Consider the following 72,089-nt stretch of genomic DNA (forward strand, 5'->3'; position numbering starts at 1 on the left):
TAAATATAGGCTGAATGGGGGTTTTTTTAATCAAAAACATGTTTGTCCACATTTTTTGTGCTGCATGTATAGAGAAATTTTACTTTATTTGAAAAATGTCAGCACAGAAAGTTACAAAAATCAATTTTGACAAAATTCATGTCTTTTCAAAATTCATGTCTTTTTTGATGAATATAATAAAAAGTAAAAATCGCAGCAGCAATCAAATAGCACCAAAAGAAAGCTTTATTAGTGACAAGAAAAGGAGCCAAAATTCATTTAGGTGGTAGGTTGTATGAGGAGCAATAAACCGTGAAAGCTGCAGTGATCTGAATGGAAAAAAAGGGTCTGGTCCTTAAGGGGGGTAAAGCCCACGGTCCTCAAGTGGTTAACACACACAGAGAAATACCCTATATAGTACTTTCAATCACAAATACAGTTGCAAGCTAAGCACTGCTTATGATAGAAAGTGTGCTGGTTTGCTTGCAATAGTTAGAAGCGCATAGTAGAACTACAAGGGCCAGCAATGGACTGTGGCCTGTATGCAGTGTGTAACCCAGACAGATATCAATAACAAATACAGTTGGAAGCTTAGCACAGCTTATGATGATAGACAGTGTGCTGGTTTGTAATAGATAGAAGGTGATAGTAGAACTGCAAAGCCCAGCAATGACTGTGGCCTGCACTGTATGCAGCGTCTGTCTCACACACATACACACAAAAAAGAATAGAATATGAGCCCTCAAAATGTTTTTTGTTTTGTGGTGGTTTCAGCAATAAAGAACATTCTAGCCAACTGTCCCTGTCTCTCTGTGGGCTGCATGCAGTGTCACCCACACAGGGAGCTATGGTATAGTATGTTCAATCACAGATACAGTGGAAAGGTATGCACTGGTATAATAGAGGGTGCTGTCACACAGGTACAGAGGAAAGGTATGCACTGGTATAATAGAGTATGCTGTCACATGGGTACAGAGGAAAGGTATGCACTGGTATAATACAGTGTGCTATCACACAGGTATGCACTGGTATAATAGAGTGTGCTGTCACACAGGTGCAGAGGAAAGGTATGCACTGGTATACTAGAGTGTGCTGTCACACAGGTACAGAGGAAAAGTATGCACTGGTATAATAGAGTGTGCTGTCACACAGATACAATGAGAAGGTATGCACTGGTATAATAGAGTGTGCTGCCAATGCAGTGTTACCCACAAAGACAGCTATGATTTAGTAAGTTAAGTCACAAATACAGTGAAAATATATGCAATGGTATGGTAATACAGTGTGCTGCCAGTGGTGGGACTACAAATCCCAGCTGGCCTGGCGACTTGGCAACTGTCTGTGGGCTCTATCTATGCAGTGTCACCCACAAAGACAGCTATGCTTTAGTAAGTTAAATCACAAATACAGTGAAAATATATTCAAAGGTATGGTAATACAGTGTGCTGCCATTGGTGGGACTACAAATCCCAGCTGGCCTGGCTGGCAACTGTCTGTGGGCTCTATCTATATGTAGTGTCACCCACAAAGACAGATATGCTTTAGTAAGTTAAATCACAAATACAGTGAAAAGATATGCAATGGTAATACAGTGTGCTGGGACTGGCTGGCACTGTACAGTCAACATAGTTACATAGTACAGCAACTAGGCCCAGCTGCGACAGGGCTGTATCTATGCCTGTCTGTGGTCACACACCAAAAAAAAACAAAAAACACATCAGATTAATATTAGCTCTCAAAAGAGCTGTTTTAGGGTGCTCTTAGCAACAACATTCAGTGAGGAGCAAGCTAACAACAGCCTAAATAACGCTTTCCCTAGCTCTAAATGTCTCTCCCTGCTCTCACTACAGCAGCATCAGCAGAGTAAGAACATGGCCGATGCTGAGGTGTTTTTATAGGGGGGGGGGGGGGGGGCGGGGGTCCAGGAGGGAGTGCAGCCTGATTGGCTGCCATGTGTTTGCTGACTGTGATGTAGCTGATATCCGCGTGAACTACCCGCCGGGCGAACCGTTCAGGCCATCTCTAACTGGGGGTCACATCTGGCTACCTATGTTACAGTGCTACCTCTGGTTACTTGTACTGGTGGTTGCATGTTGGATTTCACAATCAAATCTGAAGTGAGAAAATGGCCTTATAGGAACAATCAATAATTACCCTGCTTGTGATTGATATTATGTACATGTCATTGTAATATGCTTGTAGTTATATTTGCACGTCATTTTAACCACTTGCCGACCGCCCACTACCAATAGGCGGCAGCAAAGTGGCACCCCCAGGACCGCGTAACGCCGATCGGTGGCAGCACCTGGGGGACTAATTAGCCGGGGATCGTGCGCATCCACCGGCATTAGGCTCCGTCCACCCACAACGCCAACCCGCCGGCGCTTCTAAATAGCCCCCGATCTGCTGCATGCAAAGTGTATATTACACTTTGTAATGTATGCAAAGTGTATTATACAGGCTGCCTCCTGCCCTGGTGGTCCCAGTGATCGAGGGACCACCAGGGCAGAAGGCAGCCCCCCTAGTAAACACACAAGCACATTGATTCTGCCCCCTGATCGCCCACAGCACCCCTCAGACCCCCCCCCCCCCCGATCACCCCCTCAGACCCCTGTTTGCACCCCCCTAATCACCCATCAATCACCCCCTGTCACTATCTGTCAACGCTATATTTTAGATTAGGTCCTAAACTGCCCCCTGGGGGCTCCTGATCACCCCCCACACACACACACACACACATACTCAGATCCTCCCCAGACCCCCCCCCCCGTGTACTGTATACATCTATTCTCCCCTGTAATCACCCACTGATCACCTGTCAATCACCCCGTCACCACCTGTCACTGCCACCCATCAGATCAGACCCTCACCTGCCCCTTGCAGGCACCTGATCACCCGCCCACACCCTCAGATCGCCTGCAGACCTGCCCTCAGATCACCTCCCAAGTGCATTGTTTACATCTGTTTTCCCCTCTAATCACCCACTGATCACCCATCAATAACCCCCTGTCACCACCTGTCACTGCTACCCATCAGATTAGACCCTTATCTACCCCTTGCGGGCACCCAATTACCTGCCCACAACCTCAGATCGCCCTCAGACCCCTCCTGATCACCTCGCCGGTGCATTGCTTGCATCTATTCTCCCCTCTAATCACACCCTGATCACCTATCATTCACCCCGTCCCCCCCTGTCACTGCTACCCATTATACCCATCAGATCAGACCCTCATCTGCCCCTTGCAGGCACCCAATCACCCACCCACACCCTCAGATCGCCCTCAGACCCCCCCTGATCACATCCCCAGTGCATTATTTACATCTGTTCTCACCTCTAATCACCCACTGATCACCCATCAAGCACCCCCTGTCACCACCTGTCACTGCTACCCATCATACCCATCAGTTCAGACCCTCATCTGCCCCTTGCGGGCACCCGACCACACCCTCAGATCGCCCTCAGACCCCCGCGATCACCTCCCCAGTGCATTATTTACATCTGTTCTCCCCTCTAATAACCCACTGATCACCAATCAATCACCCTCTGTCACCACCTGTCACTGCTACCCATAAGATCAGACCCTCATCTGCCCCTTGCGGGTACCCAATTACCCACCCACACCCTCAGATCGCCCTCAGACCCCCCTGATCACCTCCCCAGTGCATTGCTTGCATCTATTCCCCTCTCTAATCACACCCTGAGACACCCATCAATCACCTCCTGTCACCACCTAGCACACCTACCCATCAGATCAGGCCCTAATTTACCCCATATGGGCTCCTGATCACTCGGCCAAACCCTCAGATCCCCCCTCAAACCCCCGTCCAATCACCTCCCCAGTGCATTGATTGCATCTATCCTCCCCTCTAATCACCCCCTGAGACACCCATCAATCACCTCCTGTCACCCCCTAGCACTCCTATCCATCAGATCAGGCCCTAATCTGCCCCTTGCCAGCTTCTGATCACCCGGCTAAACCCTCACCCGCCCCACCGCAGTAACAGAATTTTTTTTTCCTGATCACTGCTGGTCTCTACGACTTAATTGTGGCTGATTTTTCAATTGTAATAGCGCCACACAATCCTGTTGCCACAAAGTAGGGTATTCCCTCTCTTCTGGGCTATCACTAATCAATGATTTCTTCTACAATCAGTTCATCCCACCACCACACCAAATATTGGAAAGGGACTCACCCTTTTCTTAGACCCCCAATTAGGTCTTAGTTACGCCTTGGGGCTATTCCCAGGTCACCCCCGACCCTCACGATCTGTGTCTTTAATATTCCCTCCTGGGGTTATGCCAGATTATGAATCTGGCATAACCCCTTTAATATTCCCTCCTGGGGTTATGCCAGATTATCTGGCATAACCCCAGGAGGGAATATTAAAGACACAGATCGTGAGGGTCGGGGGTGACCTGGGAATAGCCCCAAGGCGTAACTAAGACCTAATTGGGGGTCTTAGAAAAGGGTGAGTCCCTTTCCAATATTTGGTGTGGTGGTGGGATGAACTGATTGTAGAAGAAATCATTGATTAGTGATAGCCCAGAAGAGAGGGAATACCCTACTTTGTGGCAACAGGATTGTGATGCGCTATTACAATTGAAAATTTGCAGACTGTGAGAAAATATTGGCACACTGCCTGGACATTTTATACATTTGCGCATCAAAAAGTGTTGTAATATTAATTGTGGCTCAGACCAACCGTTATGCCACACAATACGCAACCGCCAATCCAAGAAGCTACCATGCCCAGCCTTTTCGGTGGAAACCACTCCAAGTTTCCAAATGTAAAATTTTTTGGGGACCTTCTCCTTAACATGGGTCTAGTCAAAAAGAATATATTGCGGTCTTATTGGTCTACGCACCCAATACTTCAAATGCCCATGTTCTCTGCTGCCATGTCCAGGTCACGATTTGAGAACATCCTGCGCTTCCTGCACTTCAGTGCCAATACAACCTGTCATCTAAGAGGCCACCCTGCTTATGACCGATTCCACAAAATTCGGCCCCTCATAGACCACCTGTCATCAAAATTTGCAGATGCTTATACCCCTGAACAGTCATTTTGAGGCATTTGGTTTCCAGACTACTCCTCACGGTTTTGGGCCCCTAAAATGCCAGGGCAGTATAGGAACCCCACAAGTGACCCCATTTTATAAAGAAGACACCCCAAGGTATTCCGTTAGGTGTATGGTGAGTTCATAGAAGGTTTTATTTTTTGTCACAAGTTAGTGGAAAATGACACTTTGTGAAAAGAATAAAACAATAAAAATCAATTTCCGCTAACTTGTGACAAAAAATAAAATCTTCTATGAACTCACCATACTCCTGACGGAATACCTTGAGGTGTCTTCTTTCTAAAATAGGGTCACTTGTGGGGTTCCTATATTGCCCTGGCATTTTAGGGGCCCTAAACCGTGAGGAGTAGTCTAGAAACCAAATGCCTCAAAATGACCTGTAAAATCCTAAAGTTACTCATAGGACTTTGGGCCCCTTAGCGCGCCTAGGCTGCAAAAAAGTGTCACACATGTGGTACCGCCGTACTCAGGAGAAGTAGTATAATGTGTTTTGGGGTGTATTTTTACACATACCCATGCTGGGTGGGAGAAATCGCACTGTAAATGGACAATTGTGTTTAAAAAAATCATTTACAGAGATATTTCTTCCACCCAGCATGGGAATGTGTAAAAATACACCCCAAAACACATTATACTATTTCTCCTAAGTACGGCGATACCACATGTGTGACACTTTTTTGTAGCCTAGGTGCGCTAATGGGCCCAAAGTCCTATGAGCACCCTTAGGCTTTACAGGGGTGCTTACAATTTAGCACCCCCCAAAATGCCAGGACAGTAAACACACCCCACAAATGACCCTATTTTGGAAAGTAGACACCCCAAAGTATTTAGAGAGGGGCATGGTGAGTCCGTGGCAGATTTCATTTTTTTTGTCACAAGTTAACAGAAATGGAAATTTATTTTTTTTCGTTAACTTGTGACAAAAAAGAAAATCTTCTTTGAACTCACCATGCCTCTTAGTGATAACTTTGGGATGCCTTCTTTCCAAAATGGGGTCATTTGGGGGTATTTATACTATCCTGGAATTCTAGACCTCATGAAATCTGACAAAAGTCAGAGATGCTTCAAAATGAGAAAATTCACTTTTTGCACCATAGTTTGTAAACGCTATAACTTTTACCCAAACCAATAAATTTACACTTATTGGATTTTTTTTATCAAAGACATGTAGCACAATAAATGTGGACAAAAATGCATATATAAATTTTACTTTATTTGAAAAATGTTAGCACAGAAAGTTTAAAAAAAAAACATTTTTTGACAAAATTCATGTCTTTTTTGATACAAACAATATTTAAAAAGTTTAAAATTGCTTAGGAGGCAGTGGTGGACTTACCTCCCTCAAGCAGACACAAGAAAGCTGTGTAATTCAACAAAGATACATTTAATGGTACACTCCAGGGGTTTAGTACAACGTGTGACTCTGACATTACGCTGGTAAGTTGCTTTACTCTGTCACTATACACTATACATCCACCCTTGGTGGAGGGGGATACCCCTTTTTTTCACGTCTACAGAGGTCGACTTCTTACTCCTGAGTGGGGACAGGTCAATTTCCTCACCTGCCTATACAGTGGTTGCCTGGAGGTAACCCTGGTTTGTGAGTATATAATTTACTCCTTCTCAATATACTAAATTGCCTTGACTTACTACACTATATTGGGCTCTCAGTTCTCTTTCCTTATATATGTCTTTTTTGATGAATATAATAAAAACTAAAAATCACAGCAGCAATCAAATAGCACCAAAAGAAAGCTGTATTAGTGACAAGAAAAGGAGGTAAAATTAATTTAGGTGGTAGGTTGTATGACCGAGCAATAAACCGTTAAAGCTGCAGGGGTCGGAATGGAAAAAAAGTGTCTGGTCCTTAAAGAGAACCCGAGGTGTGTTTAAAGAATGTTATCTGCATACAGAGGCTGGATCTGCCTATACAGCCCAGCCTCTGTTGCTATCCCAAACCCCACTAAGGTCCCCCTGCACTCTGCAATCCCTCATAAATCACAGCCGTGCTGTGAGGCTGTGTTTACATCTGTAGTGTCAGTCTCAGCTGCTCCCCCGCCTCTTGCATAGCTCCGGTCCCTGCCCCCGTCGCTTCCCTCCAATCAGCAGGGAGGGAAGGGATGCAGGCGGGGACCGGAGTTCTGCAGGAGGCGGGGAGAGCAGCAGACTGACACTATAGAGATAAACACAGCCAGCTCTGACAAGCTGTTTGTCAGCAGCGTGGCTGTGATTTATGAGGGATTGCAGAGTGCAGGGGGACCTTAGGGGGGTTTGGGATAGCAACAGAGGCTGGGCTGTATAGGCAGATCCATCCTCTGTATGCAGATAATATTCTTCAAACCCACCTCAGGTTCTCTTTAAGGGGTTTTAAGACTGCAGTCCGTAAGTGGTTAAAGTAGCATGTTTGTTGCGTGTCATATGTTTTCTGTGCATATAATTTGAATTATGCCTGCTCTTAGAGATAAACTGAATAAAGTATTTCTTTTTTTACGAAACGTTTGCTTTGAAAGTTACCATCTATTTTCAATGTGTTTTTATCCAATCCTCATCAACAAGATTGTTAGCCCCTCTGGGAGACAGTGACAACATTACGTAAATACTCTGTAAAGCAGTGCGGAAGATGTAATTGCTATATAAATACTAAGTAATAATAATATCATCACTCACCCCCCCCCCCCCCCTTGTGTTCCTGGAAATGTTCCAAAATGTGCACGATTCTACAATGCACACGCACGTGCATTCGCATATGCACGTGCACTTTAACTATTTAAACCACCTGGATGTGATTGGCACATCCAGGCGGCTGCTGCTGTGCTGCTGCACACTCCCATACACGATCGTGCTTCGGTGCCACCCCCATTAGCACGGAGATCAATGAATGGAAACGTAGTTCCCATTCATTGATCTAAGTCCCCGGTAGAAAGACTGCCTGCTTCTCATCAGAAGCCGCAGTCTTTCTGACAAAAAAAAAAGTTTCCTGCGCTTAAAAAAAAAAATGACTGTGGCCATTTTGTGGCCGAATGGTAAAACTACATCTACATACATTTTACCAAAATAAAATCTTTAATGAAAAAAAAAATTACAACTAAAAAAAACAAATAGCTACCTAAGGGTCTGAACTTTTTTAATATGCATGTGAAGAGGGTATATTACAAATATTTTTTTAAATTATAAGCTTGTAAATAGTGATGGACGCAAAACTGAAAAAATGCACCTTTATTTCCAAATAAAATATTGGCACCATACATTGTGATAGGGACATAATTTAAATGGTGTAATAACCGGGCCAAATGGGCAAATCAAATACATATGTTTTAATGATGGTAGCATGTATTATTTTAAAGCTATAATGCCAGAAATTTGAGAAATAATGATTTTTTTTCTATTTTTTTCTTAATATTCCTGTGAAAATGCATTTAGAAAAAAATAATTCTTAGCAAAATGTACCACCCAAAGAAAGCCTAATTGGTGGCGGAAAAAACAAGATAGAGGCCTGGAACCCACTACAAAACGCTATCACTAATACAAAATCGCTAGCGTTTTTTATGAGTGGTTTGCAAGCGATTTCAGGAGCGTTTTCAGGAGCGCTTTTAAAAAGTGTATTCTATTTGCCAGCGGTTGTGTAGCAATTAGCGTTTTAATTCTGATTGGTCCTTTCAATTAATTTTATTACAGTGTGCAGTAACTTCAAAACGCTAGCAAAATCGCTCTGTGCAGGTTTTGATGGGCGATTATGTACTTTACATTGCAAAAACGCTATCGCTAATTGCTAACGCTAAACGCTAAAAATACTGCATGTCCTGCGTTTTGCGATTTGGTAATCGCAATCGCTCCAGTGGAACTTGGCCTATTCAATAACATTAGCTGAGCATTTAGGGAAATCACTAGGGGTTTAAATCGCTCCCTAAACACTCATAAAATCGCTCTAGTGGGTTTCAGCCCATAGATCAATTCATTGTGATAATTAGTGATAAAGTTATTGGCGAATGAATGGGAGGTGGAAATTGCTCTGATACATAAGGTGAAAAATACCCGGGGGCTGAAATGGTTAAGGCAGGGAACACACTTGTTTTCCCCTGCGATTTCTGGGCTTTTGACGGCTTTTTCGTTTGTATGCAAAGGTTTTTCTGTAAATGTTTCCGCATTTCTGGGTTTGCGGCGGCATGTACTGTATGTGAACAAGTGTGTCATGTGGAAAAAAGCAGAAAGCTGTGCGGTTTAAAAATGCGCGGAAGTTAAGGTTCCCTTTAGGTAGGGTAGGGAACACACTAGACGCGTTTGTGCGCATTTTCCCATGGACGGCAAAACACACATGATTCTACAGGCTATTGAAGTCAATAGCCTCGTGCAAGAAACGTGTCACGACTTTTTATTCAAGTTTTGCATTTTTCCACGCATTGTTAAATTGCACAACCTTCTGCTTTTTTCTGCACAACGTGCACATTTGCATAATGTACATGCCGTCAGAAATGTGAAAACATACACGTTAAGCACGAACGCAAAAGCGCAAACGCAAAGCCAACGGAGACCCGGAAATCACGGGAAAACGGCCCTGAAAGTGTGTACCCTGCCTTAACCTCCTTGCCGGTTATCCCGAGCTCAGCTCGGGGTAACCTGCGCAGGAGGATTCCTCAGGCCCCGCTGGGCCGATTTCTATCAAATAAAAAGGAGCACACACAGCCGGCACTTTGCCAGCCGCGTGTGCTACCTGATCGCCGCCGCAGAAAGAGGGTCCCCCCAGCCGCCCGAGCCCAGCGCAGCCGGAACAAACAGTTCCAGCCAGCGCTAAGGGCTGGATCGGAGGCGGCTGACGTCCATGACGTCACTCCGCTCATCGCCATGGCGACGAGGAAAGTGAAACACCTTGTTACTTCTGATCGCCGGAGGCGATCAGAAGATCGCATACGGAGCGCCCTTTAGTGGGCTTTCATGCAGCCAACTTTCAGTTGGCTGCATGAAATAGTTTTTTTTTATTATTTAGAAAAAACCCTCCCGCAGACGCCCTGGCGATCTTAATAGAACGCCAGGGAGGTTAAAGAACAGGTGCGAGGTGAAAAAAAAATTCTATTTACCTGGGGCTTCCTCTAGCCCCTGGCAACCTATCTGTCCCTCGCCACAGTTCTGCCTCCATTGCAGATGCCAACCTCGTCTGGTCGGTATCCATTGTGCCTTCACGAGCGCTTGGCTGTGAGCGCTTGGCCGTGACGCTTATGATCACGCTCACGTGGTCTAAAGCATATTGCATAGGAGTACTGCGCCTGTGCAGAACGCTCCAGGCCACGTGAGCAAGCGCGACCGCTCGCGCAGGCACAGAAGATGCTAACCTGGATCGGAGGGGATCCCGGGATGCCAGAGCTGCAGCGAGGGACAGATAGGCTGCCAGGGGCTGAAAGATGCCGCAGGTTGTCACTATTAAAGTGCACATTAGTTTGTGCGTGCACATGCGGATGCACATGCACCCACGGATCCTCATGCGTTTTAAACACTGGACATTTTAAAACGTCCATTGGTCCATTAATAGGGACCAATTGGACGTTTTATACTACTGGTGGTCCTGAAGTGGTTAAAATAAAGAGTGTAGTTCGTAAACTGCAAATATTAGAGCATGATGCAATGTTATTTAAAAAAAAAAGCCATATAACTGAAAATAAAAATATAAGATTCTTTTCTTTGCTACTAATGTTCGATTAATTAAAATTTTTTCGCGTCAGTGTCACAATCAAAATAACAACACTATAATGAAGAAAACTTTAACCACTTTGTCCTCCTTGAAGTATAAAAACGTCAAGAAGGACAGGCGCGCTCCCGCGGCCGATCGCGCGCATGCACGCGCACTCCCGGACGCGGATTCGGTAGCCCAGGAATCAATGTATCGGGCTATGGTGCCCGATCACTGATTCCTCTCCCCCGCTGAAAAAGCGACAGCTTCTCTCGGAAGCTACACTTTTTCTGAGACTATGTCCCTCTAAGCGTACATTGTACGCTTAGAGTGACGTCATGTAAACAAACTCAAGATTGCCATCTTGTGGCCAAAAAGTAAAACTACAAGTAAAAGTAAAAAAACATTACAATACACAAATATTTCCCAAAATAAAACACTATTTATATCCCACCCTCCCAAAAATGTTTAATAAAAAAAAAAAACATTGCTATAAAAAAAACAACACATAAATATTTACCTAAGGGTCTAAACTTTTTAAATATCTATGTAAAGATGAAATAAGCTTGTAAATAGTGATGGATGCAAAACGGAAAAAATGCTCTTTTATTTCCAAATAAAATATTGTCGCGATACATTGTGATAGGGACATAATTTAAACGGTGAAATAACCGTGACAAATGGACAAATACAATACGTGGGTTTTAATTATGGAGGCATGTATTATTTTAAAACTATAATGGCCGAAAACTGACAAATAATGAATTTTTTCATTTTTTTTCTTATTCTTCCTGTTAAAATGCATTTACTGTAAGGTAGCTCTTAGCAAAATGTACCCCCCAAAGAAAGCCTAATTGGTGGCGGAAAAAACAAGATATAGATCAGTTCATTGTGATAAGTAGTGATAAAGTTATAGGCTAATGAATGGGAGGTGAACATTGCTCAGTTGCATAAAGTGAAAACGACAGAGAGCTTAAGTGGTTAAAGAATGCGAATTTCCTGCCTGTGCTTCTGATCCTGTGCCTCCTGATACTTGTAGCCATTGACCCTGAACAAACATGCAGATCAGATTTCTCTGACTCAAGTCTGACTAGATTACACACATGCTTGTTTCAGGTATGTGATTCAGTCACTGCTACAACCATAGAGAACAACAGACTGCCTGATAACTGGTATTGTTTAAATGGAAGTAAATAAGGCAGCCTCCATATCTTCAGGTCCCTCGTTTCAGATTCATTTTAACAGCAGTTAGAAAAAAACAAAGTCTTGTAAAAGTAATAACTTTTAATGGCTAACTGATAAAGTTGCAAACTTTCTGGGATCTAGTCCCCTTCTTCAGGCATATTTCCAGATGTTAGCTGAAGTAAAACACTGATGCAGGTAAATAGTAAACACGTAGATGGCAGTTGTGCTGGTTACTGTTTGGCAGTTAGATGTCAGGTGACCAGTAGGCTGGAGCCAGTGAGCTTATGCAAGCAAACATGAAATCTAGCAGGCTTCTGAAGATCATGAAGCCAAGTCAATCATGTTACATAAGGAGTCATGAATCCCGTTCACACTGGTGCGTTGCAGTGCGTCGAGTCTAACAATATAACACAATGAAATTATATTGCAATGGTACATTTCACATCAGTGCATTAGCAGTGTAGTGCAAAGGATCTATTGGCAATTATGCAGTGCGTGCATTGTGTTACCACATAATGCATGCTTTAACAATTGAAGTGAAGGATAGTTACAAATTTCCCCCTCTGTCTTTTTTGCAATCTGATATATGTGCACTATTCTAGTTTAGCTTGATAAACAATAATTTTTGATCTCCAGATTTGCTGTAAGACTTTATTAGGAGCAACAAAAACTGAACTGAACATCTGAAGCATAGTTTTGTAGTGCGTCGTCAAGCACTGCAAAACTGTGCCAAAGTTGTGGCACCTGAAGCTGAATAGTTACATAGTTACATTTCAGCATGAAATCTACTACAAATCTATTGAACTGCAGCTTGATGCAGTGCAACACTATGTGCTATCTACCTTCCACTGCTGATATTCGATCAATATTTTACATCTGATCTAATGAATTTTTTTCATCCAGAATCAATCTAATCATTGATCAGGCCAGTGCATTTAGGTATCAGTTTCTAGCAGGTTTGATCACAGTGAGGAAGCTTCCGCTCGCATCTCCGGGAGCTTACTGCACAGGCAAAGTACGTGAAAACTTTTTCGATCATTAGTAAGTCGGGTGTTCATAAATCAGGGACTTCTTGTAGTTTTTCTTCTAGTGCTAAAATTAAAAAAAAAAAAAACATTTCTAAAGGTATATAGAGACCATAATTAGTTGGTTTATAGTGCAGGACGTGAGGTCTGAAAAGTGATTGGAGTTATGGGAGTGACTAAGCAGTATTTTCATTGTAATAGTCCATATTTTGTATATTTGGCCTCATATTGCAAGTGTCCAACTATAGAGGCCTCCAATTATGTAGCATCCCCTATAGTGTCCACTGCTGTGTTCCCTTGCACTGGTCCTTCCATTAGTACAGTGGTGCAGTGTTCTCCCCAGAGAAAAATTCCAGCCGGATGGCATGAAAAAGTAGCCGGGTGGGGCAATATGACAGAATGCCTGGCCGGCGCCTCTCTGCTTACAGCAGAGGAGGAGGGGAGCCGATGACAGCCGGGTGCTCACCAAAACTAGCCGGGTGGAGCACCCCGCTTAAAGAGCCTGGGAAGAAAACTGGTGTATTGGATAGCACTTTGAAGTGTTGGGTCACTGATTTTAATCCTAGCAAGTGCATTATCTGCACAAAGTTTGTATGTTCTCCCCATGTCTGGGTGAGATACCTCCAGGCACTTCGGTTTCCTCCCACATCCCAAAAAATATTTTTACTGTGCCCCTTAATTTTTCCTGGTGGTCTAGTGGCCCTCCTTATAGCTAATGGAACCCCCTTCTTTCTCTGTAACCTGGTGTTCTAATTGTCTTCTTTCCATGGTGTTTTAGTAGAATTGTGGGACAGCAGTCTGATTGATTGGATTGCAGGCAGGGGGTGGGCAGCAAAATCTTGGACAAAGGTAAACAGTAACACATTAGATTTCTATCCACAATGATCAGCAGCCTCTTTTGTCTACTGCTGCTTCTTTTCTCCCATTACATTACTACTGGTTGCTTTGTAGGCAGAGGGACCAATAGCAATGTAGTGGGTAGAAACTAGTGCTCAGTAAACACCTACATTGGTGGGGAAAAAGCTGGTAGAATTACTGAAAACTGGCTTTGGCCTGGAAAGTGAGTTTACCAGCCAGGTTTTTGACATGCCAGCAGGATGGAAATTCTACATATTTAAAAACTACGATATAAAAATCATAGTGAGAATGCTACGACTTCCTATAGGGACCACACATGATTTTTATCATATGAATTTCTGTACATTCTCTTTAAAGTGTACCTATAGGGAAAAAGTGCCCTTATGGGGTACTTACCTAGGGAGAGGGAAGCCTTTGGATCCTAGAGAGACTTCCCCCTTTCTTCCTCTACTGTTCCAGCACTAGGACCCCTGAAAAAGCTGAGCCCAATTGTGTCCATGCTACTGTGCATGCACAATCTGTCTGGGCCTGTGCAGTAGCATGGACCCGATCAGGCCCTGCTTCTTCCACCAGAGCCTGAGGGTGTCCATGCTACTGTGCATGTATAGCACGGCTGCACTTCAGGGGTCTTATCGCTGGATTTGTCTGGCTGAGGAGGACGGGGGAAGCCTCTCTAAGATTCAGATGCTTCTGAGTTTTAAGCATACAGTAAGGTCCATAAATATTGAGACATCGACACAATTATAACATTTTTGGCTCTATACACAACCGCAATGAAATGAAACGAACAGGGTGTGCTTTAACTGCAGACTGTCAGGTTTAATTTGAGGATATTTACATCCAAATCAGGTGAACGGTGTAGGAATTACTGCAGCTTGCATATGTACCTCCCACTTGTAAAGGGAGCAAAAGTAATGGGACAGAATAATAATCATGAATCAAACGTTCACTTTTTAACCACTTGAGGACCGCCCCCAGCCGATGGGCGGCGGCAAAGACTGGGCCTAAACGACCGCAATACGCCCATTGGCGGGCGTGGTTATGCGGCGATCGCGTCATTTGTGACGCGATCAGCCGCCGGCGACAGGCTCCGCCCCCCCTTGCGCTGTAACTTGCCGGCCATTCGGAGGCGCCGGCGGGTTACTAGCTGCCCGATCACCGGTAACTAAATGTATAATAGGCTCTGTAATGTATACAAAGCCTATTATACAGGCTGCCTCCTGCCCTGGTGGTCCCAGTGTCCGAGGGACCACCAGGGCAGGCTGCAGCCACCTTAGTCTGCACCCAAGCACACTGATCTCCCCCCCCTTCCCTCTGATTGCCCACAGCACCCCTCAGACCCCCCCCCCGCCCACCCCCCCAGACCACTGTTTGCACCCAATCCCCCCCCTAATCACCCATCAATCACTCCCTGTCACTATCTGTCAACGCTATTTTTTTTTATTGCCCTAAACTGCCCCCTGCTTCCTCCTGATCACCCCCCCCCCCCTCAGATTCTCCCCAGACCCCCCCCCCCCCTGTGTACTGTATGCCTCTATCCCCCCTGTAATAACCCACTGATCACCCATCAATCACCCCCTGTCACTGCCACCCATCAATCAGCCCCTAACGTGCCCCTTGCGGGCAATCTGATCACCCGCCCACACCATCAGATCGCAGATCCGACGTCAGATCACCTCCCAAGTGCATTGTTTACATCTGTTCTCTCCTCTAAACACCCACTAATTACCCATCAATCACCCATCAATCACACCCTATCACCACCTGTCACTGTTACCCATCAGATTAGACCCTAATCTGCCCCTTGCAGGCACCCAATCACCCGCCCACACGCTCAGATTGCCCTCAGACCCCCCCACTTATCAATTCGCCAGTGCATTATTTACATCTGTTCTTCCCTGTAATAACCCACTGATCACCTGTCAATCACCCCCTGTCACTGCCACCCATCAATCAGCCCCTAACCTGCCCCTTGCGGGCAATCTGCTTACCCACCCACACCAGCAGATCGCCCGCAGATCCGACATCAGATCACCTCCCAAGTGCATTGTTTACATCTGTTCTCTCCTCTAAACACCCACTAATTACCCATCAATCATCCCCTATCACCACCTGTCACTGTTAGTCATCAGATTAGACCCTAATCTGCCCCTTGTGGGCACCCAATCACCCGCCCACACGCTCAGATTGCCCTCAGACCCCCCCCCCCCTTATCAATTCGCCAGTGCATTATTTACATCTGTTCTTCCCTGTAATAACCCACTGATCACCTGTCAATCACCCATCAATCACCCCCTGTCACTGCCACCCAGCAATTAGCCCCTAACCTGCCCCTTGCGGGCAATCTGATCACCCACCCACACCATCAGATCGCCCGCAGATCCGTTGTCAGATCACCTCCCAAGTGCATTGTTTACATTTGTTCTCTCCTCTAAACATCCACTAATTACCCATCAATCACCCCGTCATCACCTGTCACTGCTACCCATCCGACCCCTATCTGCCCCTAGGGCACCCATTCACCCACCCACACCCTCAGAACGACCTCAGACCCCCCCAGACCTCCCCCCCCCGTGTACTGTATACATCTATTCTCCCCTGTAATCACCTGTCAATCACCTGTCATTCACCCGTCAATCACCACCTGTCACTGCCACTTATCAGATCAGGCCCTAACCTGCCTCTTACGGGCATCTGATCACCCTCCCACACCATCAGATTGCCCCAGACCTACCCTCAGATCACCTCCAAAGTGCATTGTTTACATCTGTTCTGCCATCTAATCACCCATTGATCACCCATCAATCACCCCCTGTCACCACCTGTCACTGCTACCCATCAGATTAGACCCCTATCTGCCCCTAGGGCACCCAATCACCCGCCCACACCCTCAGAACGCCCTCAGACCCCAGCCCTGATCACCTCGCCAGTGCATTGCTTGCATCTATTCCCCCCTCTAATCACACCTTGAGACACCCATCAATCAACTCCTGTCACCACCTGTCACCCCCCAGCACACCTACCCATCAGATCAGGCCCTAATTTGCCCCTTGTGGGCTCCTGATCACTCGGCCAAACCCTCATATCCCCCTCAGACCCCCTTCCAATCACCTCCTCAGTGCATTGATTGCATCTATTTTCCCCTATAACCACCCCCTGAGACACCCATCAATCACCTCCTGTCACCCCCCTAGCACTCCTATCCATCAGATCAGGCCCAATACAATCTGTCATCTAAGAGGCCACCCTGCTTATGACCGGTTCCACAAAATTCGCCCCCTCATAGACCACCTGTCATCAAAATTTGCAGATGCTTATACCCCTGAACAGTCATTTTGAGACATTTGGTTTCCAGACTACTCACGGTTTTGAGCCCGTAAAAATGCCAGGGCAGTATAGGAACCCCACAAGTGACCCCATTTTAGAAAGAAGACACCCCAAGGTATTCTGTTAGGTGTATGACGAGTTCATAAAAGATTTTATTTATTGTCAAAAGTTAGCGGAAATTGATTTTTATTGTTTTTTTTTCACAAAGTGTCATTTTTCACTAACTTGTGAAAAAAATAAAATCTTCTATGAACTCACCATACACCTAACAGAATACCTTGGGGTGTCTTCTTTCTAAAATGGGGTCACTTGTGGGGTTCCTATGCTGCCCTGGCATTTTAGGGGCCCTAAACCGTGAGGAGTAGTCTAGAAAACAAATGCCTAAAAATGACCTGTGAATAGGACATTGGGCCCCTTAGCGCACCTAGGCTGCAAAAAAGTGTCACACATGTGGTATCACCGTACTCAGGAGAAGTAGAATAATGTGTTTTGGGGTGTATTTTTACACATATCCATGCTGGGTGGGAGAAATCTCTCTGTAAATGGACAATTGTGAGTAAAAAAAATCAAAAATTTGTCATTTACAGAGATATTTCTCCCACCCAGCATGGATATATGTAAAAATACACCACAAAACACATTATACTACTTCTTCTGAGCATTGCAGTACCACATGTGTGGCACTTTTTTGCAGCCTAACTGCGCTAAGGGGCCCAAAGTCCAATGAGTACCTTTAGGATTTCACAGGTCATTTTGCGACATTTGGTTTCAAGACTACTCCTCACGGTTTAGGGTCCCTAAAATGCCAGGGCAGTATAGGAACCCCACAAATCACCCCATTTTAGAAAGAAGACACCTCAAGGTATTCCGTTAGGAGTATGGTGAATTCATAGAAGATTTTATTTTTTGTCACAAGTTAGCGGAAAATGACACTTTGTGAAAAAAAACAATTAAAATCAATTTCCGCTAACGTGACAAAAAAAAAATCTTCTATGAACTCACCATACTCCTAACGAAATACCTTGGAGTGTCTTCTTTCTAAAATAGGGTCATTTGTGGGGTTCCTATACTGCCCTGGCATTTTAGGGGCGCTAAACCGTGAGGAGTAGTCTTAAAACCAAATGTCGCAAAATGACCTGTGAAATCCTAAAGGTACTCATTGGACTTTGGGCCCCTTAGCGCAGTTAGGGTGCAAAAAAGTGCCACACATGTGGTATCACAGTACTCAGGAGAAGTAGTATAATGTGTTTTGGGGTGTATTTGTACACATACCCATGTTGGGTGGGAGAAATCTCTCTGTAAATGGACAATTGTGTGTAAAAAAAATTAAAACATTGTCATTTACAGATATATTTCTCCCACCCAGCATGGGTATGTGTAAAAATACACCCCAAAATACATTATACTACTTCTCCTGAGTACGGCAATACCACATGTGTGGCACTTCTTTGCAGCCTAACTGCGCTAAGGGGCCCAAAGTCCAATGAGCACCTTTAGGCTTTACAGGGGTGCTTACAATTAGGCACCCCCCAAAATGCCAGGACAGTAAACACACCCCACAATTGACCCCATTTTGGAAAGTAGACACTTCAAGGTATTCAGAGAGGAGCATAGTGAGTCCGTGGCAGATTTCATTTTTTTTTTTGTCGCAAGTTAGAAGAAATGGAAACCTTTTTTTTGTCACAAAGTGTCATTTTCTGCTAACTTGTGACAAAAAATAAAATCTTCTATGAACTCACCATGCCTATCAGTGAATACTTTGGGGTGTCTTCTTTCCAAAATGGGGTCATTTGGGGGGTATTTATACTATCCTGGAATTTTAGCACCTCATGAAACATGACAGGTGGTCAGAAAAGTCAGAGATGCTTCAAAATGGGAAAATTCACTTTTGGCACCATAGTTTGTAAACGCTATAACTTTTACCAAAAAACAATAAATATACACCAAATGTTTTTTTTGTTTTTTTTTTTATCGAAGACATGTAGCACAATAAATTTGGACAAAAATGTATACAGAAATTTTACTTTATTTGAAAAATCTCAGCACAGAAAGTAAAAAAAATCATTTTTTTGACAAAATTCATGTCTTTTTTGATGAATATAATAAAAACTAAAACTCGCAGCAGCAATCAAATAGCACCAAAAGAAAGCTGTATTAGTGACAAGAAAAGGAGGTAAAATTCATTTAGGTGGTAGGTTGCATGAGCGAGCAATAAACCGTGAAAGCTGCAGTGGTCTAAATGGAGAAAAAGTCTCTGGTCCTTAAGGGGCGAAAAGACTGTGGTCCTCAAGTGGTTAATACTTGGCTGCAAATCCTTTGCAGTTAATTACAGCCTGAAGTCTGGAACACATAGACATAACCAGAACCTGGGTTTCATACCTGGTAATTGCTCTGCCAGGCCTCTACTGCGTCTGTCTTCTGTCTTCTTGTTCTTGGGGCATTTTCTCTTTAGTTTTGTCTTCAGCAAGTGAAATGCATGCTCAATGGGTTTCAGGTCAGGCAATTGACTTGGCCTCTTTGGTTGCTTATGCAATATGCTTTGGGTAATCATTGTCCTTCTGCACTGTGAAGCGCTGTCCAATGAGTTCTGAAGCATTTGGCTGAATATAAGCAGATAATAGTGCACAAAACACTTCTGAATTCATCCTGATGCTAGTAGTATATACTGTAGGGTATTTTACCGATATTCTACTAGTAGCTATCTCCCTTTTTTTACTGGATGCTTTTTTACTTGTATGGCTCCAGCCAACATAAAATACCCTGTGTCCCTTGCTAACATTATCATTTGATTTCTACCATACAGTCCTACTATGCCAATGTGTAATTCTTCCAGCCAATAATGTAATGTATAATCCTTCAAGCACCATTATAAATCCACCTATATGCAATAAAGTACAACATAGAAACTCTCTTTTGAATTGAGCAACCACTTTGTTGCACTGCATTGTCGCATTTTATTACTATCTTATTACTAGTGTACATCAGCAAAATGTTGTTCTTGTCATCTATTTGCTAAGAGGGACTTCATTATTTGTCATAGCCATGATTGTTTTGTTTGTTATTTTGTCATGTGCTTTTCTTAATAATAGATTTAAAAAAAAAAAAAAAAAGCACACCATTTCAGCTCTTTTTCCAAAGAGTAGGTTATTTTAAATCAGGTAAAGGAAATTAAATGCTTCCGGTTTTGATGAAAGAAAAACTTGCCATAATAAAGATTGATTTTCAAGTAATAACTGTTGACGGGGTAATCTCACAGTTATAATAATATTGCTTAATAATTTTTGCACGCAAAAAAACCCCTCATCTTTAGTTGCAACCATGTGTCAGGTGATAATAAAAATAATCTTCCAGCCTAGAATAACTTCATAATATTTCCCCATACAGCAGTTACTGAAGGCAGTCTTCTTGATATAAATCACCTTAGCAGAGTTTCCAGATGTCTCCACCAGAGAACTTTTGATCTGAATTCATCTGAATTTGGTATGGAAATCCAACTAGGCCATGCCTGCAAGCATCATCACACCTCCTCCTACAGCAACCTGCCAGTACAGAGCCCAGCACAGGTCTCATAGGGTGGGGAACAAGCCATTTGCTGAGTTTGGAGATTTTGATCTACCCTGCCAAGAGCTAAGGAACACCCCATACGTGACATATTATGCTGCCATCCTCTACAACATTGGTTTAAACTTAAATACTACTTCGATTTTTGTGATGTGAGATAATAAAAATGATTCTTCTATTTCAGTTTACAGATCGATATGAATTTATAGAAGTCACTAAAAAGCTCAAACTGGACTTCTTTGCGTAGCGTATAGACAGCCCAGAAATACTCATCTTGATGCAAGATTAGTTAGCTGTGTAGAGTAGGAACCCCTGGCACTTGCTTCACTTTAAGCACTAAAATTGTCAAATACTGTATTTTTTGGAAAATTGGGGGAAAAAAGTCACTGCGTCTTAAAGTCCAAATGCAGGGAGTTCCTGACTAATGAACACCTGCCAATACAAACCTCCAACCCGCTGTGATGTAGGGGACTCCCTGTACTGTGCCCATGCAAAGGAGGACACGGGGACACAGGGGGGACACAACGGTGCATAGAGGAGAACACAAGGAGGACAGATGCGGACACATGGGGACACAGGACGACACAAGGGGGACAGAGGAGGACAAAGGGTGACACAAGAGGTACACGGGGGGCATAATCCACAAGATGCCCCTTCACCATGGATGCACCAGAATTAGTATATATTTTCCCCCCTGGTTTTTGTCCTCTAAACCTAGGTGCGTCTTATGGTCAAGAGTGTCTTATAGTCCAAAACATACGGTAATTTTCTTGCAACTTTAGAATCCTAGACACCCTTGTATGGTATTTACAGGGTTTTTTTTTAAGCTATACTTTTACTTGTGCGTATTTCCTGCACATAATTTAATTTCTACTAAAAGCACAAAAACGTGCTGACAGTAGACTGTATATGATTGAATTCACCATAAGACTTTGTAGATAGTTTCCCAGTTTTAGTTTTTTTTAATTTGCCATGCACCTTCCACTACCACATAAAGCAAACAGAGCATATATGAGTTGAAACAAATTGAAATACTGTTTCTGTCACTAAAAATAGAGCACATGTACATGTGTAGACAGTCTCACACATTTTTCTATCTCTGTTTCCTTTCTCCTCTGCATAATGTAAGCATACCTGGTATAACAGAAAATATCCAAACACTACATTCTTTCACTCAAAATCACCATTTCATAATCACTCAGCACATGTCAGCTAAACTGAAACTGGGAGTGTTTTGAAATTCCCGAAGACTCCATAACAACTCACTAGTCACAATTTACAGCATAACTCACCCAAAAATAAACTAGGGTGAGTTTTCTCACATTCAAAAATTAATTTGGTTGATTTAATCAGACATCTCCAGAAATATCAAGGAACCCGGAGTAGGGATTGCATCATGATCTAGATAGAAAACCTGTACTGGATTATGTAAAAAAATGTTGCTGTTAAAGTGGTAAAAGTTTCCTGATATGCTAAACGTACAGACGTAAACAAACTAGAAGATTATTATTATTATTATTTAGTACTTACAGTGGCTTGCAAAAGTATTCGGCCCCCTTGAAGTTTTCCACATTTTGTCACATTGCTGCCACAAACATAAATCAGTTTTATTGGAATTCCACATGAAAGACCAATACAAAGTGGTGTACACGTGAGAAGTGGAACGAAAATCATACATGATTCCAAACATTTTTTACAAATAAATAACTGCAACGTGGGGTGTGCGTAATTATTCGGCCCCCTTTGATCTGAGTGCAGTCAGTTGCCTATAGACATTTCATGATGAGTGCTAATGACTAAATAGCGTGCACCTGTGTGTAATCTAATGTCAGTACAAATACAGCTGCTCTGTGAGGGCCTCAGAGGTTGTCTAAGAGAATATTGGGAGCAACAACACCGTGAAGTCCAAAGAACACACCAGACAGGTCAGGGTTTCGAGGATTGGAACCGGGGACCCAGCTTTGCAAGGCAAGAGCGCTAACCACTATGCAACCGTGCTGCCCTCACGAACAATCACAAACCCACATTATCTAAAAACTGCTTAAGGTGAATGATGCTCATTGTTTATTTGGTATTTAACAAACACCACACTTTGATTTTGAGTGTAACTAATAACACAAAAATAGCCGACACAGATTATGAGACCCTTATCAGCCAATATTTTTCTGCTCGATCCTTGGAGGAAATCACTGCAAACAAGTGTTCCCTGTAGTTCTTGAAATGACTTCTGCACTTGTAAACAGGTAGCTCGCCTGTACTTCTGCTCAAATTTTGTATCCAGCCAAATATTCAAAGATAGCGTTTCTCATGTGTACACATATTTCTCCTCAGTGAAATCTTGTGTCTCTTCCTGAAGCTCTCTGTGTGCAGATGCTCCAGTGCCAAATAATATGATAGTTCACTAGCACCGCCTTGAGCAGAGTCACATCTCTCAGTTTCACGTTCTTCTTGGCTGGGAAAAAGAGCTGAGGACTTTTTCTTTAAGGAGGCTTTAGAGGGAAATTCTGTTTATGCTGTGATTCACCTAATCCCATCGTACAGACAAAACTAATAGCTCAAAACAGTGTCAGCTCAAGCTACTAGTGCTATGAAGTTCTTTGCTTTGAAGTCTACTCAATAGTTTATCAATAATAAAAGAAGAGTAAAGATGTCTCATGTAGTGCAAAGTTAATCCATTACTTAAATGTAAAAAAAAAAAAAAAAGGTATTTGCGATTATTCAGGTTGGAGTGAGCATATGATGTCTCCCAGGGTGCATCACTGCTGAATATGCAAATCATCCTTTGTTGTCCCTGTAAAATAACTACACCTCCAGAACGGCTGGAATGGAATAATGTGTTAGCTGTTAATTGTACAGAGCCTCAATAATCCAACATGCATACATATCCTCATGAGTGCATGGCATGGATTAATGTGGCTCTATGGGGTAGGACTTGAAGCACCCAGACTTACAGATAACCAGGCAAGCTCATGGTGAACTAGAACTCCTAGGCGTGTGTAAGGGGCTACAAAGGACCAGAAAATCCCCTTACTAAAATGTTAAGCATAACAAAAGTTTGCCTTCTTCCAAACATAGGGACTTCCTCATCCTGTGTATGATGATTGTAAAAGTTCACTTTTCATAAAAAGAAAAAAATCCAATCTTAAGGTATGACAGTCCTAACCTGTTGGTAAACCGCATACCTGTAGTACGGGTCCTAAGAAGCCATTCTTCATCTATGGGAATAGGTGAGTTACTTATCCTCTTCCTCTGCTTGATCCACAACTAACTCATGAATAAAAGGAAATTGGGAAGAGGTAGGGAGAAACCCTTCTTATCACTCTATGAACAAATCAGTTTAAGTGATTTGTCTTTCATATGGTTAAACATTATTAATTAGTATGCTGCATAGTAGGAATGACAGTTAAAGGACCACTATTGCGGAACACTTCGTTTTTAAGTACCCCCATAGTAGTTACTGCATACATAAAGAAGAATCACTGTGTATTTGCTTTCAATTGTTAGTCAGGTTTTTAACATTCATGTGAGGCCTGTATGCTGACTCAATGCATCTTCTGTCATATAAATCATTGGGACCTCTTGTGCTGTTTCTCCTGTAGCTCGCACACACATCAGAAGACCTTCGCACTTCCCCTTCCTTTCGCAGTCACCAAGGCTGCTTTACTGCTGGAGCCTCACAGAAGTCCAATTGCCACCGTTACGGAAGGTGATGGGGAAAAAAAAGACTGCTTATTTAGATAACTCCCAGAGTCCGTCAGTTTAGCGTCAGCATCTCTGCACTGAGCCAGCTTACAGGGCTCACATGGAGGGTTAAAAAACCCACTAACAATTACAAAGAAATACACAGTGATTCTTCTGTATGTATACAGTAACTACTATGGGGTTACTTAAAAACTAAGTGTTTCACGATAGTGGTCCTTTAAAGAAGTAGTGTTATTAGCCTGTAAAGATCTTTTCCTAGTAAAGCAACAACTTATAACGTGGGATTGACTGTTCATTATCAAATAGCTATAATGTAAATGTTCTAGAATTGTCTTGAAGATTTTCCCAGGACTTTATCTGGAAAGAATTCAGGTTTAAACCAGTGCAGCAACCATTTCCCTGAAAGTAGGACCTCCCCTGAAAATAAGCCCTAGCACATATTTCGAGCATGCTCGAAATATAAGCTCTCCCCCTAAAATAAGCCCTAGCAGCAGTAAAAGAGGCGGTGACACAGCGAAGAGCAAGGGCCGGCGCTGGGGAAGTTGAGGTAATGTTCACCTGCTCAACCTCCCGCCGCCGGTGCCGCCACCACTGATTTACCTCTTCTGCTCCTTGCCCCCTCCTCCAGAAAGTCGGATCCCCCTGCGGCTTATGCTGTGCATGATTCACATCTCAGATCAGCGTTGAACACAGTTTAAGTTGTACAGTAACAGTGCCGCCGTATACAGGAAGTAAACAGATCAATTCCTGTATACGGACTTGTTACTGTGCAACTCTAGCTGCTTTCACCACTGATCTGAGGTTTGAATTATGCAGGGCATAAGCTGCAGGGGGATCTGACGTTCTGGAGGAGGGGGCTAGTCCACAGCCTAAAAGGGGTTTTGACATGACTTCACTGACAGCAAATTGATCAGAAAGCAAAACAATAATGCTTTGTAAACTGCAGTGGTTATGTGACAACCTCCCAGGGACTATGCTAGTGCAGGAGAAGCCTAAAGGTGGCCACTAACGGTCCAATTTCTAGCGAAAAATCGTTTGAGCGATCAGAAATTCTGATCGGATTAGTTGTAAATAATCTCCATTGGTGGACACAATCGATTATGAACGAGTGAAAAAAATGTCGTCCGAATGAATTTTCGTCGAACCAAAATTTGGATTTTCTTGTTGGTTGTGATAGATAGGAAGCAAAGATTGGTTCGTTGATGGTGTAGTGAACGATGTATTACAATATTTCACTTCCGATCAGAATTTCTGATCGCTCAAATGATTTTTCGCTATATATTGGACCGTTAGTGGCCAGCTTAACAATCTTATTAATATCTAGGAAGGAGAAGGTCCTACAAAACTGTGTAGCTGGCAGCTTATGGTGGCCACTAATGGTCCAATTTCTAGCGAAAAATTGTTCGAGCGATCAGATATTCTGATCGGAAGAAAAATCGCTCACTACACCATCAACGAACCAATCTTTGCTTTCTATCTATCACAACCAATCAAGAAAATCCAAATTTTGGTTTGACAAAAATCCAGTCATAATCGATTGTGCCCATCAACTGCGATTATTTTCAACCAATCTGATCAGAATTTATGATTGCTCGAACGATTTTTCGCTAGAAATTCGACCGTTAGTGGCCATCTTTAGAGACAATATTTGATCACATTTTGCACATCTCTTGTCGGAGTCTGATTCATTTCATATAGGGAAAGAGGATGAGTCTCCAGCCTAGTGGAGTTTTGAGACGTTTAAACAAAAATACCGTAAAAACAAATTTTACATTGCTTGGTTGCATTCTAATGGATGTGCACAGTTAAAATGCTAGCTCAGATAGGTGAGAGCTGACAGCTGAGGGTCATACTTACAATAATGGTACAGTCCAGTTAGCAGTACTAGCTAGTCCAGTTAGCAATTCTACTTTTGGGTTTGCAATAGATCTTTTGGCTATATTTTGGCACTTATTCCTGTTGCTTGGCTTCCCTTAATTATTCCCTCTTCTTTTATAATATGTACCCCTAATGTAAACCCCTTCCTAATGCCTAGCCCTCACCTCCCCCCAATTTAATCTTTCCTAATGCCTTACTTTCCCAATAATGTAAACCCCTTCCTAATTCTTGATCCTAGCCTCTATTGTCCCATGTACACTTCTTCCTGATATCAAACCCTAACCTCTTCTCCTAATTGTTAAATGTTACCTCCTTCTACCGGATCTACGGATTCCGGATATCCGTGTAACCCGGATATCCGAACTTTTTTATGCTATCCGATTTGGATTCCGGATTTTTTTAAAAATCTGGATAGCTATCTGCGGATATTTGCCCACATAACACAGATATCCGCAGATATTGCGGATATCCGGATCCGAAATACTGTAACTAAGGAGATGACGTCCTGGAGCCATCTGACCTCATTGAGCCAATCAGAGGGCTCCCAGCCTAAACCCTGGCACCCAATCACAGAAAGGAACACTGGCCAGCCCCCCTGTATAATAAAGAGATAAGGTTAGAGAAACTGAGAGCCCAATATAGTGTAGTATGTTCAGCATAAAATTAGTAAAGATAATTAGTGAGAAGAGTATACTCACAAACATGGGTTACCACAAAGGCAACCACTGTATAGGCGGGTAAGGAGATTAGACCTGTCCTCATTTAGGATTAAGAAGTCGCTCTCTGTAGATCAGAAAAGGGGTAGATCACCCCTCCACCAGGGGTGGACACGGTACAGCAAACGGGGAACAGAGGCGCCAGCAGGGTAAAAGTGGATAAAACCTTTAAAATTTGCTTGGAGGAAGCGGTGGACTTACCTCCATAAAGCAGACACAAAAGAATATCTGTATAATAGTAAAAAGTGGGGACAAACAGAATTTCAGCAGTAGCAGGAGAGGTGCTACTCCTGCTACTGCTGAAATTCTGTTTGTCCCCACTTTTATTGCCGGATGAAGCAGACGTGGCCTGTGAAACGCGTTGCACTTTTGGGGTACTATATAATAAATGTCATTGCTATTATACAGACAGTCTTTCGTGTCTGCTTTATGGAGGTAAGTCCACCGCTTCCTCCAAGCAAATTTTAAAGGTTTTATCCACTTTTACCCTGCTGACGCCTCTGTTCCCCGTTTGCTGTATAGTAAAGAGGGCTGCCATGATGAGACATATCGTCTTAGCTTGCTGAATGCTCACTGAGAGACATGCTCCAGTGCTGGTGGCCTAGCAAGGGCTGTACACAGTTATAAACCTAAAGCTGTTCGGTGATTAACCCCTTCACTACTATCACTACACTATTGTTAAATCGTTAATTTGCTTGATTGATGTCATAGTGTGACAGCCAGAGTGTGTGCTCCAGTGCTGCTGGGCCTAGCAAGGGCTGTACACAGTGATAAACCGAAAGCTGTTCAGTGATTAACCCCTTCACTATCACTACACTATTGTTAAATCATTAATTAGCTTGATGTCATTTGTGTGACAGTCAGAGTGTGTGCTGCAAGCAGCTGCTATGTGTCTGTGTGTGTGCTGTGCACAGACCAAGCCAGTAGCTGCCTGCTGGCCAGCTATTAGCCTTAGGTATAGGTTAAAATTCTATTAACCCTTCGCACACTCACATGCAAATGTTCAAACAATTGCATTCACAGATTCACTCATCCAGGCACAACTGTTATCCCTACAGCTAAATTAAAAGCCAGGGTTTTAGTTCACAGAAGAATGCATTCTTATGCTTAATCACCTATACTGCGCAGAAGTACCCAGGTAAACATAGGTGTCCTAACTCTGGCCCTGTAACATGCATAGTGCAGACATGCAAACACATTCATTGCATCAAACCTATCAATGGATTAGGAGCACACATCCTAACTTCCTCTCCTGGGAAAGCCTAACTAGAGGCGATGTGCCTGGATATATGTATGTTTAGGTATAGGTTAGGTTAGGGATTAGGGGGATAGGATTACTGTGTTATTGTGTAGTTAGTACTGTAGTACTGCAGTCAGTGCTAGTAGTTGTTAGAGTAGTAGTACCACTGTTAGCTTTCTACAGCAGTGCCAGTGTGACAGTTGGTGTGCACTAGTGTCTTCTCCTCTGCTGTCAGACTGTCACTCGGCACGTGTCATGTGGCACTAGTCCAGTTAGCAATTCTACTTTTGGGTTTGCAATAGAGCTTTTGGCTATATTTTGGCACTTATTCCTGTTGCTTGGCTTTCCTTAATTATTTCCTTTTCTTTTATAATATGTACCCCTAATGTAAACCCCTTTCTAATGCTTAGCCCTCACCTCCCCCCAATTGAATCTTTCCTAATGCCTTACTTTCCCAATAATGTAAACCCCTTCCTAATTCTTGATCCTAGCCTCTATTGTCCCATGTACACTTCTTCCCGATATCAAACCCTAACCTCTTCTCCTAATTGTTAAATGTTACCTCCTTCTACCCTATTCACTAACACTAACCCTCCTATAATGACTCCTAATTCTAACCTCTTATTATCTATAACCACGCCAACTTACAATGTGATAGGCTAAACGGCAGGGGTGCTCATCCGGATTCCGGATATCCGTGTAACCCGGATATCCAAACTTTTTTACGCTATCCGATTCGGATTCCGGATTTTTAAAGAAATCCTGATAGCTATCTGCAGATATTTGTCCACATAACGCAGATATCCGCAGATATTGCGGATATCTGGATCCAAAATACTGTAACTAAGGAGATGACGTCCTGGAGCCAATCAGAGGGCTCCCAGCTAGTGTTGGGCGAACACCTAGATGTTCGGGTTCGCGAACGTTCGCCGAACATCGCTGCGATGTTCGGGTGTTCGCGCCGAACTCCGAACATAATGGAAGTCAATGGGGACCCGAACTTTCGTGCTTTGTAAAGCTTCCTTACATGCTACATACCCCAAATTAGCAGGGTATGTGCACCTTGGGAGTGGGTACAAGAGGAAAAAAAAATATTTAAAAAAGAGGTTATAGTTTTTGAGAAAATTGATTGTAAAGTTTCAAAGGAAAAACTGTCTTTTAAATGTGGAAAATGTCATGTTTCTTTGCACAGGTAACATGCTTTTTTTCGCCCTGCAGTCATAAATGTAATACAGAGATTTCCAGGAAAAGGGACCGGTAACACTAACCCAGCACCAGCAGCAGCACACGTGATGGAACAGGAGGAGGCGCAGGAGGAGAAAGCCACGCTTTGAGACACAACAACCCAGGCCTTGCATGAGGACAAGAAGCGTGCGGATAGCATGCTTTGTACCGCCATGCAGTCATAAATGTAATAAAGATAAGTGGTTCAATAAACAGGGACCACGCGGCAACGCTAACCCAGCAGCAGCAGACGTGATGGAACAGGAGGAGGCGCAGGAGGAGAAGGCCACGCTTTGTGAGACACAACAACCCAGGCCTTGCATGAGGACAAGAAGCGTGCGGATAGCATGCTTTGTACCGCCATGCAGTCATAAATGTAATAAAGATAAGTGGTTCAATAAACAGGGACCACGCGGCAACGCTAACCCAGCAGCAGCAGACGTGATGGAACAGGAGCAGGCGCAGGAGGAGAAGGCCACGCTTTTTGAGACACAACAACCCAGGCCTTGCATGAGGACAAAAAGCGTACGGATAGCATGCTTTGTACCGCCATGCAGTCATAAATGTAATAAAGATAAGAGGTTCCATAAACAGGGACCGGCAACGCTAACCCAGCAGCAGCAGCAGCACATGTGATGGAACAGGAGCAGGCGCAGGAGGAGAAGGCCATGATTTTTGAGACACAACAACCCAGGCCTTGCATGAGGACAAAAAGCGTGCGGATATAGCAGCAATGCTTTTTGCCGCCATGCAGTCATAAATGTAATACAGATGAGAGGTTCAATAAACAGGGACCGGAAACGCTAAACCATCCCAGATGTTCATTGGTCATGTTACTTGGTTGGGGTCCTGGAGTGTTGCGTAGTCGTTTCCAATCCAGGATTGATTCATTTTAATTTGAGTCAGACGGTCTGCATTTTCTGTGGAGAGGCGGATACGCCGATCTGTGACGATGCCTCCGGCAGCACTGAAACAGCGTTCCGACATAACGCTGGCTGCCGGGCAAGCCAGCACCTCTATTGCGTACATTGCCAGTTCGTGCCAGGTGTCTAGCTTCGATACCCAATAGTTGAAGGGTGCAGATGGATTGTTCGACACAGCTACGTCATCTGACATGTAGTCCTTGACCATCTTCTCCAGGCGATCGGTGTTGGAGGTGGATCTGCACGCTTGCTGTTCAGTGGGCTGCTGCTGCATGGGTGTCAGAACATTTTCCCACTCCAAGGACACTGCCGATACCATTCCCTTTTGGGCACTAGCTGCGGCTTGCGTTGTTTGCTGCCCTCCTGGTCGTCCTGGGTTTGCGGAAGTCAGTCTGTCGGCGTACAACTGGCTAGAGGAGGGGGAGGATGTCAATCTCCTCTCTAAAGTCTCCACAAGGGCCTGCTGGTATTCTTCCATTTTGACCTGTCTGACTCTTTCTTCAAGCAGTTTTGAAACATTGTGTTTGTACCGTGGATCCAGAAGGGTATAAACCCAGTAATTGGTGTTGTCCAGAATGCGCACAATGCGTGGGTCACGTTCAATGCAGTCTAGCATGAATTGAGCCATGTGTGCCAGAGTCCTACCAGTATCCTCATCATCCTCTTGTGAGCGTTGTGATAGTTGTTGTGATGCATCATAGTCGTCACCTTTCTCCTGGTCTGCTTCTGCTGACCATTCGCGCTGAATTGTGGAAGTCCAACGTGCACCGCTCTGGCCCTCGTCAGTGGTGGCATGAAATTCCTGCTCCAACTCCAGCTGTTCCTCCTCCTCTTCTTCGTCATAGCTGCTGGGGTCAGCGTTTCCTGAGGCAGATGGCCTGATGTTGGTACCATCACGCTGATCGTTTTCTCCTTCAGATTCCCCCAGTTGCATCATGACAGCTGTTTCCTTGATTTTCAACATTGACCTCTTCAGTAAACACAGCAGTGGTATGGTAATGCTGACTGAAGAGTTGTCACTGCTCACAAGCAACGTGGATTGCTCAAAATTTTGGAGGACTTGGCAGAGGTCCAACATGTTGGCCCAATCGGATCCACAGAAGCTTGGCAGCTGTCCGGATGCGCCTCGGTACTGCGCCGTCATGTACTGGACCACTGCACTCTTCTGCTCACAAAAGCGGGCTAGCATGTGCAGCGTAGAATTCCAGCGCGTAGGGACATCACACAGCAAGCGATGGTGGGGGAGATTGAAGCGCTCCTGCATCTTGGCGAGTGCCCCCGAAGCATTACTGGAATTTCTACAATGTTTGGCCACTCGACGCACCTTCAACAGAAGATCGGCCACGCCTGGGTATGTCCTCAGGAACCGCTGAACTACTAGGTTCATCACGTGCGCCAGGCAAGGGATGTGTGTCAGCTTAGCCAACCTTAAAGCGCGAATGAGATTACTCCCATTATCACACACAACCATGCCCGGTTTCAGGTCCAGCGGTGCCAGCCACAAATCCGTCTGTTCCTTTATTCCCCTCCAAATTTCCTCCCCTGTGTGCTGCTTATCCCCAAGGCAGATCAGCTTCAGCAACGCTTGCTGACGCATGCCAACAGCTGTGCTGCACTGCTTCCACGATCCTACTGCTGCTGGTGCTGGGTTAGCGTTTCCGGATGAGGTACAGCTTTGAGATGCGTTGGAGGAGAAGGAGTCAGAGAGGTAGGTGCTGCTGTTGTTATCCAGTGGGAGGGACGGCGGTGCAGCTGTTTGCGGCGTGGGCAACACCCGCGCCGTAGCAGGTGAGGAATCGCTGCCAGGCTCCACAAGGTTCACCCAGTGCGCGGTAAGGGAGATGTATCGACCCTGGCCGAACGCACTCGTCCAGGTGTGAGGTGAACCTTGCAGGCAACGGCATTCTTCAAGCTTCGGGTTATTTTGCTGACCACGTGCTCATGCAACTCAGGCACTGCAGAGCGCGCAAAGTGGTAGCGGCTGGGAACCACGTAACGTGGGATGGCCACTGACATCATGCCCTTGAAGCTGTTTGTCTCCACCACTCGATATGGCAGCATTTCGCAGGCCAGAAGCTTGGCTATGCTGGCTGTTACTGCCACGGCCCGGGGGTCATTTGCTGGCAATTTCCTCTTGCGCTCAACCATCTCCGAGACAGACAACTGAACCGTAGCGCTGCACACGGAAGGGCTGTTGGTTGTTGTGTTTGATGAAGACTGGGAGACCTCAAGAGCACTACTCCGGAAAGTGACAGTGTCAGCGTCGTCTGATGTTTGTGAATGTTGTGAACCACGCAATGACTGGGCTACTGCTGCTGCTGAGGCGGGTCTGGTGGTGAGTCTGGTGAACCCAAGGGAGGCAGTGTTGCTGGTACCCTGTCCTGCCGCGTTTGCCCAAAGAGTGGGATGTTTGGATAACATGTGGCGGCTCATGCTGGTGGTGGAGAGGTTGTTAATACTTTTCCCCCTGCTTAGGCGGGTCTTGCACACCTTGCAAATCGCCATGGTAACATCCTCGGTGCAGTCTTCAAAGAAAGCCCAGACTTTGGAGCACCTGCCTCGCTGGCGATTTCTGTTTGCTCCTCTTTTGCCTCTCACTTGAACTTCCACGCTTGTGGTGCCTGAAATTGCGCGCCGCCTACCTTGTGGCACAAGGCGAACTCGTGCAGCAGTGGGTTCTTCAACAGACTCATCTGTGCTGCTGCTACGACGGCGATGTTCTCGTTCACAAACAAAATCTGGGTCTATGTCCACATTGTCCATACCCTCCTCTTCCATCTCCTCAAACTCGTCATATGTCATTGTGGGGGGCCGCCGCCGTGGAGTAGAGCTCCCCAGAACAACCTCTGCGCAGCTCACTCCAACGTCGTCTTCCAGAGCTTCTCGGCCGACCTCCTGCAATTGCAACCCCTCCTGCCCAACTTGCTCTGGGATTTGGGTTTCAAAGTCCTCGGACTCGCCTTGTATTTCAGTGCCCGGTGCACTTCCCACAGTTAATGGTTGTGAATCCGGGCACAACATTTCTGGCTGTTCCTCCATTGACCTTTCAAAGGTGGAAGTTTGTTGGCCTGGGAATAGCTCCTGGAATACCCCATTGTGTCCTGAGGTAATTCATCGGACTGGTTATCTGGCAGATGTGTGCGTGGTGTCGCTGCCGGTTGTGTCAGCTTTGTGCCCACTGGCTCCTTGTAACTGGTTGAGGACTCGGACCTCGTGCGTGATGTGCTGGTGCTGCTTAACCCACTGCTGGACGCTTGAGAGGTCATCCAAGTAATTATCTGGTCCTGTTCTTTTGGATCTGTGAGGGTTGTTGTCCTGGACAACATGGGCGGTATTGAGTGGGTTTTCTTGGGTGCTCCCCTGTGGCCTGTACGTGAACCGTCAGGGGAAACACCTCTTCCCTTGCCCCTCGCTCTTTCACCGGATTTCTTCCTCATTTCACTTATCCTTAAAGTACACGCTGACTGGCAGCAGTACAGTGGCAGTACAGAAATGCTATACAGTGGTGGGTGAGCGGTGTACCACTATTGCCAGCAGCGACACAGAGCACAATGCTATACAGTGGCGGGTGAGGGGTGTACTACTGTTCCCAGCAGACACAGAGTGGCAGTAAACAATGCTATATAGTCTGGCTGAGCGGTGTACACAGAGTGGCAGTACACACAATGCTATATAGTCTGGCTGAGCGGTGTACACAGAGTGGCAGTACACACAATGCTATATAGTGTGGCTGAGCCGTGTACACAGAGTGGCAGTACACACAATGCTATATAGTGTGGCTGAGCCGTGTACACAGAGTGGCAGTACACACAATGCTATATAGTCTGGCTGAGCGGTGTACACAGAGTGGCAGTAAACAATGCTATATAGTGTGGCTGAGCCGTGTACACAGAGTGGCAGTAAACAATGCTATATAGTCTGGCTGAGCGGTGTACACAGAGTGGCAGTACACACAATGCTATATAGTCTGGCTGAGCGGTGTACACAGAGTGGCAGTACACACAATGCTATATAGTCTGGCTGAGCGGTGTACACAGAGTGGCAGTAAACAATGCTATATAGTGTGGCTGAGCCGTGTACACAGAGTGGCAGTAAACAATGCTATATAGTCTGGCTGAGCGGTGTACACAGAGTGGCAGTACACACAATGCTATATAGTCTGGCTGAGCCGTGTACACAGAGTGGCAGTACACACAATGCTATATAGTCTGGCTGAGCGGTGTACACAGAGTGGCAGTACACACAATGCTATATAGTCTGGCTGAGCGGTGTACACAGAGTGGCAGTACACACAATGCTATATAGTCTGGCTGAGCGGTGTACACAGAGTGGCAGTAAACAATGCTATATAGTCTGGCTGAGCGGTGTACACAGAGTGGTAGTAAACAATGCTATATAGTCTGGCTGAGCGGTGTACACAGAGTGGCAATACACACAATGCTATATAGTCTGGCTGAGCGGTGTACACAGAGTGGCAGTACACACAATGCTATATAGTCTGGCTGAGACGTGTACACAGAGTGGCAGTAAACAATGCTATATAGTCTGGCTGAGCGGTGTACACAGAGTGGCAGTACACACAATGCTATATAGTCTGGCTGAGCGGTGTACACAGAGTGGCAGTACACACAATGCTATATAGTCTGGCTGAGCGGTGTACACAGAGTGGCAGTAAACAATGCTATATAGTCTGGCTGAGCGAGGTACACAGTGGCAGTACACACAATGCTATATAGTCTGGCTGAGCGGTGTACACAGAGTGGCAGTAAACAATGCTATATAGTCTGGCTGAGCGAGGTACACAGTGGCAGTACACACAATGCTATATAGTCTGGCTGAGCCGTGTACACAGAGTGGCAGTAAACAATGCTATATATAGTGTGGCTGAGCGAGGTACACAGTGGCAGTAAACAATGCTATATATAGTGTGGCTGAGCGAGCGGTGTACTACTGTTCCCAGCAGCGACACACAATGACTGGGGGGGACCCTGGCTAGCGTGGCTGGAGAGCGAACTACCCTGCCTGCCTACCCAAAGCTAAACCCACAGAGAAATGGCAGGGATATAACGTGGTTCGGGTATTTATTTACCCGAACCACGTGACCGTTCGGCCAATCAGAGCGCGTTCGGGTCCGAACCACGTGACCCGTTCGGCCAATCACAGCGCTAGCCGAACGTTCGGGGAACGTTCGGCCATGCGCTCTTAGTTCGGCCATGCGGCCGAACGGTTTGGCCGAGCACCATCAGGTGTTCGGCCGAACTCGAACATCACCCGAACAGGGTGATGTTCTGCAGAACCCGAACAGTGGCGAACACTGTTCGCCCAACACTACTCCCAGCAGATGCCCTAGCAACCAATCACAGAGTGGAACCCTGGCCAGCCCGATCTGACCTCATTGAGCCAATCAGAGGGCTCCCAGCCTAAACCCTGGCACCCAATCACAGAAAGGAACACTGACCAGCCCCCCTGTATAATAAAGAGATAAGGTTAGAGAAACCGAGAGCCCAATATAGTGTAGTATGTATAGCATAAAATTAGTAAAGATAATTAGTGAGAAGAGTATACTCACAAACTAGTTAGTACTGTAGTACTGCAGTCAGTGCTAGTAGTTGTTAGAGTAGTAGTACCACTGTGTTAGCTTTCTACAGAACTGCTGTGCTGTGAGCAGTGACAGTTGGTGTGCACTAGTGTCTTCTCCTCTGCTGTCTGACTGTCACTCGGCACTTGGCACGTATCATGTGGCACTTGGCACTTGTCACGTGGCACTTGCCACGTGGCACTTGCCACACTTGGCAAGTACCACGTAACACTTGGCAAGTGCCACGTAACACGTGGCAAGTGCCAATTGCCACATGCCACGTCTGGCATGGTCCTGGCACACGTTACACCTGCTGCTGCTGCATTGCCCTGCTCCTACTGCCTGTGCAGCTCCCACCGCCAGGCCAGGGTGCCACAGGCCACTGATACCACCTATATTTAACCCAAAACACAATTGCTGAGTAATTTTTGGGAGGTGTCTTGGCTGAAAACTGTCATGTCCCAGTTGTGCGGTTGGACTTTGGACACAATGTGGGCTGCACGACCGCTGCCTGGAACCTAGGCCTAATGTTAATTGACAGCCATTTTTTTTTTGGGAGGGGGGGGGATTTTAAGTCCCCACATCATCAATTAGTGTTTTAGTGTTCCCCTTTAAAAAATAATGATGCTACATGCCTCATTTACCCTAAAAAACGTTTTTAAAGCAATTTAAAAGGCACTTCCGGTTTTCTATCCGGATATCCGAATCCACCCGGATAGCCCGGATAATGCGTTCGGATATCCGCATGAATGCGGATATCTGAAGGTTCGGATTTGGATATCCGATCAGGATCCGGATATCTGGGTATCCGGATCCGGATCAATTCAGATTTTAAAAAGGGGTATCCGAGCACCCCTGCTAAACAGTTGTTTTTTATATAGTTTATGCATAGAGGGAGATACTGCTATTTCCCAAAATGCTGTGAGGTTCAGGGGTGACTGTGGAAGCGCATCAGTGGAACATTAATAAAAAGTAAATATTTATTATTTATAATATTAAAATGTTAACATGAAGCAGTTCAAGGAAAACCTCCCATTTTTGCTACTGTATTGATGTACTCTGACATCACCTGGCTAGTCATTGTCAATGTGGATAATTCAGAGTCAATTATAATGGCTGTTCTAATATTCTGGTAATTTAGCAAAGCTACATGTTGGTGATTGGGGTTATGGCTAGTCGAGCTTTTCATGAGTAGAAATGCTGACTGCAAGGTGCTTTTCAGATCTCTTTATGCATTTATGAATGACATGCATAACATTTTGTGGCAAGGTCTTTATTTATTTTAAGAAAGCTTAAATGGAACTATAGTTTCACAGAGTAGTTTCTTTGTAATTTTGTATTGCTCAGTGGGTTCCTGTTTGGGGGAACAGTTTTGGGTGGAGTCATAGTTTAGGGTTCATATTGATACTGAAGAGAAAACTGTCTAATCTTAAATTAGACAGTCGAGGAGTCAGGCAGGGATGCAGTTTGAGCCCAACGCTCTTTAACATATTCATTAACCACCTGGCTGTAGCCCTGGAATCCTCCCCAGCACCAGGCCTCCTCCTGCATGACCACGAGGTGAAGTTCCTGCTGTATGCAGATGATCTCCTGCTGCTCTCCCCAACAGAAAGGGGCCTACAGGACAGCCTGGCAGTACTGGAGAGTTTCTGCACCACATGGGCACTGCCCATCAACCCAAAGAAGACAAAAGTGATGGTGTTCCAGAGAAAAAATCTAAAAACGCCCACCTCCTCATTTATATTAAATGGCTGCCCACTGGAGACCACAAACAGTTACACCTACCTGGGGCTGGAAATTAACCAAACGGGGAGCTTTAAACCAGCAGTAGAGGCCCTGAAGGAAAAAGCCTGCAGAACGTTTTATGCCATTAGAAGGCAACTTTACCACCTAAAACCACCGGTGAGAGTCTGGGTAAAGATATTTAACAGCATCATCACCCCAATCCTGCTCTATAGCAGTGAGGTATGGGGCCCGGTCACCTACCCTGAGCAATCAAAATGGGACTCCAGCCCAACAGAAATCTTCCATCCAGAGTTCTGCAAGTATCTTCTGCAAGTCCATCGCAGCACTTCGAACTCAGCTTGCCGGGCAGAGCTAGGCAGATTCCCACTATGGCTGACTATCCAGCAGAGGGCGCTCTCATACTGGGCGCATATACAGAGTAGCAGCCCCAGCACTTACCACCATAAAGCCTCACTGAGCCAGGGTGGCGAGGCCATACCACGCGTCTTGAAACAAAGCGTCAACAGCCAGCCCAGCCAAGACCACCAACACAGGCTGACAAAAGCCCAAATAAAGGGAATGATAGAAAGCTGCAAGGACCAATACCTAGAGGAATGGAGAAGTGACATAAAGAACTCCCAGAAACTCACTATCTACCAATCACTACAGAGGGAGTACACAATGGCTCCATATCTGGAGAGGCTACACCACCACAAAGACAGACAGGCCTTGAGCCTGTACCGTCTGAGCGCCCACAACCTGGAGATAGAGACAGGACGACACAGACAGACATGGAAGCCCTGGGAGGAGAGACTGTGCAGGCAATGTGACCAGGGGGTCCTGGAGGATGAGGCCCACTTCCTGCTACACTGCAGCAAATATACACCGTTGAGGACCGCCCATTTCCAAAGACTCTCCGCCCACATCGCAGATTTCACCTCCACAGATGAGGAAAGGAAACTCTATATCCTACTGGGGGAAGAGGAAAAAACTGTGCAAATAGCAGCCCGATATGTCACAGCCTGCCACCAACTGAGAGGAACATGATACCACATAGACTGTATAACCCCATACTCCCCTCCCCTATGGACTGTATGCCTATACCCCCCTCCCCTATGGACTATATATCCCATCCCCCCCATACCATCCATTACATCCTCCACACTCCTATAGACTGTATACCTATATCCTCCCCTTTATTCCCACAATACCCCCCCCCCCCCCCCACCCCATGTTAATGTTTTGTTTTGTTTTGCTTTGGCAATGCTAAATGTATTTGGTCCTGCCAATAAAGCTTTTTGGATTTGGATTTGAATTGCAGCAAGGATGTTTTTTTCAACAAGGCTTGTAGTCTTTCATTGGAAGTGGCTGCAACAGAAATAGGCCCATATGCAAATTAACTTTTTTAAGAGATCATTTAAAAAAAACCAAAAAAACTTTTCAGCGCTTTGTAATTAAAAAGTACTAAAATGTAGGTGAAAAGGTACTATCAAAATTATTTTGAGTATTTCCTGCTTGTTGTGTTTAAAAAGGCATTTTATTGACAAGGTGTGAACATGTCACCTAGGGAAAAACTGAGGAGAAAAGGTTTATTGCATATGGGCCATAGTAGCTTGTTCCAAAAAAGACTTGGATGTTTTCCTAGAACAAAAGATTATAAAGGCTTGCTTACATTTCTCAATATAAATAAAGTTGAGCTTGATCGATGTGTGCTTTTTCAACCTTTGTAACTGTGCAAATAGTAAAATGTTGATCTATAGATTTATGCAATAAATATATAGACTCTAGGGAAGAATTTCTGCCCAGATGAAATTAATCTGACTTTTTATTTATAAGGGGATATTTCTGTCTTATTAGTTAGCTGTTTTTTTTCAGTGTGGTTTTCTTATTTTATGTAAATGTTACATGCATAATATTTTGGTGCAGCGCTGCGTAATATGTTGGCGCTTTATACATACAATAAATAAATGTTTGAACTTAATAGATATGTACTTTGTATGCATTTATGCATTTTTCCGACAAGCATATTCTCTAGCTTAGGCCATGCACCCTTCAACCTCGCATCTACATTTACTCCTCACTAAACAACCTAATCACGCACTGCCTGTACATATACTGTGTACTTCCCCCACCTCTTGTTTCCACCCCATTCCTTTAGATTGTAAGCTCGCAAGGGCAGGGCTCTCACCCTTTTGTGTCATGGATTGTTATTTTATTGCTTGCACTCTGTTATACATTTATACATTTTAGTCATCATGTTAATTTTGCTATTGTAATCACCTGTTCTGTATTTTGGACCAGTGTTCATAATTAATGTATATCATTGTCTGTATCATTATGTATCCCTTGTTTGTTTTTTACATTGTACAGCGCCACGGGAATATGTTGGCGCTTTATAAATAAATAATAATTAGAATATTCTTAATGTTTTGTCTTGCAAATAAATATCTTGCCTTGGGCAATTTGACTAAGGCAACCCAGAGTATTGGACACACTTTGAGCAGGGTCAATAAGACAGGCAGGAGGTAGCGTATTACTCAGGCAATATAATGTTGCTGGGCACAGTTTACTATGGGAGCATATCCAGCAAGAAGCATACACATATCTTAGCTGAAATTGCCACTTCCACCAGCAGATGGAACATGTTGAGGCAAGGAATATTTTTGCAGAGTACCATGGTGCAAACAGGAAGTACACCAGCATGTGATTCAGATGATTCATGGACAGTGCAGATGGCTAAAGAATAATTCAAGGAAAGGGTTACAAGTATGGACACTGATGGTGCTGTGTAGGGATTGCCCTGCCTAAGAGAAGTTACAGAGTATGTGATCAGTTTGATAAGCTCCTAGATGTGTAAGATTCTGATTTGCTGTGATGACTTCTAGTTCAACTCATGATCATGATCAGCAAATCAGAACCTTACAAATCTTTTAGCTGATCAAACTGATCACCTGCTTCTCCACGAGTTCTCCTAGACTAGGCCAATCCTAGTGCTGTTGAGTAAAAGTTCAAAAATATTTGTCGGAGAGCCTGTCGAGGCATCAGCACTTAATTCATGATCTGCCACTAGTTGGGGTCTAAAGTCACTTTTTTATCCTATAACTTATCAACCATTATCAAGCCTTGCTATAACTATATATATATATATATATATATATATATATATATATATATATATATATATATATATATATATATATATACATACATACATACATACATACATATATATATATATATATATATATATATATATATATATATATATATATATATACCAGCATCTTAAAATAAACTGTTAACAATACAAGACAATGGTGGATTATCACTGATGTCGTGTACAGGTTAACTACATATTTTTACACCGGGGTGGGAGATATGCACACACATTACACAGCATTGTGAGACAAAAGGGAAGAGAGCACTGACCAAAAGGCCTTACAGTGTAAAGGTTTAAGGGATAGGGCAGTAGGTAAAGGGAAGCTGTGTATGAGGTGGTAGAAATGGTGGTCAGTGGTCGAAGTGTCTTAGGTAAGAGAGTATGCTTGCCTGAAGAGGTGAGTTTTCAGATTGCACCTAAAAAGGGTAAGTGTGGGTAAGCAGTGGATGTATTGAAGGAGGATGTTCCAGAGGAGGAGAGAGGATTGGGAGAAGTCTTGTAGGCAGGAGAGAGAACAGGTGACTAGAGAGGAAGACAGGAAAGTTGTTAGTAGAGCGGAGATTGCGTGTAGGATGGTATCTGGAAATAAGTTGATTTAGATAAGAAGCAGCTAGCTTGTAGAGAGCTTTCTAGGCAAGAGTAAGAATTTAAAATTGTATCATTTGTGTAACTGGGAGCCAATGAAGTGATAGACAGAGGGGGATAGGGTTGAGGAATTGATAAGAGAGGTGGTTGAGTCATGCAGCAGAATTTATGATGGACTGTAGCGAGGCGAAACGGTTATTGGGGAGGCCGCAGAGCAGAGAGTTGCAATTGTCTAGTCATTAAAAAATCCGGGCATGCGTCAGAAGTTTGGTGGTGTCCTGTGTAAGAAAAGCGCGGATGCGGGAAATGTTTTTTAGGTGGAGATGACAAGAGGAGAATAGTTTGTCAATGTGTGGTTTGAATAAGAGACTCGAGTCCAGTATTAACCCTAGGAAGAGAGCCTGGGGGAAAGACTTTATTGAAGTGCCATCAACAGAAATAGTGATGTCAGGCAGGGGCATTGAATTGTGTGCTGAGAAGATTACCATTTCAGTCTCGTACATTTTGAGTTTTAGAAAACAGGAGTAAATGAAGGAGGAGATTGCATTGAGACAGTCAGGACAGAAGCTGTTAAGTGTCTAAGTCAGGTGCTGAAAGGTAGACTTGGGTATCGTCAGCATATAGGTGATATTGGAAGCCAAAGGAAGTGATGAGCTGACCAAGACCATAAGTGTAGATAGAGAAAAGAAGAGGTCTGAGGACTGAGCCTTGGGGAACTCCAACAGAGAGGGGTTGTGGAGAGGAGCTAGTGCTGGAGTGAGTGACTCTGAAGGTCTTACGTGTGAGATAAGAGGAAAGCCAGGAGCGAACAAGACCCTGAATGTCCATGGATGAGAGGATTTGGAGAAGGAGAGGGTGGTCCACTGTGTTGAAGGAGGAAGAGAGATCTAGGAGGATGAGAAGAGAGTAGAGGCCTTCAGATTTAGCAGTTGCCAAGGCCATTGGTTAACTTTGAATAGGGCAGTTTTGAATGAGTGACTGGGGCGGAATCCAGATGGGAGGTCGTTGAACAGAGAATGACCAGTGAGGTGACAGACTACGTCAGTATAGACAAGGCGCTCAAGTACGGTAGTTTGGAAGAGAATGGGAGGAGAGAAATAGGGCGGTAGTTTGGCCGGGAATTGGGGTCAATAGAAGGTTTTTTTAAGATAGGTGTTATGAGGGCTTGTTAGAGTGTAGATGGAAGATGCTTTAGGTGGATGAAAGGTTGAGAAGGGAGGTTAAGGCAGGTGAGATGGTAGACAATAGGTGAGTAATGAGATGAGAGGGCTTGGGGTTGATGGGGCAAGTAGTGGGACGTGATTTAGAGATGAGAGAAGAGACAGTGAGTTCAAATAGAAGTGAGAAGAAGGTTAATAAGGATATAAGGTTAAGGGTTTGTATGGAGAGAAGAGACTGCTGGTTGAAGCTGTTTCTAATGTTGGTGATTTTTTTCACTAAAGAAGGAGACAAAGTCCTCAGCAAAGATGAACGGAGTGGGAAGTGAAGGTGGGGTCGGGAGGAAGGAAATTGGAGGTAGCAGAGAGTAGTTTTGGGTTGTGGGACTTTAAGATTAGTAAGGAAAATTATGAGTTTAGCTGCTGAGAGGGTCTGACTGAGTGTGTGTAAAGCCTCTTTGTGACTCTGTAAGTGCTCAGGCAAATCAAAATGCTATAATTACATATTGCTGTAGCATTAAACTGTTTTACTTTTCTGCAATGTACAAGGTAGCTAGGCTTTCTTGCAACAGGTATGCATGTAAGTCCCTTACATTACTACCCCCTTACAATGAGAGGGACCTCAGGAAATGCCAACTGAGGTTTACCTGGTAAGTTAGATTGAAAGTCAATAAGAGATGGCAGGTAATTTGGGACCTGAAAGTGCTTTTGTAAAATGGGCACCGTATAGACTGCAATGTTAATTGAACTGATATTCTATGAGGAGCTACCCACTACACCCACATTATTGTAGTGCCGATTTTACATGTACATTTTACATCTCCACGGGAGGTGGTGGGGAGGTTGACTGATTTGTATAAATATCTGATTTCAACAAAGATACATGAATGGAATTAACTCACTTACATAAATGAGGAGTAAGTCACTCTATTTATCTTTTTTGTTACTAAAAAGGCTGGCATAGGAAAATATTGTGAGTAGAGACCCACGACAAATCTGGAGAGAATTTAGGTTGGGGCCACAGTGAAGACAACCATGATGAGGAAATGTCCTGCACACACTTTAGGTAAACCCAATGTAGACAAGACACCCCTACCTACCTATGTTTGGCATAGGTAGGTAGGGGTGGTTAACATTAGGCATAGGTAGTGGTGGTTATTGTTAGACATGGGGGGAGTAAGTGTTATCCACTGGCCAGAGGTATGGTGGGTAGAGATGGCCCGAACCTCCAATTTTCGGTTCGCAAACCGGGTTCGCGAATTTCCTTGAAAGTTTGGTTTGCGCAATCTTTCGTGAACCGCAATAGACTTCAATGGGGAGGCGAAATTTGAAAACTAGAAACACTTATGCTGGCCAGAAAAGTGATGGAAAAGATGTTTCAAGGGGTCTAACACCTGGAGGGGGGCATGGCGGAGTGGGATAGATGCCAAAAGTCCAGGGGAAAAATCTGGATTTGACGCAAAGCAGCGTTTTAAGGGCAGAGATCACATTGAATGCTAAATTGCAGGCCTAAAGTGCTTTAAAACATCTTGCATGTGTATACATCAATCAAGGAGTGTAATTAGAGTACTGCTTCACACTGACACACCAAACTCACTGTGTAACGCGCTGCAAACAGCTGTTTGTGTAGTGACGGCCGTTCTGGACTGGTGCGCACCATAGCGAGAGTGCAGGCCATGGCGGTTTTCAAGCCCATATGGTCGCCAGGCTGTGGTAGCTCAATGATAGAACAACAGTGACTGTTCAGCTGATCAAATTTGGTCTGTCCACACTGAAGCAACGACCTTATTATCTTGGGTATGCCCCCCCCCCCCGAGACACTCATATCGCCGTCAGTCATTGATTCATTGTTATACGCAAGCCCCTTCACCACGGCAAGGTGATGATCATGAAGGGGAATTGGCACATGTACATGCCTTTTGTTTTGTTGTTGCAGCTGCAGTGCAGCCAGAAAAATTAGGCAGGCATGCACACGCACCAGAAAAAGTAGTATAACGCCCGCTGCTAGCAGTGGCCTTACAAATTCAGGAATCCGCCTGGAGTTCTGGACCCTGTTGGTGGTGGCGGAGAAGGCAGTCAAGCAGCCTGCGGGCAGAGGTGCTGTGTGGGGAGCGACTTAGTCTTGGGGCAGGCAGTCACACGGCGTGCAGGCAGAGATGCTGTGTGTGGGGACTGACTTCGTCTTCGGGCAGGCCTGATCATGCTTTGCAGACCACGTGGTCAGATGGACCCTTGACCCAACACTGTGTGCCAGAGATAACACCACTTGCCTTTCAACATCACGATACAGTTTGGGTATCGCCTTTTTTGAGAAATAATTGCATATCTGGACCCTTGACCCAACACTGTGTGCCAGAGATAACACCACTTGCCTTTCAACATCACGATACAGTTTGGGTATCGCCTTTTTTGAGAAATAATTGCACTTCCACTGCGGTGTGTGGATTTGCTTTTGTGTGCTGCTTTCTCTCAGGTGGTCGTGCCATTGCAGTTTGTGCTTTGTAATGATGTGCCTTCGTAAGGTAGTTGTCCCTACGCCATTCTTGGTCTTTCCACGGCTCAATTTTCAGTGGCAGAGAGTACAGATGGCATTGCTCTCATCTGAGGCAGACACACAAAAAAATTTCCACATTGCTAAGCCCTGGGGTGATGGCACTTTGGTGGTGGCGGCCGACTGAGTGTTAAGTGGGGTGCCAGAATCAGAGCAGGAGGAGGAAGATATGTCACACTTACGTGCGGAAGCTGAGAAAGATGAGGTGTTCTGTGTTAAATAGTCAACTACGTCCTGAAAATATTGGGGGTTGATGGCACGTGCCTTCTTCTGAACACTGTACTTTGGTCGAGGGCCACACGAAATCACAACAGCGCGACCTCGAACAGACCTGCCAGGTGGCCTGCCTCTGCCTTTTGTTTTGTCCATATTGGGGGGACGAAGTGAAAGCTATGCACCGACTTGACTAATACAATGTGCAGTCAGTCACACAGGTGCAGTTAACAGGCATGCACGGAGTAGTATATCACACTGCGTGCGCTCACGTAGGTAGGTGGGTGCACTGTGAACAACAGGTAGGTATATGCAGTGATGGATGGGTATTACAATGTGCATCTGTCACACACAGACAGGTACCAGTCAGGCACAGTGACACTGCGTGCGCTCACGTTGGTAGGTGGGTGCACTGAAGTGAACAACAGGTAGTAGGTATATGCAGTGATGGGTATTACAATGTGCACCTGGCACAGTAGTAATTATACCACCAAGGGGCCAAAGGCCAGCTGCGACTGACTGACAGGGCTGTATATAATGCAAGTGGGCCACAAAAAAAAAAAAAAAAAAAAAGATCACAAGAACAAGATTAGCTCTCAAAAGAGCTGTTGAGGGGTGCTTTTTTTTTAGCAATAACAATCAGCCAGGAGCAAGCTTACAAGCCTACAAGAGCCTAACTAAGCTTTCCCTATGAGCTATCCCTTCTCTAATTAATGCAGGCACACGAGTGAGTCCAATGCCTGACGCTGCCTGCCTTTTATAAGGGGGGGGGGGGTGAGGCTCCAGGAGGGAGTGTAGCCTAATTGGCTACAATGTGGCTGCTGGCTGTGATGTAGAGTGTCAAAGTTGACCTTCATGATGCACTATGGGGGTGTAACAAATGTTGGAGAGGCAGCCGAGCCGCGGTGAACAGCGCTACCACCGCAGCTGCCTCCAGCTCCCTGTCTAGCGATGTATCCGTGCCTCAGGCGTCTAGCACGCCGGGGACGGGTCTGTCAGTTGCATATAGGGTTGCTTTGTCGCGTCTGCGCGCGCGCACAGACAGGACCTTTATGCGGGGAGGAGGCGTGTCAGCTGTCCAGCCAGTCGGCTGACGTCAGAGGAGACGCTCACCGCTCCTCATTGGCTGATAGGAGGGGGCGTGCCAGAAGGGTCTCCTCTGCTTCAAAAGCCTAGCTGTATCACTCGCAACTTGTCTGCTGTTGCGAATACTTCGTGTTAGCGCTCAGACCCTTAGATAGTTCCGGTGTGCTTTGATCTGGGAGGAAACCTGGGGTTTCACACAAGATAGGAATTGTTTGATAGCCTTAATCATTATACTACTGTGTTATTATTTGTGCATGACTCTGGCTCACTCTGACTATTCTTCTGCTCAGTGATTCTGTACCTTTGCCCATCTGATCTTGCTGCTGACTCTGCCTGTTTATACCTTCCAGTCTCTGCCTTCCGATTTTGTACTGCATCTGTCTGTCTGTTGCCAAACCCGATCTGTCTGACCTCTCTACTCTCACCAGAGGGCCCTTGACTCTGGTGAGGGGCGCTGTACTGTTAGTACCCACCAGCTCCTCTGGTGAGGTATTGCTAAACCTATCAGTACTACTGTTGCACCAAATCACATTGCTATTTGTTGTCACCACAGCTTCTGATATACCAGTATTATAGGTGATTCTGCAGATCACCATATAATCAGGTATACATCTGCATTATAGGTGATACTGCAGATCACCTATAATCAGAATTCTGTTATTTGCTGACACAAATCGTTACAGACCCGCAGACCAAAATGTCTATGGATGCACTGTGTAACCAGGTTGAGGTCTTGACCACAGCGGTGAATTATTTAACCGTATTGGTCAATACTCAACAGACTCAGATCACCCAGCTGTCTGGGGCGGTTCGCACCCTCCAGACTGCAATGGTACCAGTGCAGTCCCCTCCAGTTATAGAGCCTAGAATGCCTATGCCGGGCAAATTTTCAGGGCACACATCTGATTTTCAGAATTTCAGAAACCGTTGCCTTTCTTACTTTGAGATGAGACCTGTTTCATCAGGGACTGAGAGTCAGAGGGTAAGCTTCATTAAAACACTTTTATCAGGGGATTCACAGACATGGGCTTACAGTCTTCCTAGTGGTCATGAGGCATTAACTTCTGTGCAGAATTTTTTCAAATCAATGGCTATTACATACAATGATCCAGATATCGCAGTCACTGCTGAGAGGAAACTTAAAAGTCTCAGGCAGGGACAGAAAACCACTGAGGCCTATGCTGCAGAGTTTAGACGGTGGGCAGTATCGGCTAGGTGGGGACAGTTTGCCTTATTAGACTGTTTCTTATCTGAGTTATCCGACCCCGTAGTGGATGTAATGCTAAGTCATCCTGAACCCAAGACTGTTGATGATGCGATCTCTCTAGCAGTAAGAATAGATCGCCGTATTCGCTATCAGAGGCAAGCTCGTGGTAGATACTCTGTGAGATCAGTTCCCGCCACCTCTCCTGCCCCTTCTCTTCCTCGGGATGAACCGATGCAGATCGGACATTCTAAATTGTCAGAGGTCGATAAAAATCGGAGACGGTCAGAGGGGCTCTGCCTATATTGCACAGAAAAGGGCCATATAGTGCAGAACTGTCCTAAAAAGGTGGAAAACTCTGACGCCTAGGAGTAGCTAGAGGTACTACCCTAGGCGAGCCAGTGTTACCTCTACTTGATAATCGGTTACTACTCCCTTGTTCTATTTCCTGGGAAGATCAAGTCCGGTCTACCCAGGCATTTATAGACTCGGGTTCAGCTGCTAATTTTATAGATTATGAATTTGTTAAGGAATTGGGGATTCCCCTGCTCCCCTTAGACAGACAGATTGTCCTCACTGCAGTGGATGACTCTCCACTTCAAGGGAGTCATCCCCTGTCTTAGACTCCGAGTTTGTTATGTCACGTGGGGGTATTGCATAGAGGACAAATACAATTTTTTTGTGCTTAAAATGGCCACTTCTACTGTAATCCTTGGGATGCCGTGGCTGCAGAAACATTCTCCTCAGATAGATTGGAGTTCCGGCCAGTTACTTAGCTGGTCCTCCTTTTGCCATCATCATTGTATACAGAAAGTTGCTGTTTGCACCACCAAGATTCAAGTAGAAGGGTTACCTGCACAATATGCAGAATTTGCTGATGTTTTTTGTCCTAAGTCGGTAGACAAACTTCCTCCACACAGAAGTTTTGACTGCCCCATTGAGTTAAGGCCTGGTTGTATGCCCCCTAGAGGTGATTTGTATAACCTGTTCGCTCCTGAAAAACTCGCTATGCAGGACTACATTAAAGAAAACCTTGCCAAAGGTTTTATCCATCGTTCTAAGTCTCCGGCCAGGAACAGGGTTCTTTTTTGTTCAAAAGAAGGATGGTGGGCTTCGCCCCTGCATAGATTATCGAGAATTGAATAAAATTACCATAAAGAATCGTTACCCACTCCCGCTAATTGAAGACTTGTTCTCCCAGGTTACTGATGCATGTGTCTTTTCTAAACTCGATTTGAGAGGGGCATACAACCTGGTACGCATAAGGGAGGGTGACTAATGGAAGACGGCATTTAACACACCTGATGGGCACTACGAGTACCTTGTTATGCCCTTCGGATTGTGTAACGCTCCTGCCGTCTTCCAGGAGTTGGTCAATGAGAGGTCCTGGGACGATTCGTCCTAGTATATCTGGATGACATACTGATTTTCTCACCCAGTCTAGTTAAACACAGAGAGCATGTGAGATTTGTCCTGGAGAAACTGAGACAGAATTCTTTATATGCAAAAATTGAGAAATGTCTTTTTGAGGTATCAGAGGTTCCTTTCTTGGGGTATATCATCTCAACCTCAGGACTCTCCATGGACCCCAAAAAAGTAGCTGCCGTTTTGGAGTGGCCACAGCCCATGGGGCTGAAGGCACCTTAAAGATTTCTTGGCTTTGCCAATTACTACAGAAAATTTATAAAGGGATTTTCTTCGGTAGTGTCACCTCTCACCAACCTCACTAAATAAGGAGCTAACACTTATAATTAAAAAACAAGGAACACCAAGAGCCCCAATAGTGTAATATGTACTGGTAAATGGTTACTAGATAGAGTAAATATTAATACTCACAAACCAGGGTTACCATTAGGCAACCACTGTAAAGGCAGGTGGGGAGATTTTCCTGACCCCACTCAGGAATAAGAAGTCGCTCTCTGTAGATGAGAAAAAGGGGTTCAACCCTCCACCCAGGGTGGACTCAATATTATGCAGGAGAACAGAGGCGCCAAAAGGATAAAAGGAAGCTAAATGAGCTTAAAAACCAAATTCTTGGTAAATAGAGGAGGTAGTGGTGGACTTACCTCCTCCACAGAGGTGCCTGGCTCTTCTACTGACCACATATGCTATTGCTCCGTTGTTATTGCCTGATGAAGCGGGATCAGACCTCCGAAACGCGTTGCATATTTGGAGTTCATAAATAAAATATATTGACTGTGTTTACTACAGTCGTTGTGTGTCTACTTGGAGGAGGTAAGTCCACCACTACCTCCTCTATTTACCAAGAATTTGGTTTTTAATTAGCTTCCTTTTATCCTTTTGGCGCCTCTGTTCTCCTGCATGACACTTATAATTGGTCACCCGAAGCACATTCTGCTTTTTCATCTCTGAAGAACTTGTTTTGCTCCGCCCCTATTTTGCGACACGATGTTACCTGTCCCTTCATAGTTGAGGTAGATGCATCAGAGATTGGGGTCGGGGCTGTACGGTCTCAACACTTGGGTTTCCAGGGCAGATTGCATCCTTGTGCTTTCTTCTCACGTAAATTCTCCCCCGCGGAGAGAAATTACGATATCGGCAACCGAGAGCTGTTAGCCATTAAACTTGCATTTGAGGAATGGCGTCATTGGCTCGAGGGGGCAGAACACATGATTGCAGTCTATATTGACCACAAAAACTTGGAATATATTGAAGGTGCCAAGAGGCTTAGTCCCCGACAGGCCCGCTGGTCATTATTCTTTTCGAGATTCAGATTTATCATTACGTATAAGCCAGGGAGTAAAAATGTCAAGGCAGATGCTCTATCTAGATTTTTTCTGTTTCAAAATTTTTATTAAAGGTTTTCAATAAAGTAAGTGTACAACACCAGTAAGGGATCAGTGTTCACCCAGAACTGGACCACATGACAATGAAAACATAAAAAGAGAATGCATAACATTTACACAAGGCTAATGTTGTCATGAGGAACCGTTTCAACAATAGAGTGGGTACGCCTGAGGCGTAGCCTGAAATCAACTGGCTGGGAAACTCGACCCAGAGTGGCCGGGATCCCCACAGAGTGTGAGACCGGTAATCCCCTACCCATCGCCCGCCCAACCCCTTCCCACCCCCCCCCTCCACCCACGGGTCCCACCCCCACCCCCTTCAGTTCCCCTCCCACACCCCATCCCGTCCCCTCCACCACAGTGGGGTGGAGAGGGGGGGACAACATAAGAGGAGAAGGAAAGAAGAAAAGAAAGAAGGAAAGGAAGAAGAAAGTCAAGAAAAGAAGAAGAATAGAGTGGACCTAGACGGGAGATCAGACACCCCCACCTCTGGAGTTAGAGGACCATCGTTCACCCAGATGATATCAACCTCTCCCTATTACGACCAAATAGTCCTTCCATGGTTGCCAAATCCTCTCTACCTTAGTTAGCTTGTCCAGGAGAATGCCTGCTAGCCTTTCCTGGATCATAAAATTAGTTAGTCTGTTTTTAACTTCCTCAAAGGGAACTAGTTGCTGCTTCCAGGCTCTGGCAATTGTTTGTTTGGCGGCGATAAAGATGAAGTGTACCAAAGCCCTTTGATGTTTGGAGAGGGAATCTATGCGGAAATGTAGTAGAGCTGACCAAGGGTCTTTCTGTAAGGAAATATGAAAGACTGCTTGTATTAGTTTGTAGACCTTGGTCCAAAAGCGGGTTATCATGGGGCATCTCCAAAAGGTATGTAGTAAATCACCTTTGACAGTACAACCTCGGAAACAGTTGCCAGAGCCCCCTAAATGAGCCAATCTAGCTGGCACCCAATACCATCTCATTAGAACTTTTAGGGAAGATTCAATAAGGTTGGTATTAATTGATATATGGTTAATGGTGTCCCAAGACATCCTCCAATCCTCTATAGGTTTGGTGCCCCGTAGATCTTGTTCCCATTTTTTGGCGTATGTATGGACAAAACCATCTGGGGGGCTATTTAAAGCAGAATAAAAGGTGCTGATTAGGCTGCGGCCTCCTGGATTTTGTATGCACGCTCTTTCAAAGCAAGAGAGATTAATATCCTGGTCTTGGTGATTTACTAGTAGGGAATCAATCCAGTGCTTCAGCTGGAGGTATCGGAAGTACTCAGAGCTTGGGACCTGGTATCATTCCTGAAGGTCCGACCAGGGGATAATCTTGGAGTTTTTAATCAGGTCCTGAACCAGGAGCACCCCTTTAGAAAACCACCAGCGGAACGCAGCCGGGCTTTCATAGGCCGGGGCAAAAAGCGGATTTTCCAGAATGGGTAGTAGTGGGAGAGTGGGGGAAAGGAGGCCTTGGGAGTCCTTGCTGGAATCCCATACAGAGAGCAAATGTTTAAAGATTTTACCCAGAGTGGAGGGTCTGAACTTAGGAGGGAGCCATATAGGGCATTGGACTGACTGTGGGGCGGCAGCTACAATTTCAAATAGGGACTAAAGTGGCATTTTTGGGCCTTTATAAAGGCTCACTAAAGGAGTGATTTGAGCCGCTTGGTAGTACTTAATAATGTTTGGGAAACCCAGACCCCCTTGATTCTTATGTGTGAAAAGAGTAGGTTTAGCAATCCTGGGCCTAGAAGCTCCCCAAATGAAGTTCGTCAGTTTAGTTTGCAGAAGCCTTAAGAAGTGCGGGGGGACCCTAACTGGGAGGAGTCGAAATAAATAAAGGATTTTGGGCAGGATGGTCATTTTTATGGAGTGGATTCTCCCAAGCCAGGACAACTGTAATGGGGACCATCGGGTTATTAAAGTGGTGATTTCTTAGAAAGATGGTAGTAGTTAGCTTGGAACAGGGAGTCATAGTTTGAGGTGAGGCGTATCCCTAGGTATTCTAAATGTGCTGTGTATCTTGAAAGGGTAATCCTTTATTAAAGAGGACCAGGAGTTACTACCCATTGATATATTCATAAGAACTGATTTATGAGGATTAATGGTCAGACCAGATACCTGTGAAAAATTTTGAAATATTGTCATTAAGTGTGGGATTGAAGATTGGGGGTCTGTGACAAATAACAACATGTCGTCAGCAAAGAGATTGATCTTGTGCTGAGTACCCGCCAATTCCAAACCTTTTACCTCTGCTGCATCTCTGATTACCTGTGCCAATGGTTCTAAGGCAATGATGAACAAGATGGGGGAAAGAGGGCAGCCTTGCCTTGTTCCCCTTTCGATGTGAAAAGTATCTGAGGAATATCCAGCGTATTGCACTTTGGCTCGGGGCGAGGAGTAGAGAGCTTGTATCCATTTAATGAATGGAGAGCCAAATCCCCAGCGTTGCAATGCAAACTGTAGATAGTCCCACGAGAGGGTGTCAAAAGCCTTGTATATGTCAAGGCTAAGGCATACTCCTGGGATCTCTCTGGCTCTCAAACATTCAAAAACTTGGATGGCGCGAAAAACTGCATCGGTGGCTTGTCTGCCAGGGACAAAGCCCACTTGATCTCTATGTATCAGATTCTCGAGGAAAGTGTTCAACCTAGTGGCCAGTATTTTGCTCAATAGTTTCACATCAACATTTAAGAGAGATATGGGCCGGAAGTTAGTAACATCAAGTGGGTCTGAGTCGGATTTGGGCAGCATAGCAATATCTGCTAGAAGGGAGGTTGGGGAGGGGATGTTGCCTTCTCTGTACTCATTGAAGGTCTGCCTCAGTATTGGGGCTACTGTGGACACAAATTTTTTGTAAAATAGGGGTGAGAACCCATCCGGGCCAGGGGTCTTGGATGTTTTTAAAGATTGTATTGCTATCAGGACCTCTTCTGTATTAATGTCAGAGGATAAACTTTCAATTGCTTCTGGAGGTGGGCAGGGAAGTCGTATGGGGGCAAAGAAGGCTTCCAGGCTGGAGGAATCTGAGCGGTTGCCAGATTTATACAAATTTTGAAGGAATTCTTGAAAAATAGAGACTATTTTATGGGGGTTAGCTGTAGGCGGGTGAGCGGGGCTACGAACCCGTAAGGTTGGGGGTTTATAGCTACAGTTCTTCAGTTTGTTCGCTAGGAGTGTGTGTGGTTTATTGGCCCAGCGATAATATTTGTTTTTCTGCCACCTGAGCTGTTTTTCAACCCTTTCACTAAGCAAAGCATCTAGCTTTGTGCGGAGATTTTCTCTAGCTAGTTTTAGTGGCGCCGTTGGAGCCGCTTTCCAATTGCGTTCGGCCTCCTCTAGCTGTGTTGTCAGGTCAGAAATGGCCTGGGTTTTTAAATTTTTCATATGAGTAGCAATGCTAATAATGCCCCCCCTAACTGTAACCTTTAAGGCTTCCCATAGGATGGTCGCTGAGCTCACTGAGCCTTCATTGTGGTCTAGGTAATCAGAGATGCAGTTTTGGATTTTAGCTAGACTGTCCGGGCGGGACAGTAAGGAGTCATTAAGTCTCCATTTGAACATACGACCTCTAGGGATCAATGAGGAGACCTGTATTTGCACAGGGTCATGGTCTGACCATGGGACTGTAAGAATTTTAGCTGATTGGATGTTCATGATAAATGATGAGTGTATAAAAAAGTGGTCAATTCTGCAAAAGCTTCCGTGTGGATTTGAATAGAAAGTAAAATCTCTTGTACTAGGATTCAACTCGCGCCAGGCGTCTATTAGGTCTCGATTAGAGAAAAGCTGCTTGACTGTTTGTGAGGTGGAGCAGGAAAAGTGCTGGGAAGCCGTTGCAGAATTAGGACCTGTTGCTCTGTCTAAGTCTGAGTTTAAAACCACATTAGTGTCGCCACACATGATAAGAATACCCTCAGCATGATGGTCAATAACCTGAAGTAAATGTGATAGAAAGCGGTCTTGGAACCTATTAGGAGCATAGTATGACACTATTGTCACTTTGCTGTCAAATAATGTACCCTTTAACAGAACGTATCTCCCTGTTGGGTTGAGTATGGAAAAATCACAGATAAAAGGGAGGTTTCGTCTAAAGGCAATAGTAACCCCTCTCACCTTATCCGGGGTGCAAGAATGGTAAGTCAGGGGGAAATGCCGGTTTAGATAAGCTGGGTGACTATCCTTGGAGAATCTAGTCTCCTGGAGGCATACAATGTCCGCATGGCATGCTTTATAATAATGGAAGGCTTTGCCTCTTTTTTGGGGAGAGTTGAATCCCTGAACATTATGTGTTATTATCTTTAGAGGGAGACTAGCCATGATTGTTTATTGTAACGCGAATATATATGAAAGGAAAGAAAATATAGGGATAATGGTATTGAGTGCCAGCACTTCTCCGAACAAAGCCAGTGCAGGGGTAACGTCTCACGTCGTTGGTCCAAAAGAGGGTAGAGTATAATAGAAGAGGAAAGAGGAAAAGAGAAATGAAGAAGAGAAGAAAGAGAAAAAACAAGAGTGAAAGTGCCTCTATGCCCTCCACAGTCCAGAGGGAACAGAGGCTAATCTGCGTAACATTTGGGCCGCCTAGCTCGGTGGAGATACTCACCAAGCCCAGGCCGTAGAGTAGGCGAGTCCTAATGGTGGCGCCTACCCGGGGAGGAGGCCCTCCCCGGCTGCATGGGTTACAAGGTATAAAAACATTATAGTTCTAAAGGCATCTAGACAATAGCCATAACAGATAATATACATTGATATGCAACCCCCCCTCGAAAAGACATAGAGATACGAGTCATTAGTCTCTATATATATGAAAAGAAAGGGATCTACAAAACTTAATTACAGAAAAAGAAGAAAGGGCAAACATTTCGGAGCGTACGCTGTCTGAGTGGGAGCCCCAGACCCAGTTCCCCGGTAACATTCTATGACCAATTTGAGAAACCACTGGTCTAACAGAATTAAGGGTTTATCGTGTGGGGAGGTCTGAGGCCCCCTATCAGAAACGCGCCTTTCCCGTAGGCAACTGGTGTCAGATCATGAGACATACTTTTTTGCTGATTGCAATTAATAGCTAGAATTGCCATATAGACCTTGACAAGTAACCTATTGCTCATAACCTAGGAGTAGAATCACTAGCAAGAATATACGGAAAACAACTTGCAAGCTTAAGGCGTAGTTAAGCAAGGCTAGGACTTCTATTAAGAGCAAGCCCAGCCAGAAATGCACGACACTGGAATATTTCAACATGTGGCGGCACAAAGTCAGGTCCCCACGCCTGGAACCTGTACAGGGAGAAAAGATTCAGCCTGGGTCTGAAGATGTCGTAGGTGGGGACTTGTTGCCATGGTCGTGAGTGCGTCTGGGTTTAACTGTCTCCCAGAGTGGTTGCGATCTTTCCGAGCACTGGCTCCGAGAGGGTGATGCTGCGGGAAGAGAAAGCTTGAGTTTCTCGAGTTTCTTTAAAGCATCCTCTGGTGTAGACACAGTGTGGGTATTGTTTCCGTGCGTGAATATCAACTTGAACAGGAAGCCCCATTTGTACTTAAGGTTATGTGCCTGTAAGATCTTGATGGCAGGTTTCATGTTCCTGCGGCGCTGAATGGTGGCGGGGGCAAGATCTGCAAAGATTTGGTATTGGTGCCCCTGGAATTCCAGCTTCTCCTTTGTTCTAGCAGCTTGAAAAAGTGTTTCCTTCGTTTTATAGAATGTGAATTTGATGACAATGTCTCTTGGAGAACCATCTGGCCTCAAAGGCCCGAGGGCCCTGTGGATTCTGTCAAACTCGAGCCTTTCTATGGGAAGAGTATGGTCGAGCTCCTGAAACAGGGCTGTAGCGGTGGAAGTAAGATCAGTGATACTTTCGGGAAGGCCGCGGATACGCAGGTTACCTCTACGGGAGCGGTTTTCAAAGTCCTCCATGCGGAGATGAGCTTCCCGGAGGTCAGTCTGCATCTCGCCCATATCTTTTTCATGTTCATCGATCACTATGTCTACGTTGTCCATACGCCTCTCTAAGTCGTTAGTTCTGGACCCCAGCTCTTTGATTTCTTTAGATAGGCGGGTAGCAAGTTTACTAGAGGCCTCCGCCAGTTCCTTCTGTAAAATAGCTTTAAATTTTTCTAGCAGGGCCCGGTCGCGGGAGTCATCCTCCCTGTCCCTCTCGACTGTTTCCCCGGGTTTCTGTCTGCGAGCTTGGGAACCCCTCGTACCTGAGTATCGGCTATCAGCGTCGGACTCGCTTTCTGCGTGTTCCGAGTCCTCGTGTCTGGTACTTGGCGCCATCTTGGTCTTCGGGGTGCGCGCTGAAGAGGGCCTTTCAGCGCCAGAGTTTTCACCCTGCCGCTTTCCTTTGCCGCCCATCTGAAGGCTGGGGTGGTCAGGGGGGAGATGGGTGGGGGTCCGGTCCCGAAAGGTGGCTTCTAGATGCCGTAATCAGCTCCGATGCAGCCGGGAAGAGCAGAGCTCGCTCAGAACGCGTACATCTTGAGCGGCTGCAGGCCACGCCCCCTCTATCTAGATTTTTTGAGCCCGAGACAGTACAGCCACCAACTCCCGAGGACATACTGCCCGAAAAGGTTGTCGTGGCAGCCACCGAGACCTGGGAGGATTGGGCACTTACTTTGGGGCCCTATCAACAAGACGTTCCCGAGGGGAAACCTGACGGAGTTCTATTTGTGCCACTTCAGTTGCGGCTGCAAATTTTGCAATTGTTTCATGCACATAAAAATGCAGGGCATCCTGGGGTGGCTAGAACGCAGGATTTACTGTCTAGGTGTGTGTGGTGGCCATCACTGGTCCTAGATTGTAGAGCGTTTGTCAAAAACTTTACAGTTTGTGCCAGGAATAAGCCATCCAGACAGGCTCCTGTGGGCACCCTTCAGCCTTTGCCAGTACCTGAGGAACCATGGACCCATTTGTCCATGGACTTTGTGGACGAACTCCCCAGGTCCGAGGGAAAAACAGTCATATGGGTGGTAGTCGACAGGTTCAGCAAAATGGCTCACTTTATTCCACTGGACGGACTCCCCTCTGCCCAGGAATTGGCGGATCTCTTCATTCAACACACTTTCCGCTTACATGGCATACCAGAAAATGTGGTGTCAGATGGGGGAGTCCAGTTTGTGTCCAAATTCTGGAGAGCATTTTGTCATCATCTTGGAATGAACCTGTCATTTTCCTCCGGCTACCACCCACAGACCAATGGGCAAACTGAGAGGGTTAATCAGTCTTTAGAGCAGTTTCTTAGATGCTATGTGGCTGACGTGCAGTTAGAATGGGCAAAATTGTTGCCATTCGCAGAATTTGCGCATAACAACCTGAAAAGTTCCTCTTCAGGCTTTTCTCCCTTTCAGGTGGTGACGGGGAGATCTCCCAAGTTCTCTCCAGTGCCAGTGGTGTCTTCTCCTTTCCCTGCTCTGGAAAAATGGCAGGGATCTTTTAAGGAGATTTGGACCATGGTCAAAAGGAACCTGGAAAAGGCCTTACCCTGTGTCCAAAAAGATTAATAATGTCACTTATGTCATTTCTCTACCACCCAGTATGAGAGGTGTTAAGTCATTCCATGTGTCTTTGTTGATGGCTGTGCATGTGGATTCCTCTCCCCCCCCCCCCCCCGAGATGATTGATGGGGAACCTGAGTATGAGATTGAGCGGATTTTGGATTCCCGGCGGGTGCGTAACTTGGTATAGTACCTTGTGCATTGGAAGGGGTATGGGCCTGAGGAGAGATCTCGGGTGCCGGGTCATTGCATGCATGCTGAGGAACTTAGGAAAAAGTTTTATGAGTTGTATCCTGAGAAGCCATGCAGGACGTGTCCGGAGTTCACGCCTCAAGGGGGGGTACTGTAACAAATGTTGGAGAGGCAGCCGCGGTGAACAGCGCTACCACCGCAGCTGTCTCCAGCTCCCTGTCTAGCAATGTATCCGTGCCTCAGGCGTCTAGCACGCCGAGGACGGGTCTGTCAGTTGCACATAGGGTTGCTTTGTCGCGTCTGCGCACGCACAGACAGGACCTTTATGCGAGGAGGAGGTGCGTCAGCTGACCGGCCGGTCGGCTGATGTCAGAGGAGACGCTCGCCGCTCCTCATTGGCTGATAGGAGGGGGCATGCCAGAAGGGTCTCCTCTGCTTTAAAAGCCTAGCTGTATCACTCGCAACTTGTCTGCTGTTGCGAATACTTCGTGTTAGCGCTCAGACCCTTAGATAGTTCCGGTGTGCTTTGATCTGGGAGGAAACCTGGGGTTTCACACAAGATAGGAATTGTTTGATAGCCTTAATCATTATACTACTGTGTTATTATTTGTGCATGACTCTGGCTCACTCTGACTATTCTTCTGCTCAGTGATTCTGTACCTTTGCCCATCTGATCTTGCTGCTGACTCTGCCTGTTTATACCTTCCAGTCTCTGCCTTCCGATTTTGTACTGCATCTGTCTGTCTGTTGCCAAACCCGATCTGTCTGACCTCTCTACTCTCACCAGAGGGCCCTTGACTCTGGTGAGGGGCGCTGTACTGTTAGTACCCACCAGCTCCTCTGGTGAGGTATTGCTAAACCTATCAGTACTACTGTTGCACCAAATCACATTGCTATTTGTTGTCTCCACAGCTTCTGATTTACCAGTATTATAGGTGATTCTGCAGATCACCATATAATCAGGTATACATCTGCATTATAGGTGATACTGCAGATCACCTATAATCAGAATTCTGTTATTTGCTGACACAAATCGTTACAGGGGGCGAACCGAACTTCTGGAAAAGTTCCCGGTTCTCTGCGATCACGAACCACCGAAGTTCACCGGGAACCGTTTGCCGGCAAACCGTTTGGTCCATCTCTAATGGTGGGTTAGTGTTAGGCGTCGGTGGAGGATTAGTGTTATCCATGGGTGGGGGTTTAGTGTGAGGTGTAGGTAGGGGGAGTTACTGTTAAGGATGATGGATACTGATAGTAGAATGTTTTTAATAGTTTATAACCGGTGTTCTAACTATTCACATCACCAGGCACTCTAATCAACAGACGTCTGGTATATACGTATTCTGCTGAAGATGCCGTGTGGTCAGGAACCAACCCAACCAAGTTGGCCAGAAGAGGAAAGTGACTGTATTGCAGGAATGCTGATGTAAGTTCCTTATAAGTAAAATAAACTGCAAAATGTATGGGTACCTTTGGTTCTAGCTTTAATTCTGTAGTAAATTAGAAGTTTTAAATCAGGATGATACCATTTATTGGCTAACTACAAATGAATAAGAATGAACAAGCTTTCGGCCTTGCAGCCTTCGTCAGGTTTACATCCTGTTAGTTTGCAAGCTGGTGGTACAGACAGCTTATATACATGCAACATCAAAAGGGAAAACAGATATTTTTTTAAGCATAAATACATCATGAAGATGCCTTAATACAAACAGACCATCTAAATGGGGTAAGATAAGGATCCTTGTTTACTTTATTGCTCACAGACCTGGTATTAGGATTGACCCAGAGGTATCGTAAATTCTTACTTCACAAGTTCAGCTAGGGTGGCTGAGACAGTTCATATATCATCAATCTCATACCAATATAGAAAGTTGTTGTCCTTATTCAAACCCTTCTGCACAGCTTTGAAACAATTTATAAATTTTGTTTCTGCTATTAATCGGTCATTTGACGTTTTGAAGCCGCCCTTCAGGGCAGTGACACGAAGATCATCCATGCTGTGTCCGTTGGACCGAAAGTGTGTAGCAACTGGGAGTCCAGATTTGGTATCATTAATAGTGTGCCTGTGTCCATTCATACGTTTGCGCAGAGTTTGTCCAGTTTCTCCCACGTACATAACATTGGGGCATTTAGCACACATGATCAGATATACCAGATTGGTGGACCCACAAGAAAATTTACCTTGTACTCTGTACTCCTGTTGTGAACCTGGTATCATTACCCTGTCAGTGGAGTAAATGTGTCTGCAGGTCCCACATATTTTTTGTCGGCAGGGTGATGTTCCGTTTTGTTGAGGCCTATTCAAAGAGCTCCTGACAATCATCTGTTTTAGATTGTGTGGTTGCCGATATGACAAGAGTGGAGGTTTAGGGAATATCGTTCTCAGTCTGTGATCCTTGTGTAAAATGGGATGAAGTTCCTTAGAAATCCTCCTTAAGATTTCCAGGTGTGGGTTGTAGGTGACAACCAAAGGGACACGTTCCTCTTTCTGGTTTTGCTTATATTTCAGGAGTTCAGTCCTGGGGATGTTGCTGGCTTTCCTGATTTGGGCCTCAGCCATGGGAGGACTGTAACCTTGTTTAATGAAAGTGTTCTTAAGGTGATCCAGGTGCTTGTCTCTGTCCATCCTGTCAGAACAAATCCGGTTGTACCTTATAGCTTGGCTGTAAATTATAGAGTTCTTAATGTGCTTGGGATGAAAACTGTCATATCTTAGTTATGTGGGACGGTCTGTAGGTTTGCGATACACAGAGGTTTGTATGTTGTTACCCCTGATGTATATGGTGGTGTCCAGAAAGTTAATCTCTGTGTGAGAGTAGGTAAGTTTCAATTTGATTGTAGGATGGAAGGCATTGAAGTTCCTGTGGAACTGGAGAAGATCATCCTCACTTGCGGACCAGATGATTAAAATATCATCAATGAAGCGGAAGTAGGCCAAGGGTTTTATGCCACATGCATTGAGGTATTCCTCTTCGATTTTGGCCATGAATAGATTTGCATACTGTGGAGCGAATCGCGAACCCATTGCCACGCCCATCTGCTGTAAATAGAGGTCCTGTCCAAAAGTGAAATAATTATGAGTGAGAATGAATTTGATCAGTCCAGTAATAGGCTTTACAGGTATGCCCTGACCCTGAAGATATTTACGGCAGGCCGCAATACCATCATCATGGGGAATGTTCGTGTACAGGGACTCCACGTCCATCGAGTATGGTTCCCTCAGGTACTGGGCCGATGGCTGACAGTTTGTTCAGGAGGTGGGTGGTATCCTGTAAGTAGCTGGGTCTTTTACAAACAAGAGGTTTCAAGATGTTTTCCAGCCACCCTGAGATGTTCTCTGTAAGAGTTCCGCTCCCTGAGATTATGGGCCTGCCTGGGTTTCCCTCTTTGTGGATCTTGGGAAGCATGTAAAAGCAGGCTGTTCTAGGCTCTTCAGGGATAAGGGTCCTTACATGTAGTCTGATGTTTGCAGGCAACCTGTTAACCATCCTATTAAGTGCCATCCTGTAGCCTTTTGTGGGGTCCCCCTGTAATTTGGCATAGTGAGCGGTATTGGATAATTGTCTTTGTGCCTCCTGGATGTAGTCACTGGTGTTCATTATGACTATGGCACCACCTTTATCCGCTGGTTTAATAATAATGTCCTTATTCTCCTTAAGGGATCTGATGGCCTGTCGCTCCTGTGGTGTTACGTTCTGGGCCAGTGTCTTTCTTTTACTCAGGATCCTGTCAGAGATTCTGCGTCTGAATTTGTTGAGGTATTTATCCAGGGCCGGGTTTTTTCCTTCTTTGGGGGTCCATCTTTTTTTCTTTTTTTTCTTTTTAGATCTGGTGCGTTTTGGTCCATTATCCATTGTATCACAGCCTTCCTTATCATGGTAGTGTTCCTTGAGTCGCAGCTTTCTGAAAAATTCCTCCATATCTCCACAGAGTGCAATCCTGTCTATGGGTCTCGCAGGGCAGAATGACAGGCCTTTGGAGAGTACTGACATTTCAGCTTCAGTAGCCTGATAAGAGGAAAGATTCATTACACCTGTGGGTTGCTCTTTTTCTGCTGCTTGTGCATCCAGGCGTCCACTCTTAATTCTTAGTCTCTGAAGTTTTTTCTTTTTGTTGTTAATTAGGAATCTCTGTAGTTTCCCATAGAAGGTCTGTAGTTGATCCCATGTATATCCAGTGTGGTCATCATTCAGAGACAGTTTCAGGCTCTGTATCTCATCCTTTGTAATCCTCTTACGGTTATAGCAGACTCTTAAAAGGTTATTCCGTATTCTCTCCGAGCTCCTCCTGCAGATTTCTTCTGCAAACCTGCTATTGTATGTATGCAGGGTGGGATTCTGTATCCTTAGTCCTTGAGGTATAAGTTTTTCCTTTTTGCATGTAGTCAAGAAAAAGATGTCGCTGTCCAGTTGTGCAAGTTTCTTCAGGTCTTTCTTTAGTTCCAGGAAAATTAGGGCAGTAAATTAGGGCAGAGCTACAGTCAACATTTCCCCTCTGCTCTAAGAGATTAGCTACATTACTATAAGTTAGGGGTGGGACGATGAATCCAAGAATCCTTTGAATCTTGTAAAAGATTTAAGATTGGTGGATACAAATCCTGATGCCATTTTGCACCAATCGCGTCCCCGCGCATCCGCTGCTCCCCTGACCTCCTCCACTCCCCCCCATCCTCCTCCAATACTCCCCATGCCTCCTCTGTCCCCCCCCCCCCTGCACAAACGAGTACAAGGCACCTATACCTAGCTACCTATACTGAAGGCACCTATGCCTAGCTACCCTTTAGTGAAGGCACCTATACCTAGCTACCTATACTAAAGGCACTCTTACCTAGCCACCTATACCTAGCTAGGTGTACTAGCTATCTGCAAGATAAACTTGGGGTACCTATATACTGAAGGCACCTTTACCTAGCTATGGATATGGGGGGGCAACAATACCTGACTACCTATTCCTGACTACCTATACTGGGGGCAACTATACCTGGCTACCTATATCTGGCTACCTATATTGAGGCACCTATGCCTGGCTACATATACTGGGAGTTATACCTATACCTAGCTACCTATTCTGAAAGCACCTATACCTATCTACCTATACCAAGCTACCTATACTGAAGGCACCTATACCTAGCTACCTATACTAAAGGCACCCTTACCTAGCCACCTATACCTAGCTAGTTGTACTAGCTATCTGCAAGTTAAACTGGGGGTACCTATATACTGAAGGCACCTTTACCTAGCTACCGATATGGGGGGGGGGGGGGGCAACAATACCTGACTACCTATTCCTGACTATACTGGGGACAACTATACCTCTCTACCTATGTCTGGCTACCTATACTGGGAGCACCTATGCCTGGCTACATATACTGGGGGTTACTATACCACGGATCACACATTTGTTTTTACACAGGACTCATAAAATTCGAAAGGTTCGAGATATTCAAGAATCTTTTTAGATTCAGATTTGGATTCGAAGAAATAGTGGATTTGTCCCACCTCTAATATAAGTTATAATAAGGTTTTTAAGTGCCTGAAAGTGTTGCAAGGTTCAGTTTCATTTTCTGTTTGATATAAATATACCACACTGAACTGCAGTGGTTTATCCGGGTTGCAGAAAATTGGTGTTTTATCTCTGACTGTAAAAGATAAAAGGGTCATTTGTAGAGCTTCTCTGTGCTAGGTCAACTAATAGAAAGATGTACACTCAGGAAAATACAGGATCTTCTCAAAAAATTAGCATATTGTGATAAAGTTCATTATTTTTTGTAATGTACTGATAAACATTAGACTTTCATATATTTTAGATTCATTACACACAAGTGAAGTAGGTCAAAGCCTTTTATTGTTTTAATATTGATGATTTTGGCATACAGCTCATGAAAACCTAAAATTCCTATCTCAAAAAATTAGCATATCACGAAACGGTTCTCTAAACGAGCTATTAACCTAATCATCTGAATCAACTAATTAACTCTAAACACCTGCAAAAGATTCCTGAGGCTTTTAAAACTCCCAGCCTGGTTCATTACTCAAAACCGCAATCATGGGTAAGACTGCCGACCTGACTGCTGTCCAGAAGGCCATCATTGACACTCTCAAGCAAGAGGGTAAGACACAGAAAGAAATTTCTGAACGAATAGGCTGTTCCCAGAGTGCTGTATCAAGGCACCTCAGTGGGAAGTCTGTGGGAAGAAAAAAGTGTGGCAGAAAACGCTGCACAACGAGAAGAGGTGACCGGATCCTGAGGAAGATTGTAGAGAAGGACCGATTCCAGACCTCGGGGGACCTGCGGAAGCAGTGGACTGAGTCTGGAGTAGAAACATCCAGAGCCACCGTATACAGGTGTGTGCAGGAAATGGGCTACAGGTGCCACATTCCCCAGGTCAAGCCACTTTTGAACCAGAAACAGTGGCAAAAGGACCTGACCTGTGCTACAGAGAAGCAGCACTGGACTGTTGCCCAGTGGTCCAAAGTACTTTTTTCAGATGAAAGCAACATTTGCACATCATTCGGAAATCAAGGTGCCAGAGTCTGGAGAAAAACTGGGGAGAGGGAAATGCCAAAAGTCCTGAAGTCCAGTGTCAAGTACAGGTCAGGCGTTTCTGCCGCTGTTTCTGGTTCAAAAGTGGCTTTATCTGGGGAATGCGGCACCTGTAGCCCATTTCCTGTACATGCCTGTACACGGTGGCTCTGGATGTTTCTTCTACTCCAGACTCAGTCCACTGCTTCCACAGGTCCCCAAGGTCTGGAATCGGTCCATCTCTACAATCTTCCTTAGAGCCTGGTCACCTCTTCTCGTTGTACAGCGTTTTCTGCCACACTTTTTCCTTCCCACAGACTTCCCACTAAGGTGCCTTGATACAGCACTCTGGGAACAGCCTATTCTTTCAGAAATTTCTTTCTGTGTCTTACCCTCTTGCTTGAGGGTGTCAATGATGGCCTTCTGGACAGCAGTCAGGTCGGCAGTCTTACCCATGATTGCGGTTTTGAGTAATGAACCAGGCTGGGAGTTTTTAAAAGCCTCAGGAATCTTTTGCAGGTGTTTAGAGTTAATTAGTTGATTCAGATGATTAGGTTAATAGCTCGTTTAGAGAACCTTTTCATGATATGCTAATTTTTTGAGATAGGAATTTTGGGTTTTCATGAGCTGTATGCCAAAATCATCAATATTAAAACAATAAAATGGTTTGAACTACTTCAGTTGTGTGTAATGAATCTAAAATATATGAAAGTCTAAAGTTTATCAGTACATTACAGAAAATAATGAACTTTATCACAATATGCTAATTTTTTGAGATCACTGAGCTGCTTACAGATTGAACTGAATACTTGTAAAAGTATGCTAATTGGTTAAGGGCATGGAAGATAAGGAAGAAATGAAAATAGTTATTTACAGAGCAATACGGGGTGCAGGAAAAAAAAAAGTCACATCTTGAAGAATTAATTCTTTCCAGGATTTCTTTCTCTCCCCTTTTTTCATCTTCAAAATAATCTTCAATAACGGTAATGTTTTTAACCAAATGTGGGTTACTTAAAGTTCCCCTCTGCTCTGAGAAATTGGCCACATTATTTTAAGTTATAATAACATTTTTTAAGTGTCTGAAAGGGTTACAAGGTTTGGTTTCATTTTCTGTTGGTAGCCTTATCAGTGTATCACACTGAACGGCATTGAGTTCTCTAGGCTGCAGAAAATATGTGTTAGGTGATTTAATTCACTGGGTGTCTAATCCCTTCTCTTGAACTATAGCCAAAGGATGGCCCCGTCTGACATCATATGCTTTTATTGTCATTACACCATGCTTACATAAAATATTATAGATTTAATTCTCATACAGAGTGGCTGCTCCCACACTAGCTACTGTGGCCAGCGGGGGCATTGAGATTTTCCACATGGATGACTTTTCTTTGGGTCATTGGCAGGTAGAATAACTATATCATCAATTAGAAGTTCGCAGACAGGTTTTTAATTGTATATTTTGTTAAACTGTAGTTTAACAGTGAAAATAATGTAATAAAAAAGTGCTTAATTATGTATAAATGATTTAGTCAGTGTTTGCTCATTGTAAAATCTTTCCTCTCCCTTATTTACATTCAGTCATTTATCACATGGTGACATTTTTACTGCTGGCAGGTGATGTCACTGGAAGGAAATGCTTTTTTGGCACTTGGAAATAGCTGTTATTTCGCTCAATGCAACAAGGCTCCCAAAGTGTGATGTCAGGACCTCAGAGCTGTGAGGCATTGACATCACACTGTGGGAAGGGTTTCACCACAAAATCAGCCATACAGATTCCCCTGATGATCCATTTGAGAAAAGGAAAATATTTCACATGGGAAAGGGGGTATCAGCTACTGATTGGGATGAAGTTCAATTCTTGGTTACAGTTTCTCTTTAAAGAGTAACTGTTAGACAAAAAAAGCTAATTTAAATCTCTATTCTCTTGTGTTAAACAGTTTGGAAGGAAGCCAAAAAGGCAATACTGAAGTTAAAAAGATATCTTACTTTTTTGTTGGCTGAATAGCAATCCTCTTTATCTCCAGGCTGCTAAGGAGGCCACAGGCCGCATAACAGAAGCTGCAGAGCATGCTGGGAGGGTTTTTTCTCTCCACTGCACTCCCTGGTCCTCCCCTTCATTTCCCTATCTCGCCCTAAGGCTGCTTTCACAGTGGGACGTTACAGGCTTACGTTACAGCAGCCTGTAATGCAGCCCAACTCACAGCACTGAAAAATCAATGTGCTGTTCACAGTGCACACGCTGCATTAGAGTATACTGCACCAGTCCGCTATTGTTCCTAGCCACATGGCTAATTAATATTCACTGCACTGTAGTGTTGTCCAGATCATGAACGATTCGGATCTTTGATCCGGATCTTTTTTGTGAGTCGAATCATCCGAGATTCGGTTCACAGTGGATGTCTGGAAGAAACAGGAACTGCAGCTTCTGTGCACAAGCACAATCTTCCTGCTGCATCTCTCCCTTCCCCATTAGCACCCTCAATGTGCCCTCATTCTCCTGCACCTCTCACTCTGCTGCAAATGATTCAAAGATTCGGTTCAAAGATCATCCGAATCATTGTAAAGATCCGGACTTCCCAGTATAGAACTAAAACGGCTCACCTCTGTTCATCTGACAGCCACCCCGGGACAATCGCCTGTCCCCCCTCCCCCGCTGAGTGACAGACAATATGCCCTGTTAGACCAGAGACTGGTGGGAGTGTCTGAGGGCTGGGACTTGGGAGGGCTAAAGAATCATCAATTAGGAAGCAGGGTAAGGGAGGATATTAAATCACAATTGGCTTCAGACAAGACAGTTAAAGATGGAACCTGCCAGGAACTGTTAGGAGCATAAATCTCTGCAAATACTATATAAAAATTCTGTGAAATCCAAACGTGGACAGTGAAATTCATATGTAATGTAAGTACAGCCAATATTTAGCTACTGATATATGTGTTTTTTTTCTCTGAGACCTTATACCTAACAGCTCCTCTTTAAAGAGAGTCTGAAGCGAGTTTTAAATCATGTTTAAAGCTTTTATTACTGTAAAGCACTATAGATAGTGCTAAATCGCTGCATCCCCGCGGCAAAAGGAGGGGTTTATACCCCCCAAATCCCCTCTGCAGGGTCCGGGGAGTGCTTCCTGATGAGGCAGAGCTTAGCGCTGTAGCCCTGCCTCTTAGTGCGTCAATCCCCGCCTCTCCCTGCCCCTCTTAATCTGCCTTCACAGAGAGAGGCGGGGAGAGGCGGAGATCCGCGGGCAGATTGACGCGAATGGAGGCAGAGCTGCAGCTCATAGCTCTGTCTCCATGAGCAGCAAAATCCACGACCAAGAAAGTTGTGGATTTTGCAGAGGGGATTTGGGGGGTATAAACCCCTCGTTTTGCCACGGGGATGCGGCGGTTTAGCACTATCTATAGTGCTTTACAGTAATAAGAGCTTTAAACATGATTTAAGACTCGCTTCAGAGTCTCTTTAAGTTCTGCTTATTCTAAAGGTGGCCACACATGATACAATAAAATGATCCGATTTTACGTTAATTCGATAAAAACGATCGGATCTCCCGAAAAAAATCGAAAGCTTTTTTTTCATTCGACTGAAAAATCCGATCGGATTTCCCGTTTTCTTCGATTTTAATCGATCCGGAATGCCAGATATTTTTCTTCAATCCTTCTGAAGATTGTATGGTGTGTGTTGGATTGTCAATTTATTAATATACACACCCTAGCAATTTTGTCAGAGTTTCTAATCATTTTTATCATAATTGGGGAAAAATTGAACATACGTGTGTGGTACATTGGTCATATTTTTGAAATGTTACAATCAGTCAGAAAAATTTCTTGCAATTCTTAAATTGAACAGATATTTAAAAAATTGTATGGTGTGTGGCCACCTTTAGTCTGAGTGTGGTACATCTGTATTTCATATAAAAGTGTAGAATATGTCTCAGTACTCCACTATACACATTTTTTAGTCCTTCATAAATCATAGTTCATCCAGCAGCATGTAACTTAATAACATTTTAGATCTTTTAGCTATCTATTTTAAACATGTGCCCATGTTGTAAATTAATTTTCTTTAGCAATATGCTGTTCCATGCTTTCTGGAAACATTAGTCCTCCACATCTATGACTACCTTTTGCCTTTTACTCTGTTTGACTTTGCAAAAGCCTAATGTAATTAATGTGACCATGAACAGTGCACAAGAATAGTACTGCACAATATAGACATACAGTTTTTGTTATAACATAATAAAGTAAGCAGGTTATATTGGCACTATTGATCGTAACACAAGTAATTGCAGTACTCTGTTAATGCTTGAAGAAATGTAAACATGAATAATTGCTCTTCATATCTTAAAAGGACTTTTAATGAATAGTTCACTGATTAAAGGTTTATGAAATTTGCTTTTCTTAATCAATACAGTTCTATACTTAACGTAACCAGACTTTTTTTTTAATAGGCTTAGCTTTTCCCGGTGTGAATTCTGGCACTGTAGTTACTAGATATGAGGCAATGTGAAAATCAGGATTGGTGTGTCTTGGAAAAAAGTATCAATAGTTGTTATAGTAAACGTACCTCAATATATTGTTCCATCTACTGCAAGTATGGTTTCTAACTAGAAAAAGGGTAATGATATTGTCTTGCAAGGCCCTGTGGTATACAGATTTATTTATGGAATTATTTAAGAATGTACCTTTATATTCATGGTCATACACTTTTTTTTGTAAAGTATTCAATAAATTGTCTTTCGTTCATTTGATGATTTAATTATGGTTAGAGCCTAAAAAATTCTTGCAGGAATTTTTACATAGCTTTGTAGGGAGCACTGAGAGGACTATCAGACTGTGGCCCTTATTCAAATCACTTTTCCTCCTACGTTTTCTCCTAGGAGATATTTTTTCATCTTTTTGTTTTAAATAACTTTTCAGCACTCTGCAGTTGGAAAAGTACCAAAAAGTAGGTGAAAAAGTACGGTCAAAATGATTCTGTTTTCTTGCTTGTTAGTGGCTTAAAATGCATTTTATTAATAAGGTGTGAAAACTTTGCCTTGGGGAAACTTTGAAGAAAAAGTAGATTAAATAAGGGCCTGTGGCCAATATGAAATTAACTTATTCTCCTGAGTTTTCTCTTAGGTGATATGTTTGCACCTTGTTAAAAAAAACCCCTGCCTCTTAAACCACCAGCAAGCAAGAAAAAATGGGTGTGGTCATGTCACGGGAAAGTGGGCGTTGTCATAGGTGGGGCCAAATGTACATGAATATAGCAGTGGTATAACTTAAATATATTAAATAGGCAGTATTTCACATAAATAAGCCCCTCACCTTGCTTCTGTTCTGTCTTGTCTTCGGCTGACTGGCCTATGTGCTGTACTCTGGCGGCTATGCTGTGCTTGTGTGCTTTGTATCCACAGGTAGCGTGCGCCTCTGTCTGGTTGCCACTGATCAGAGGTCTGAGTGCAGAGGCAGCAGGGACCAGGAGCCGGCACACTGCAGGGGTTAGTGGGGGCAGGGCAGTTTCTAGGCTAAAATGAACCCAGGGTGAGGGTGTATAATTTCCCCCCCACCTGGAGCCAGGTATAAGTCCCCCCCGCCTCCCAGTTTAGGTAGCCAGGCATAGCTGCCTCCAGTATAGGGTAGTCGCAATCTGAAGTATATCTGCCCGCCTCTGGGGAAATATGAGTATTTTGGGGAGTCCTGTCGGGGCTAGAGGTCCATCACTCCTCTTTGGTAATCCAAACGACACACGACAATCCCAGTAGGACTCAACCCAGCATGGATGTATATCCAATCTTTATTGCATGTGTATCAGTAGCAGCAATACAAGAGCATCACAACAGCATGCATGACGTTTCGGGCGGAAGCCCTTTCTCAAATGCTGAAGTATCCTTCTGCACCTCAACCATATAAAGCCTATAAAACATCACGCCCCCACCTTAGGGGCGGGCACCAACTTACAAATTTCTTAACCCCTACTTGGGAGGACAGAGCAGCGATAAAAGCTCATAGAAAACATCTCAGGCTAAAATCTTCATTTAACCCGCCTGGTGACTGTGTCCCCAGCCTGTCCATCCAGAAAGCCTCCCGCCTAAGGAGGGCATTCCTATAATCACTACCTTCTACATACTTAACCACCTCCAGCACTTGCCACCTAATCTGTGTCACTCTGTGTCTTAATTCAATAAAGTGTCGTGCCAAGGGGGACTCTCTTTTTGTCTGTACCTCACCTTCTCTCACTTTCGGTGGATTTTGTATACTGCTTTTGTGCTCATTGAGCCTTGTTTTTATTTCCCTTGTGGTCTGGCCCACATAGGCCAGGCCACACGGGCATTTAATGAGATAAATTACACCCTTGGTATCGCATGTGGCATAATGCCTGAGTGGGATGGGAAATCCCGCACTAGGATGGCGCACCTCAGTGCCTTTAATAATACTGTTACAATGTTGACAATTCAAGCACGGGTATGTACCAACCTTCCCAGGGCCTAAAAACATCTGTTTTTTCCCTTGTGTGCGTCCAACATCAGCCCGCACTAAGTGGTCCCTTAGGGATCTACCTCGTCTATATACGAACCTCGGCGGGGTCTTACATACATGGACAAGCTGGGGATCACTCTCAATCACTGGCCAGAATTTAAAAACCATATCTCTCAATACCGTAGATTCCCCACAGAATGTTGTAATGAAATTCACCTCACTGGATGCATTTTCAATCTCAGCCTTATAGTCTCTCAATTGTCTTCTATCCATTTCCAACACCTCTGTCATTATCTCTTCACATCTTACTTTACTGTAGCCTCTGGCAACAAAATCCTGAGTGAGGAGCCGTGCCTGTTCAAGAAACAATTCATCTGTGGAGGTAATCCTCCTCGCCCTAATAAATTGGCTCTTGGGGAGACCATGGATCAGAGGGCGTGGGTGGCAACTTTCTGCTGACAGAAAAGAATTCTTGTCAGTCTCTTTTCTATATAAATTAGTAACCACCTCCCCCTCCTTTTTCATGATCTCCACATCCAAAAAATGTAACCTCTGGGCGTCATACTCCATTTTAAATTTAAGAGTCTCATGTCTCTGATTCAAATCATCAAAAAACAGGCACAGCTCCTCTTCACTACCACTCCAACAGAAAAACAAGTCATCAACAAACCTGCAGTACCCCCGGATGTGCCCAGGGGCCCCCCGCCCCAAAAAATGTATATTTTCAAAGACTGACATTACAATATTTGCCACAGAAGGCGCATAGGGCGCCCCCATGGGCACACCGAGGGTCTGCAGGTAAAAAGCATCACCAAATCTGAAATATGAGTGGGTGAGGCAGAATTCCAAAATTGACATCACAAAAACAAGCATCTCATCCCCAACCCTCCCATCAACTCTCAATCTCTCTTGGACTGAGTGCAATGCCTCCGTATGTACAATATTATTATAAAGGTTCACAACGTCCATAGACACCAAGAAATTCACTCCCTCCATGTCTATACCTT

The sequence above is a fragment of the Hyperolius riggenbachi genome, chromosome 5 (assembly GCF_040937935.1).
Source record: "Hyperolius riggenbachi isolate aHypRig1 chromosome 5, aHypRig1.pri, whole genome shotgun sequence".
NCBI lineage: Eukaryota > Metazoa > Chordata > Amphibia > Anura > Hyperoliidae > Hyperolius > Hyperolius riggenbachi.